General features: G+C 38.5%; 1 protein-coding gene across 1 annotated transcript; it reads right to left on the bottom strand.

Moving 5' to 3' along the window:
- Positions 1–40,076: 40,076 nt before the first annotated feature.
- ANXA5 (annexin A5) lies at positions 40,077–70,283 on the bottom strand. The gene is made up of 13 exons (XM_072788550.1): positions 70,128–70,283; positions 69,949–69,992; positions 57,847–57,931; positions 56,096–56,190; positions 54,844–54,957; positions 52,520–52,610; positions 49,481–49,560; positions 48,988–49,044; positions 44,636–44,729; positions 43,679–43,774; positions 42,074–42,132; positions 41,719–41,841; positions 40,077–40,611 (listed from the first exon to the last, which is right to left on the bottom strand). Exons 2-13 carry the CDS (start codon positions 69,955–69,957, stop codon positions 40,549–40,551), a joined length of 966 nt encoding a protein of 321 aa, XP_072644651.1. The 5' UTR covers positions 69,958–69,992; positions 70,128–70,283; the 3' UTR covers positions 40,077–40,548.
- Positions 70,284–72,089: the final 1,806 nt, after the last annotated feature.

Raw genomic sequence — 72,089 nt, 5'->3', positions numbered from 1 at the left:
ATAACTAAAATAAAAGTACACTTAGAGGGAATTAACAGCAGAATAGAGGGGTAGAAGAACAGATTAGTGGCTTAGAAGACAGGATAATGGAAAGCAATCAAGCTGAGCAGCAAAAAGAAAAAGAATAAAAAGTTAGAATAGGTTAAGGAAACTCAGCAACATCATTAAGCATAATAACATTACCATTATATGGATATCAGAAGAAAAAAAAGGAAGAGAAGGGGGAAGAAAATTTATTTAAAGGAATAATAGCTGAAAACTTCCCTAATCTGGGAAAGGGAAACACATCCAGATCCAGGAGGCAAAGAGAGAACCTAACAACCCAAGGCTGTCCACACCAAGACACATAGGTATTAAAATGGAAAAAAATAGTAGTAAAGACAGAATTTTAGGAGCAGTAGGGGACAAGAAAGTGGTGTCACACAAAGGAAACCCCATAAGGTTATAAATTGATTATTTTAGCGGAAATTTTGCAGGCCAGAAGACAGTGGCATGATATATTCAAAGTGCCAAAAGAAAAAAGCTGCAACCAAGAATACTTCATCCAGAAAGTTCATCATTTAGAATACAGGGCAGATAGTTTCCCAAGGAGAAGTTAAAGGAATTTATCACCACCAAACCAGCCTTACAAGAAATGTTAAAGAGAACTCTCTCAGTGATAAGGAAAAGACCATAAGTAGGAGTGAGAAAAGTAAGGAAACACAAAAGCAGTAAAAATAAATACATCTATAAAAATCAGTTAGGGAATCATAAAATAGAAGGATATAAAGTATGACACCATATACCTAAAACATGGGGAGGAGAGGAGTAAAGAATGAGTTCAAACACAAGCAACCATCAACTTAATAGACTGCCATATGCAGATGTTATATACAAATAAAATGGTAACCATAAATCAAAAACCAGTAATAGGAATACAAAAAATAAAGAAGGAGTCTAAGCATATCACTAAAGAAACTCAACAAGTTGTGAGAGGATAGAAAGAGAAGAAAGCAACTAGAAAAACAAGTAAAAAAATAAAAAAAAACTTAAAAGGCATTAAGTACATAATTATTGATAATTACTTTAAATTTAAATAGAGGAAATACTTCAATCAAAAGACAGAGTGAATGAATAAGAAATAAAACCAATGTATATGCTGCTTATAAGAGATTCTTTTCAGTCCCATAGCAAAAAGTGAAGTAGCAATATTTATACCAGACAAAAAGAGACTTTAAACTTTGGACCATAGCAAGACAAAGAAGGGCACTACATATTGATAAAGGGAAAAATCCAACTAGAAGATAAAACAATTGTAAATATCTATGCATCCAACATTGGAGCATTAAATACATGAAGCAACTATTAATTGATATTAAGGAAGAAACTGACAGTAATACAACAATAGTATGGGACTTTAACAATCCATTTACATTACTGGGTAGATCGTCCAGACAGAAAATTAACAAGGAAACAATGGCTCTGAATGACGCATTAGAGGAGATGGACATAACAGATATACACATAATATTCAATCCAAAACAATTGAACGCACATTCTTTTCAAGTGACGTGAAACATTCTGCAAGGTGGAATGTTAAGCCACATGTTAAGCCACAAAACAAGTCTAAATAAATTCAAAAAGATTGAAATCACGTCATGCATCCTTTCTGACAACAACAGTATGAACTAGAAATCAATTACAAGAAAAAATCTGAAAAGAACAAAAATACATGGAGGCTAAATAACATGCTACTATACAATGAATAGGCCAACCAAAAAAATCAAAGAAGAAATTTTAAAAATACATAGATACAAATGAAAAGGAAAACACAAAATCTTTGGATCAAAGATCTTTGAGATGTAGCAAAAGCAATTCTAAAAAGGAAGCTTATAGCAATACAGGCTTACCTCAAGAAGCAAAAGATATTTCAAATAAACAACTGTATACCTAAAGGATTTAGAAAAATTAGAAAGATCAAAGCTAGTAGAAGAAAAGGAAATAATAAAGAATGGAGCAGAAATTATAGAAATACAGACTTTAAAAAATAGAGAACATTAAGGAAGCCAGGAGCTGGTTCTTTAAAAAGATAAACAAAAGTCATAAAACTTTAGCCAGACTCATTCTGAAAGAAGAGAGAGAGAACACTCAAATAAATAAAATCTGAAGTGAAGGAGGAGAAATGAAAACTGATACCACAGAAATATAAAGGATTATAGGAGAATATTATATATTTTTTAATATTTTATTTATTTATTCACGAGAGACACAGAGAGAGAGATAGAGGCAGAGACATAGGCAGAGAGAGAAGCAGGCTCCATGCAGGGAGCCTGATGTAGGACTCGATCCCGGGTCTCCAGGATCACACCCTGGGCTGAAGGTGGCACTAAACCGCTGAGCCACCAGGGCTGCCCTAGGAGAATATTATAAAAAACATTATATGTCAACAAATTGGACAACCTGAAGAAATGGATAAATTCCTAGAAACCTATAACCTTCCAAAACTTAATCAGGAAGAAATAAAAAATTCTAAAGATCAGTACTAGCAATGAAATTGAATCAGTAATAATAATAATAAAAAAATCCCAACACACACAAATCCAGGACCAGATGGCCTCACAGGTGAATTCTAGCAAACATTTTTTTTTTCCTAGCAAACATTTTTAAAAGTTAGTACATTTCTTTTCAAATTATTGCCAAAAACAACAGAGGAAGGAAAGCTTCCAAATTCATTCTTACAAGGCCAGCATTATCCTGATACTGAAAACAGATAAAGACACAAAAAAAGAAAACTACAGACTAATATCTCTAATGAACATAGATGCAAACATCCTCAACAAAATATTAGCAAACTGAACACAGCAATACATTAAAATATAATATTCACCGTGATCAAGTAGGATTTATTCTAGGGATGTAAAGGTGGTTCAATAACTGCAACTCAATCAATGTGATACATCAAAATAATTTATCAATTTTGATAAAATGTATCACATTTATCAATGTGATGTATCACATTGATAAGAGAAAGGATAAAAATAATACGATAATTTCAATAGATGCAGAAAAAGCATTTGACAAAGTCAATATCCTTTGATAATAAAAACTCCCAACAAAGTAGGTATACAGGGAACATACCTCAACATAATAAAGGCTATATATGACAAACTGACAGCTAACATCATATTCAATGGTGAAAAATGGAAAGCTTTTCCTCTAAGATCAGTAACAAGAGTAAGATGCCCACTCTCACATTTCCATTCAATATATTATTAGAAGTCTTAGCCACAGCATTTAAGAAAAAGAAAAAGGTATCCAACGCAGAAAGAAAGAAGTAAAACTCTTACTATTTGCAGATGACATGACACTATATATGAAAAACCCAAAAACTCCACCAAAAAAACTGTTCAAACTAATAAATAAATTCAGTAAAGTAGCAGGATACAAAATCAACAAAGAAAAATCTGTGGCATTTCTAGAAACTAATAATGAATTATCAGGAAGATAAATTTAGAAAATAATTCAATTTACAATTATATCAAAAAGAATAAAATACCTAGGAATAAATTTAACCAAGCAGGTAAAATACAGTTCACTGAAAACTAGAAAAATCTGATGAAAGAAATTGAAGATAACAGAAATAAATGGAAAGACATTCCATGCTCATGGACTGAAAAAATTAATATTGTTAAAATGTCCATACTACCCAAACCAATAATGGATTCAGTGCAATGCCTATCAAAATTTCAATGGCGTTTTTCACAGAACTAGAACAAATAATCCTAAAGTTTGTATGGAACCAGAAAAAATCCCAAAGAGCCAAAATAATCTTAAGACAAAAGAACAAAGCTCCCTGATTTAAAAGTTATAGTAATTATAAAAATATGGTATTGGCATTTTTAGAAGATCAATAGAACAACATTGAGAGCCTAGAATTAAACCTACACATATATGGATAATTAATTTATGACAAAGGAGCCAAGAACATACAGTGGAGAAAGGATAGGCTACTCAATAAATGCTGAGAAAACTGGACAGTCACATGAAAGAGAATGAAACTAGATCACTATCTTACATCAGATGCAAAAATTAACTTAAAATGGATTAAAAACTTTAATGTAAGGTCTGAAACCATAACATTCCTACTAGAAAACACAGGCAGTAAGCTCCTTAACATGTCTTAGTAAGTTTCTTGGATTTGACCTCAAGGACATGGGGAAACAAAAGTAAAAATGAACAAACTGAATTTCATTAAACTAAAGAGCTTCTGCACAGAGAAAGAAATGATCATTGAAATGAAAGGCAATCTCCTGAACGGGAAAAAATATTTGAAAATCATATCTGACAAGGGACTAACATCTAAAATATATAAAGAACTTATACAACTCAACAACAAAAATACCAACAACCCAATTAGCAATGAGCAGAGGATTTGAATAGACATTAGATGTTCAACATCACTAATTATTAAGGAAATGCAAACCAAAACCATAATGAGCTATCACCTCACACCTATTAGGATGACTAATATAAAACAAAACAAAACAAAACACAAAAACAAAAAACAGAAAAACAAGAACAAGAAATGGTGATGGAGAGTAATGTGGAGAAAAGGGAATCCTTGTTTATTGTTGGTGGGAATATAAATTGGTACAGCTACCATTGAAAACAATATAGAGATTCCTGTAGGAGCATAGCATTATGATGTGATCCAGCTATTCCACATCTGGATATTTATCTGAAGAATATAAACATGCTGATTTGAAAAGATATATGCACTCCTATGTTCACTGCAATATTTACAATTGCCAAACAAGGGAAACAAACTAAATGTGCATCAAGGGATGAATGGATAAAGATGGATACACACACACACACACACACACACAAATTGAATGCTTCCCATCTATAAAAAAGAATAAAATCTTACCATTTGCAACAACATGAATGTACCTTGAAGGTATTATGCTAACTGAAATAAGTCAGATGAAGAAAGACAAATACCATATGATTTAACTCATATGTAGAATTTGAAATAGACAATATAAGCAAACAAAACAAAAAAACTCAAAGATACAGAGAACAGATTGGTGGTTACTAGAGGGAAAGGCGTGGGAGGCGGGCACAGTGGTTGAAGGCCGTCAATTGTATTGTGATGGATGGTAACTAGACTTTCAGCGTTGTCACTGTGTACTGCACATAAATGCTGAATTATAACGTTTTACTCCTGAAACTATATAATGTTACATGCCAATTTTACCTCATTAAAAAAGGAAGAGGAAGAAAAGGAAATCCTACCATATGTGACAACACGAATAAGCCTAGAGGAAATTATTCTAGGTGAAATAAGCTGTCTCAGTTTCAATCTTGGCAAAAGTGCTTCAGAGATTAAAAAGATGAAGAAACAAGAATTTGAAAACTAGAAGATTAGGATGAAGGAATTCTTACAAAAGATCTTGTTGTGTTATAGCCTTTTTACTAAGGTAATTAAAACATACTAGAAAAGAGATGTAAAACTTCCAGAAAGATAGAAGTTAAAAAGTCAAGAAATATCCTAAAGAGTCCAAAAATTAGGAAGCTTACAAAAAAATGTACTATACTTTTGCTTTAATGCATTTTCTCTGTTCCAAGTTAAAAATCAAACCAAAGTTGATTGATTGAATAATCAATTGATTGATTGAAAGTTGAAAATCAAACCAAAACAAAAAAACAATAGCTAATCAATCTTAAAAAGAACCATAAACAATCATGAAATCACCACAGCTGGTTCACTTAGGACTCTGACCTAGAAATGTAGCGAGGAAAAAAGCCTCTTACTATACATACACAATATTTTAAATATTCAACAAAACCAAATGCATGTAATTCATATGGAAATCAGGTCAAGTTAATTTATTCACAGATAAAATTCAAGATAATCAGAGATTAAGAATTTGATACAATGAGCCCAAAGAAACAAAGGCAGAAATTCAAGTCAGACAACAAAAGACAACAAGTATATAAGTGTAAAAGTGTATAAGACAGAGAAGTAATCGCCTAAGAACTCTTTCTAGGAGTCTGGTCAACAAAATATTTGCTCCAGACATAAAGGAACGGTCAGTAGAGTTTGATGCTCTGACTGAGAGCTTCTGAGTGGTGTATTTGTGTCATTTTTGCCCAGGACTAGGACTTTTCAAATTAGAACTGACCTGAGTGTATCAGTGCAAAGGAGTAGACACAGTGACCTGGACAGACTGCTGAGGAAAGGGAAAACAAGCCTTTTTTGAGCCATTATATAGACTTCTGCCAAATGTAAAAACACAAAAAGAACTTCTGCTTTCTGAACCTTACCAGATATTTAAAAATCAAGAGACAATTCTGTTCTCTAAATTCACTAGTCTTCCTTTTACATGGAGTTGGAGTTCTTATAGACCTACGTTGTGGGCCTATGTCCCTAATGCTGTGAGAACTCCATCCTGCATTTAGTTGACTGACCTAGAGAACTCAGGATTCATTCAGGAATGATGAAAGAGGAAGGGAAAACAAAAAACCATTGAGCAGCCTATGTATCATTTCAACTGGGGGGAAAAAAAAGAAAATTTTAAGAATCTGTACATTGTGCATTGTGGTAGAAAAAGGCAATTTGATGACAGAGAAGGAAAGTAACATTTTTGCAGTGTGGCTGAAGAATTGAATGAGAAAGCTGAGATGACATTACACTCTGTCCAGAAGTGTTAAAAAAAAAAAAAACTGTTAATTGCCTACCCAATATCGATTCTCCCTTTCTTACAGCAAAATCACTGTACTGTTGGGGTGACATAGCAGAAAATAGACTACACTATTATGTGAAGACATGTTATTTGAGGCTTATCAAAAATGGCTGAAACGAATGACTTTCTTTGGTGAAAGGCTTCCAGAAAGCTGTTGAATATCCTTTCATACAAAAAAAAAAAAAAAAAAAAATTCAATAGCCTACAAATAATAATTTGGGATGTCCAAATTTTATACAAAGCACCAGAAAGTGTCCATACAGCATCAATAAGCTTAGCTAAAAATTAACTACTGTACTGTATCTCCCAGCATCCCTTGCTGATGTGATCTGTGATATATAAACACAAGCCATTGGAGGGGTCTTCTAGAAAAATTCTTTAAGCAGATCTGACTCATCTAGAAAGCACATCATTTTTACTTTTCCCCTTTCATCCTTCTGAGATGCAGATTCAATAGGTAGAGCCCCTCGGTGATCATGGAGTGATCTTTTTTCTTTTAAAGTAATGTCTACACCTGACATGGGGCTTGAACTCACAGCCCCCAAGATCACATGCTCTATCTACGAATTAAGGCACCCTGATCATGGAATGGTCTTGAAAGTGAAGCCACAAGTTAATAACAGAGAAACAGGAAGGTAGAAATCTGGTTGCGGATTAAATCACAGAGGCCCCCAGCTGGTCCAAGCCTGGTTATGCTAGTGAGAGGAAAGAAAACTCCCTATCTATTTAAACCACTGGTTTTCAAGATTTCTTCTATGAGAAAGTGTTCGTAATTCTCAACTGGCTGACAGGGTTTGAGAGGCTTACAAGTATTCTGTTAGATTTTCAGAATCTTGCATATATTATAATATTCTAAGTCACAAGCAAATGCCCTTCATATGAAAAGGGAGTTGAAAGAACCCATGCGAACATGTGGAGCTTTTCCTCTTAATTATATTAATAAAGTATACCCAATTTTTTTCTATCAAAATTAATGTGTATTGCCAAATCCCCTCCTATACTTGAAGGTGGGATTTGAGTTTAGAATAAGCCAACCCCACTTCAAAACCTGGCTCTAGATACCAAAAGTGTGGAGAACAAACAAAACAATAAAAACTAGATAAATTGGATTTCATCACAATTAAAACTTCTGTATCTCAAAGGACACTATCAAGAGAATGAAAAGATAAGTCATAGAGTGGGGGGAAAATAATTGCAATCATATACCTTTCCTGGACTCTTACAGGTGAAATCTCTGAAGTCTCCTACCCAAACTCAAGATGACAATGTCTAAAGCCTCAGCCCAGCAGTGATGGGGGTACTAGAATAACCTTACTGCCATAGTCTATGACAGGGGGTGAACTGGGAGTAAGCCACAGAGTCATCATGGGGGCCTCATTTGTATACTTATCATGGTGTATGCTTTGGTTCTCTTATTCTTTGTTTTTTAACAATGCTGATCAAAGTAAACCAAATACAACATAAGAAAACTTTTTTGGTTCTTGAGTTTCAAACAACGGTGATCAATTAGCCTGACTTCTCAGAAGCAACTTACATGTGGTTTTATTCTATTTTTCTAAAAGATCAAAAACAAAAACAAAGTTCAGCAACATATTAGATTAGTGTGTTTCTTGCTTGATCTAAGTCAGCATAGGCCCAGCTCTAATTCAGTTCATTTGGAATGATTTCATTTGGACAATCTGAAAGGTTGAACAGAACAGATCTCGGACCAACTGTATCAAGTAAAATTCTCTTTTGCTTGGAAGCCAGCTGATGATGAATACCACATATCTCCAAGGCATGAACAAAAGGAAGATGCATGTACAAAGAATAACAAAAGGTTTATGAATAACATAAATTCACAAAGACTAGTCCATTAAGGTTTCTGAATTTTTAGAAGTCTACTTAGTGTTAAAATCAGTGAATACAGTACAGGCATACTTTGGAGATACTGCAAGGTCAGTTCAGACCATTGCAATAAAGTGAATAACACAATAAAGCAAGTTAAATGAACTTTTTGGTTTCCCAATGTATATAAATGTATACACTATACTGTAGTCTATTGAGTATGAAATATCATTATGTCCCAAAAAGGCAATGTACATACTTTAATTTAAAAATACTTTAGGGGATCCCTGGGTGGCTCAGCAGTTTTGCGCCTGCCTTTGGCCCAGGGCGCCATCCTGGAGACCCAGGATTGAGTCCCGCATCCAGCTCCCTGCATGGAGCCTGCTTCTCCCTCTGCCTGTGTCTCTGCCTCTCTCTCTCTCTCTCTCTCTATCATAAATAAATACAAATAAATCTTTTAAAAAAATACTTTATTGCTAAGAAAGCTTAACCCTCATCTTAGCTTTCAGCAAGTTGTAATCTTTTAGCTGGTGGAGAGTTGATGATTGTTGACTGATCAGGGTGGTGGTTGCCAAAGGCTGGGGTGCCTGGGGCAATCTCTTAAAATAAAGAAAATAACGAAGTTTGCTGCATCAATCAACTCTTTTTTTTTTAATGAATGATTTCTCTGTGACATGTGATGCTATTTGATAGTATTTTACCCACAGTAGAGCTTCTTTCCAAACTGGGGGCCATTCTCTCAAACCCTGCTGCTGCTCTATCAACTAAGTTTGTGGAATATTCTAAATCCTTTATTGTCACCTCAACACTCTTCACAGCATCTCCACCAACATATTTCTTCAACATATTTCTTCAACATATTTTCTCACCCATAAGAAGCAACTCCTCATCCATTCAAGTTTTATCCCGAAATTGCAGCAATGCAGTCACAACTTCAGTCTCCACTTCTAATACTAGTTCTCTTGCTATTTCCACTGCATCTGGAGTCACTTCCTCCACTGAGATCTTGAACCCTTCAAAGTCATCCGTGAAGGTTGGAATCAACTTCTTCCAAACTCCTGTGAATATTGATATTTTGACCTCTTCCCATGAATCAAAAATGTCTTCAATGGAATCTAGAATGTTACTTTTTCCAGATCCCTCAGAGGAATCACTGTCTGTGGAAGGAATGATCTTTCAAAATGTATTTTTTAAATAATAAGACTTGAAAGTTGACATTATTACTTGGTCCATGGATTGCAGAATGGATGTTGTGTTAGGAAGCCTGAAAACATTAATCTTGTTGTCCATCCCCATTGGAGCTCTTGGGTGGTGAGGTACATTGCCAATGAGCAGTACAATTTTGAAAGCCCCCTTTTTTTCTGAGAAGTGGGTCTCAACAGTAGGCTTAAAATACTCAGTAAACCATATTGTAAACAGATGTTTTGTCATCCAGGTTTTATTGTTCCACTTATAGAGCACAGGCGGAGAAGATTTAGCATAATTCTTAAAAGCCCTGGGATTTTTAGAATGGTAAGTAAGCACTAACTTTAAAATTAACACCCACATTAGCACCTAACAAGAGACTCAACCTGTCCATATCCTCTCCAGCTAGGAAAGTCCTAGATGACATCTCTTTCCAATAGAAAGTTGTTTCATTGACATTGAAAATTTGTTAAGTGTAGCCACCTTCATTAATTATGTTAGCCAGAACTTCTAGATAACTTGTTGCTTCACTCTTCCCTTTTATGTTATGGAGATGGCTTCTTCCCTTAAACCTCATGAACTAACCTCTGCAAGGTTCAAATTCTTCTATAGCTTCCTCATCTCTCTCAGCTTTCATAGAATTGAAGAGAGTGAGGACCCAGCTCTGAATTAGGATTTGTCTTAAGGGAATGTTGTGGCTTGTTTGATCTTTTTATTTTGTTGTTGTTTGTTTGTTTGTTTTTATTGAAGTTCGATTTGCCAACATATGTATAACACCCAGTGCTCATCCCATCAAGTGCCCTCTTCAGTGCCTGTCACTGAGTAACCCCATCCCCCCCCCACCTCCCCTTCCACAACCCTTTGTTCGTTTCCCAGAGTTAGGAGTCTCTCATGGTTTGTCTCCCTCTCTAATTTTTCCCACTCAGTTCCCCTCCTTTCCCTTATAATCCCTTTCATTATTTCTTATATTCCCCATATCAGTGAAACCATATGATGATTGTCCTTCTCCAATTGACTTACTTCACTCAGCATAATACGCTACAGTTCCATTCATGTTGAAGCAAATGGTGGTTATTCGTCCTTTATAATGGCTGAGTAATATTCCCTTGTGTGTGTGTATATATATATATATATATATATATATATATATATATATACCACATCTTCTTTATCCATTCATCTTTCGAAGATAAACTCAAAATGAATGAAAGATCTACTTGTGAGACAAGAATCAATTAAAATCCTAGAGGAGAACACAGGCAACACCCCTTTTAAACTTGGCCACAGCAACTTCTTGCAAGATACATCTATGAAGGCAAGAGAAACAAAAGCAAAAATGAACTATTGGGACTTCATCAAGATAAGAAGCTTTTGTACAGCAAAGGATACAGTCAACAAAACTAAAAGACAACCTACAGAATGGGAGAAGATATTTGCAAATGATAAATCAGATACAAGGCTAGTATCCAAGATCTATAAAGAACTTATTAAACTCAACCCCCAAGAAACAAAAAATCCAATCATGAAATGGTTTGATCTTCTATACAGACCACTAAAACTTTTTCCATATTAGCAATAAGACTGTTTCACTTTCTTATTGTTCATGTGTTCATGTATTCACTGGAGTAGTACTTTCAATTTCCTTCAAGAACTTTTCCTTTGCATTTACACCTCTGCTAACTGGTGCAAGAGGCCTAGTTTCCAGCCTGAATTGGCTTCTGACATGCCTTCTTCACTAAGCTTAGTCATTTCTGGCTTTTGATTTAAAGCAAGAGACATGTGACTCTACCTTTTATTTGAACATTTATAGGTCACTGTAGGATTATTAACTGGTCTAATTTTATTACAGTAGTAACATCAAAGATCACTTATCACAGATTGCCATAACAAAATAATTTAAAAGTTGGAAATATTATGAGAATTACCAAAATGTGATACAAAGTGGAACAAATACTGTTGGGAAAATGGCACTGATGAGGCATCTGGGTAGCTTAGTTGGTTAAGCAGCAGACTCTTGGTTTCAGCTCAGGTAATGTTCTCATGAGGTCCAGCCCCACATGGGACTCTACTCAGCAGGGAGCCTGCTTGAAGATTCTCTCCCTTGCCCATCCCCCCACAGGCTCTCTCTCTCTCTCTCTCTCTCTCTCTCTAAAACTCTCTCTCTCTAAATAAATCTTTTTTTTAAATGACACTGATAAACTTGCTCGTATAGAATTGCCACCCACCTTCAATCCGTATTAAAAAAAATGTCTGCAAAGCACAAAAAAGCAAAGGACAATAAAGTATGCCTCTATTGTTTTTATATTCTGATCTTTGTTAGGAGACAAAAAATATTACATATGTTATTTTAGCAGAAAAAAACTTAATATAAAGAATAAAATTAGATAATACTTTTTTATATTTATTTTTCTTAAGATTTTATTTATTTATTCATGAGCTACAGAGGGAGAGAGAGAGAGAGAGAGAGAGAGGGAGAGACACAGGCAGAGGGAGAAGCAGGCTCCATGCAGAGAGCCCCACGTGGGACTCGATCCCAGGTCTCCAGGATCAGGCCCTGAGCTGAAGGTGGTGCTAAACCCCTGAGCCACCGGGGCTGCCCGATAATAGATTTTTTTTAACTGGGGAACTGAAAACATAAAAATTAAAGAAGAATAAGATGTCATGAAATAACAACCACAGAAGTTAGGAAAATACAGAGAAGAGGTTGAAACTATTAAAAGTAGAACTTTGGACAAGTAGCCTCATACAGCAAATACTTAGAAAAGGGAATATTCCTTAACTGAAACAGAGGTCTCTGAATTTGAAGGAGGAACCCCACAGGGCATAGAGTCAGACCTCTCAGAGGGGACGCTTAATCGCAGCTTTGGTGTCCCTATGGGGCATTTTGAGACCTAGTTCCTCGAAGGTTAGAAAATCTGCAAACTGGATTCAATTGTTTCTATAAAAATAAAGTGTCAGAGATGATTGAAGCAATGAGATTGTTGTGATATTATCAAGATCCCAATTTGACAGTGAATAAGGACCTTTTTCTTCTTTCTCCTCCAGATTTGCAGTTCTCTCTAGTGCCCCCTATTGTCAGAGTCTGAGAGCCAACGGGCAAAGAAATTCTGAGTGGAATCCAGTCCTGATATCACAAAGCAGAAATTCAGTGTGAATTTGGACCTGAGATATAATGGCTGAATAATCAGTGCAATCTACTCCTTTGGCTACTCAGCATCCATTCACACTCTTTCTACATATATTTGTCTTTTTTTTTCTTTCTACATATATTTGAACCTTCATATAGCAACAAAAGAAACTATTTGCACCTAACATGATGGAACTATCTCTTAGACAAATTAAGGCACTCTCATCCTCTCCTCAAAATATCCATCAGTCATTGTATTGCTCTCTGAGCTATATTAATTATACTTCAAATTCAGTCACAGCCACATGTAAACGTTCTAAAGACTTAGTTGCAAAGTTTAGTTCCAACAAAACTTCCCTACAATTGTAAAGAAAAGGAAAAGAAATGAAAGTATATATGTACACACACACAAGACAATATGTATAGCCACTGCAGTCTTCATTTCTGTAATGGTCATGGTAGTTGATATTTATAAACCCTTTCTTCTACATCTCATTCGTGTTTCCTTTGTCCATATCAAGACCTCGGCTAGTCAGGATTCTCTACATAGTGAACGAAACCTTCATTTCTTTTCTTTTTTCTTTTTTTTCGAAACCTTCATTTCTGAAGATACTAAATCTCTAGTTAGTTAAAATTTCTAGTTAAAATCTCTGTCGTTTTCTATTAACTTTTTACTTTTAGAGAAGAAGTACCAAGAAACTCCAAAGAATTTCCTTGGCTCCATATTCCTCTGCCATAGTCAGAATTTTAGTTTCCCCCTACAAAATTCACATATTGAAAATCTAATACCCAAGGCAATGGTGTTAGGAGGTGGAGCCTTTGAGGTGTGATTACATAATAAAGGCAGAACCCTCACAAATGGGATTAGTGTCTTTAAAGAGAGCTCTTTTGTTTTTCCACCATTTGAGGACACAACAAGAAGTATGCAATGCTAAAAAGAGCTCACACCTGACCATGTGGACATCCTGATCCCAGACTTCCAGAACTGTGAGAAATAAATTTATGTTATTTATAAGCACCCCAGTATATGGTATTTTGTTATAACAACACAAACATACTCATTGTGCCTTTGTGCAGCAGGAACTCAATTTCCTATTGGAAATCAGGATCAATGCCCCCAAACAGAATAACTTCATTCAGGACCTGTTAATTCAATGACATGAAGATCCAAACAGTAAAGTGGCAGTCTCAACTTTTAGTTCAGTAGAACCATTGTTGGGTCCCCCTTGGGAATCAAGACCACCAAACCATCTGTAAACCAGGCCCAAGTTTTGTTCCTCCTCAGTCGTAAATTCACAAGAAATTCTCCATGAAGTCATAGATATGGAAGAAAGAAAAAGACAATACAACATCAGTTAGTGTTGAAGGAGTCTGAGGTAACCTCTCACACAACTTCCTGTGCCTTTTGGCACAGGCTCAAGCTCAATTTCTTATTTACCATTTCCATTTAATAACTGATTTCTGTTTCTCATGCCTAACTTTATAGCTTGTTAGCTCAGAGAATATCCAGTTAATGATGGGAATCTTAGGTCACCTAGTCACTTGATGTCCAATGATTAGACATTGAGGCCTGATAGCAAACCTAGAGCAATTCCTCTAAAGAATAGTTATCCAAAAGAGAAAGCATGCAGGAGCACCTGGGTGGCTTAGTCAGTTAAGTATCCAACTCTGGGTTTTGGCTCAGGTCATGATCTCAGGGTTGTGAGACTGAGCCCCATGATAGGCTACACACTCAGCATGGAGTCTGCTTGAAATCCTTTCCCCCTCCTCTTCCCTCCCACTGCTTGTTCACATTCAAACACTCTTTCTGTCTCCTAAATAAATAAATAAATATTTATTTATATATATAAATGTTATAAATATATGTATATATTTATAACATTTGGGAATAGTTCTTAAACTCTGATTAACTAACTGTAATATAGTTTTGTGAATTTATTGCATGGATGCTGGACCTTGTGGTATACCTGTCCCTAAGTAATGTTGTTTCCCCCTTCAATATTACTGTAAACAATGGCACTCATTGTGGCATATTTTTTTTTTTACTGTTTAATATGAAAACTTCAAGCTACCTTCATTTTTACATGTGTTTCCTTATTATAGATAAGCCTGTCTTGCTAGCTGGATTTTTTTTGTGTATATATGTTCTACCAATTAACTACTTTTGCAGTTTTAATCTTGTATTCTTCTACTTTGTTTTGTGTAAACTGGGAAAAATTTTAAAAAGCTGGAATCCCTCAAAAACAAATATATAGTCAAATAATATATATAAATGTATTTATATATAAATAAGAGACACAGAAAGAAAGAAAAGAAGAAAGAAACCAAGCAAGTTTTCATTGCAGCTTGGACTCGCAGCAGTGCTTTCTTCCGCAGTCTGCATTCAAAACCAAAGACCTACAGCTTATTCAGTAGGAGGTATCATAAATAGTCAAGTATATGCTGCCTCCAAAATCCAAAAAAGTCTATCCAGTATTGTGCCTCTTTCTGTTGGTTGGTGGTACAAGGTGCAGGGAACTTGTCTTTTACCCTTGAGATGGTGTCTCAGAAATCTCATTGAGCTAGTAGGCCTCTGAATTTTCATGGGATTTATGACCCACTTTTTGTTCCTCGGATGTCTTACTAATGCATCTAAAAAACTTGTTATTTCCTGCTAATGAGAGACAATGATCATAATCTCACCAATGTAGTGGAGAAATGTGAGGTTTTTGAAATGTCAAGAAAGTTGCTATGGAAGATACTATAACAGAAAGCAAGAAAATTAGTATAGCCCTGAGGTAGAAAAGTATATTGTTGGTCCTACCACTCAAAAGTAAGCTACTTTTTTTTGTGGTTCTTGCAAATCAGTACGGAAGGAAAAAAGCATTTTTCCAGGTCAATAGCTGCACACCAATGTTAATTTGCTTCAGTTAAAGGCATCACATCTCAAGCAACAGCTACAATTGAATTCGACAACTGATTAAATGCTTGATATTCCATAGTCATTCTTCAAGATCCACCCCATTTCTATAGAGTTCAAACAAGCAAATTAGAGATCTGATTTGGTTTTTTGTTTGTTTTTTTTTTACTTGGAGTTCAATTTGCCAACATATAGCATAACACCCAGTGCTCATCCCGCCAAGTGCCCCCCTCAGTGCCCATCACCCAGTCACCCCAACCCCCCACCCACCTCCCCTTCCACCACCCCTTGTTCATTTCCCAGAGTTAGTTGTCTCTCATGTTTTGTCACCCTCACTGATATTTTCACTCATTTTCTCTCCTTTCCCCTTTATTCCCTTTTACTATTTTTTATATTTCCCAAATGAATGAGACCATATAATCCTTGTCCTTCTCCGATTGACTTACTTCACTCAGCATAATACCCTCCAGTTCCACCCACGTCGAAGCAAATGGTGGGTATTTGTCATTTCTAATGGCTGAGTAATATTCCATTGTATACATAAACCACATCTTCTTTATCCATTCATCTTTCGATGAGCACCAAGGCTCCTTCCACAATTTGGCTATTGTGGACATTGCTGCTATAAACATTGGGGTGCAGAGGTCCTGCTGTTTCACTGCATCTGTATCTTTGGGGTAAATCCCCAACAGTGCAATTGCTGGGTCATAGGGCAGTTCTATTTTTAAGTCTTTGAGGAACCTCCACACAGTTTTCCAGAGTGGCTGTACCAGTTCACATTCCCACCAACAGTGCAAGAGGGTTCCCCTTTCTCCACATCTTCTCCAACATTTGTTGTTTCCTGTCGTGTTAATTTTCACCATTCCCACTGGTGTGAGATGGTATCTCATTGTGGTTTTGATTTGTATTTCCCTGATGACAAGTGATGCAGAGCATTTTCTCATTTGCTTGTTGGCCATGTCTATGTCTTCTAGAGATCTGATTGGTATCATCATACCTACATCTTCAGAGTCTTTGCTAGTGACAATAATCCCTGCAATTTCTAAAGAGATGTGGTATTGCTTTTGTTTACCATCCTGGCAGGGAGGGGAAATTCTAGGGGCATCCATCTGATTCTTCCTAATGTCTTTACTTTACAAGCCAGAGAACCTTTGTAATGATTCTTCCAGTTGATAAATGTGTCCATTCAAGTTATACATTCAGTAACTTAGGAAAGAACCATAAGATTCTGCAGATCTATTGAGCAGACAGTAATTCAAATTTAGGCCAGAATGATAGAGATATATCACTTGACCACCATGAGCCCTACTTTGACCACAGAGGCATTTTGGTTCCCTTAGATTTAGCATCAATTCAGAGCCAGTGTGTAACAATCTCTTAAAAGTTTGGTATTTCCTTTTTCCTAGTGTTCATTCACTCTAATAAAATGCTACAGTACCCTTTGGAGAGAGCTTGGAGGAAGATTCATATTCTGAAAATTTTTCTGACATGATTTTACAGATCAGAAATATGTGGGGTTTTGGTAAAAGCATTTTGGTAGAGCAAAAAGATGACAAAAATGTTCATTTTCTTTCATTCAAAAAATATTTGTTGAGTGCCCACTATGTACCAGGCCTCATTAAAGTTGATGGATATAAAGAAGTATCCTCAATGATCTCGCATTTTAGTAAGAAGAAAAATAATAAAATACTTCAGGTAATTTTATATTATGATACATTTACCAAAAGGAATACACAAGATGACTTATTAGAACTATCAAAGGGAGATTGAGGGGGAGGCATGTCAGAGTGGATGGCAAAGGCCAACCTGAAAATGTAAAACTGAGGTTAAAATGTGACAGAAGCAGTGGAACCGTCATGACAGGAACTCAAAGATGAAGTCCCCAGGCAGAAAAAACAAGTCTCTCAGAGACCCTGGGTTGGGTATGCCTGGGTTCTTGAAGCACTGTGACACAAAAGGGAGGTATGAGAAGAGGTTAGAGTGACAAGAGGAGGCCAACATGTAGTTCCTTAGAAGTAAGAAATTTGTGTAGTTAGTTCTGCTATAATAAAGCATATGCATTTTTCTAAAAGATTTTATTTATGTATTTGAAAGAGAATGAGACAGGCAGGGAGGGGCAGAAGGAGAAGTAGACTCCCCAATGAGCATAGAGCCAGACCTGGGGCTCAATCCCAGGACCCTGAGATCATGATCTGAGCTGAAGGCAGCCAACCATGTGCCCCAAGACATATGCATTTCTAAAAACCACTCTGCTATGCCAAATCATATAATAGAAACCACAAGTTTTACTGGAAAAATACACGACTAAAGGTAAAATACTTAAAATTTTTGTGATACTTTAAAAACTGATTAAAACCTAATAAAACAGCACATTTTTAACGATTAACAACATAAATATTACAATAACTATATACCTGAAACTTGCTCATGGAAGCAGGCATCAGAAGGGCTGCAGCTCTGAGTTTTGGGGGGCGGAAGGAGAGTTATCTGAAAGCCGGCAGAAAGTGGTAACACGTGATGTGGACAGGTGTGGTCCATAAGCCACAGTGACCTGGTGGCTGGCAGCTGGTAGGGGCTTGAGGTGTGTGCATGTGTGCTGCATTCACTGGGTACAGTTTCTGCCTGTGTCTGTTGTTTATCAAACATTAGCAAACGTGAAATTCACTGTGCCCAAATATGTCTATCGCTTTTTCAGAACAGGCATTATAGCAGCATTGTTTTATTCTAATTGTAGGAGAAGCTACTGGAAGGTTTTAAAATGGAAAAATGGCATGATGTAATTGTGTTTTAAAAAACCACTTTGACTGTTCTGTGGAGAATGATTACAGACCAGGATGAATGGCTTGTACTGAGTTGGAAAACACTGAGAAAGGGGCAGGTTTCAAGGGAAGAGGTATTGGGAATGACAAGTAGGGAGATGGGTCTGCTCCAACTTCACAGGAAAAATCAGATTAGAAATATAACCTACATCTGTGGAATAGTTAATGTAATGAAACCACCTGAGATAGACTAGGTGGGTAGAAGGCCCAAGGTCTTTCTTATCACCAGAAACATGAATTAGAATACTACACAGTTCTACTTCTCTTATTCTAATTGGGTATCAGGTTTCTACATATAGTCAAACCAAAAAACAGAAAAAAGAAGATGGAAGGGGAGAGAAGTAAAGGGAAGGAAGGAAAGGAAGGAAGGAAAGGGAGGAAGGAAGGAAGGAAAGGAAGGAAGGAAGGAAGGAAGGAAGGAAGGAAGGAAGGAAGGAAGGAAGGAAGGGAGGGGAGGGAGGGAAGGAAAGAAGGAAAGGGAGGAAGGAAGGAAGGGGAGGGAGGGAAGGAAGGACAGGGAAGGAAGGAAGGAAGGAAGGAAGGAAGGAAGGAAGGAAGGAAGGAAGGAAGGAAGGAAGGAAGGAGAGGGAAGGAAGGGGAAGGAGGGAAGGAAGGGGAGGGAGGGAAGGAAGGAGGGAAGGAAAGGGAGGAAGGAAGGAAGGGGAGGGAGGGAAGGAAGGACAGGGAGGGAAGGAAGGAAGGGAGGAAGGAAGGAAGGAAGGAAGGGGAGGGAGGGAAGGAAGGACAGGGAAGGAAGGAAGGAAGGAAGGAAGGAAGGAAGGAAGGAAGGAAGGAAGGAAGGAAGGAAGGAAGGAAGGAAGGGGAGGGAGGGAAGGAAGGACAGGGAAGGAAGGAAGGAGAGGGAAGGAAGGGGAAGGAGGGAAGGAAGGGGAGGGAGGGAAGGAAGGAGGGAAGGAAAGGGAGGAAGGAAGGAAGGGGAGGGAGGGAAGGAAGGACAGGGAGGGAAGGAAGGAAGGAAGGAAGGAAGGAAGGAAGGAAGGAAGGAAGGAAGGAAGGAAGGAAGGAAGGAAGGAAGGAGAGGGAAGGAAGGGGAGGGAGGGAAGGAAGGAGGGAAGGAAAGGGAGGAAGGAAGGAAGGGGAGGGAGGAAAGGAAGGAGAAGGAAGGAGGGAAGGAAGGAAGGAAGGAAGGAAGGAAGGAAGGAAGGAAGGAAGGAAGCAAGCCAGCCAGGTCTCTGATGTACAATCCACTTTACAGAATAAAGCTGTAATAACAGCACAACGTTATCCACATTAGCATGACTAGTGCCAGGTGCATCGCACTTTCAGACTGAGGTCCCTGCATCTAACCCGCAGACTTCCTTTCTTGATAGCCAGAACCACCTGACCTACTTGCAGGCTCTCCCCTTTCCATCTCTATGTACAATCCAGACCTTGGCACTCTGGGGCAAGCTGAACTTTGGCATTCAGTATCAAGCCAATCTTGCCACCACACCAGTCCTTTTAGCCTCAGTTTGAGTCATTGGTCACTATCCCTTATCTTATTATGTCTGGTGACCTAATCTAAGACAGGTGGTCTGCCTGGCTACTACCATTAGTACCATACTACCATACTAGGACAGTGCCACTGTTAACAGAAGTGTCATATCTGCCGTGCATCTTCCTTGACTTTTCATAACCACCTATTTCTAGATTCCATATCCATAGCTTGCATACCCCTGCTGAGATACACAGTTCTCCCCTAATATGATACAATCTCCCTACCTTACACCCTCACAAAGATTAATTCAAAATGGATTAACTCAAAAAGACTTAAGACTGAAAACCGTAAAACTCCTAGACAAAAACACAACAGAATAAAAAGCTTTTTGTATTGGCAATATTTTGGATGTAGCATCTAAAGCACAAACAACAAAATAAAAAATTAACATGTGGGACTACATCAAACTACAAATCATCTTCATAGCAAAAGAAATGAACAAAATAAAAAGACAACATACAAAATTGGAAAGATATTTACAAACCATATATCTGATAAGTTGTATAATCCAAGATATATGAACTCATACAACTTGATAGCAAAAAAAAAAAAAAAAATCTGACTAAAACACAGGCAAAGGAAATGAATAGACATTTTTCTAAACAAGTTATGCAAATGACCAACAGGTACAGGAGAAGGTATTCAAGACCGTTAATCATTAGGGAACTGCAAATCAAACCACAATGAACTATCACTTCATGCCTGTCAGACTTGTTCTCATTAAAAAGACAAGAGAGGGACACCTGGGTGGCTCAGTCAGTTAAGCATCTGCCTTCAGCTCAGGTCATGATCCCGGGGTCCTAGGATTGAGCTCCATGTCAGGCCCCCTGCTCAGTGGAGAGCTTGCTTCTCCCTCTAACCTCCCCCCCACCCCACTCATACTCTCTCTCGCTATCTCTCTCTAATAAATAAATAAAATCTTTAAAATAAAAAGGCATCCATTTTGAGTTTATCTTTGTGTATGGTGCAAGAGGGTGGTCTAGTTTCATTCTTCTGCACGTGGATGTCCAATTTTCCCAGCACCATTTATTGAAGAGACTGTCTTTTTTCCAGTGGATAGTCTTTCCTGCTTCGTCAAATATTAGTTGACCATAAAGTTAAGGATCCACTTCTGGATTCTCTATGCTGTTCCATTGATTTATGTGTCTGTTTTTGTGTCAGTACCACACTGCAATGTCCACAATAGCCAAACTGTGGAAGGAGCCTCGGTGCCCATTGAAAGATGAATGGATAAAGAAGATGTGGTCTATGTATACAATGGAATATTCCTCAGCCTTTAGAAACGACAAATACCCACCATTTGCTTCGACATGGAGGGACCTGAAGGGTCCCTGAGTGAAATAAGTCAATCGGAAAAGGACAAACAGTATATGGTCTCATTCATTTGGGGAATATAGAAATTAGTGAAAGAGAATAAAAGGAAAGGAGAGAAAATGAGTGAAAATATCAGTGAGGGTGACAAAACATGAGAGACACCTCTGGGAAATGAACAAGGGGTAGTGGAAGGGGAGGTGGGCGGGGGCTTGTGGTGATTGGGTGATGGGCACTGAGGGGGGCACTTGGTGGAATGAGCACTGGGTGTTATGCTATATGTTGGCAAATTGAACTCCGATAAAAAAAATTTAAATAATAAAAAAATAAAATAAAAAGACAAGAGATAACAAATGCTGATGAGAATGTAAAGAAAAGGGAACTCTTGTTCACTGTTGGTGGGATTATAAATTGGTACAATCACTATGGAAAATAGTATGGAGATTCCTCAAAAAATTAAAAATAAAACTATGATTCACCAATTTCACTGTGGCAATATATCCAAAGGAAATGAAAACACTATGGTAAGAGATATCCACACCCTTATGTTCATAGCATTATTTACAATAGCCAATACATGGAAACAATATAAGTGTCCACTCATGGAGAGATGGATAAAGAGGATTATTTCTACACACACATGCACACACACACACACACACACACATCATAGAATAGTGCTCAGCCATAAAGAAGAATGAAATCTAGCCATTTGCACCAACATGGATGGACCTAAAGGGTATAACACTAAGTGAAAGAAGTCAGACAAAGACAAATACCATAAAATTTCTCTTATATGAATCATCTACAAACAAAACAATATTTTTTAAAAAGCCCTCATAGATGCAGAGAACAGATTAGATTGGTGGTTACAAGAGTAAAAGAGGGTTAAGGAGTGGGCAAAAGTCAATCTATGTGAGTCTGTTGTCTCCATGTCTGGTGCCTGAAGTTCACAGGGCAGGCAGCTGGGAAGGGAAGATGAGCATGAAGTGGAGGAAGTGAGGATAAACTAGAACCTGCTGTTAGAGTCTAAGATTTTAATCTACTTTCAAGCTAATAAATTAGCCTTTTACTGTTCCATGGGTTCTGGTAGAAGACACTATATTCCAGGGTCAGAGAGGAAATACTTGTTACTAACAGTACAGCAAGCAGCAAAACATCATGTTTGTCTCAGTTCTTCTCACCCTCAAGTCCTAGGGTGCAACACAGAGCTTCTCAGATGGATACTGCACCTAATGGATACTGGAATTTGCATCATAGGTGAGAAACACTGAGTTTAGAGAATTCACCAAAGTAAACACGTGTAGTTTACTGTTTAGTAAGCAAGTCTGTTCTTTATCCCAGAGTAAAATATTATCTAATCCTCAAGGTTACTCACAGTAACCTAGAGAGGGGTCCCAGGACCCCACGATTACTCCCTAAGCCAAAGGCAGATGTTCAACCACTGAGCCAACCAGCCAACCATGATGGGAATAACACAACCCTGAGAACTGCACAGGTAGGAGGAGCTTGTATTATCAGCATACCCAGCAAGAACATCAAGGGACACTTAGAGATTGTGAGGGATTTCTTCTTCCAATATTTTTGAGGCTGAGCTGGAACTCCTTTAGATGAACTGGAACCTGCCTTGCCCCCAAGTCTTCACCTTTTATGATGAATGTGTTCCACAGAAGACGCTGGTACCTTTCATCATAAAGCTAACCATGCATTTGGCCCAGGAGTTGGGGAGGCTGAGACAGGAGCTGTAGCTGATGCAAGCCCAGATGCTGACCTGTGCCAATCAGATGAACCAGTGGACAAGTGACAACATGCATGATCTATGACAGCACCTCATTCAAACTTAAGAGCACAAAAAGCAAGATAACTGTTGTCCCACTTCTGACTTCCAAACCTTATACAAAATATCTCTCCTGACTCATGATAACCCCAAACCATATAGGAAAAGGAACTCTAGAAAATATAGTTTCAGGTTAGCTAAGTTAACCTAATACAATCTACCATAGTCCATAGACAAATGACCTCCATTTTACCTTCCTTCTGAGTCTCTTAAGTCTCACAGTCCATTTTTGGGCAACTCCTATAATTCTTATTTCATGGAGTAATGGCTGATAATCAAAGGAACAATTGAAACCACTAGCCATGTTATTTCAGGGGCCCATAGGAGCACTGCCAGCTTCAATGATTCTCCAGGAGGATTCAAAAGTCTCAGCATATAATCATATTCATAGCTAAGATGGATTACAGTGAAAGGACACAAAACAAAATCAGCAAAGGAAAAGTATGGGAAGACATGTGGAGAAAAACAGGCACAAAGTTCAACATAGACCACATTGTTTGTATAGTTTAGGCACAATAAAAAATTCTAATCAGTTGTAGGCATGATGGGAACCCTCTCAAAGTAACCAGAGGACAATCTTGCAAGCAGGCCTTTTTTTTTAAGGTTTTATTTATTTATTCATAGAGACACAGAGAGAGAGAGAGACAGAGACATAGGCAGAGGGAGAAGCAGTCTCCTCACGGGGAGCCTGATGCAGGACTCGATCCCAGGACCCCGCGATTACACCCTGAGCCAAAGGCAGATGCTCAACCACTGAGCCAACCAGGCATCCCTAAAGCAGGCCTTTCTAAGGACAGTAGTCTCAGTGCTGCTATGTTAATTGCTTTCTGTGCATATTTCTTGACAAAACAATAACCATGGCTCCATCACAACCATTGAATTGTTCTTTTTGAGTTTTGAAATACTATACTCCTCTGGGGTTCTTTTGTTGGTTGTAGGATTTTCTGTTGTTGTTTTTACTTGTAATAAGAAAACACCCTTTCTACTCCCATTTTCCAAAAGGAGGATTTTTCTCTATGTTCCCTTGATAAACTTTCCTTTTCCCTTTACTCATACTGGTCCTCGAGAGGAAGAGGGAGTTAACTGATTGCTAGGTTTAGGAAGAATAAGTGAGTGTTCTTCACTTAGACCACCATCGGTACTGTCCTGGCTTCAGAGTAGTGATATTCCTCTGATGTATCAAGGGTCCTGCTCGTTCCTGGAGTGGCCTCCTCTATCCAGTACTGCTGGTTTATCTGCCTAATTCTGGGGTTCAATATTAGCAAATCCATGTGATCAACCTAGAGTCCCTATTCCCTATTCCATCAATACAAGTAACTTCTGAACCTCTTCTGCCTTATTTTTTGTTGTAACTTACTGACCTGATCTAGACCAAGTAGAGAAGTGGGTTTCTGTACATTGGAATCCCCTGGGAGACCCCAACAAGGAGAAGGAAGGATTATTTTGAAAATGGTATACATTAATTGTTAGAGTGGTATCTTTTTCTTTCTTTATATTCTTAACCTTCAAAAATATGACTCTATTATTTTATAATTATAAAATATTATTTTCATAATAACTAAATGAAAATGTTATGCTCCAAAAAAGTTCCTGATGTCTTTAAAGTCAGAAAGGAACTATAGCTCATCTTCAGTAAACGGCAAAAATCACAAGAATAACATTGAATACTCCTTAAATCATAATTGCATAAGGAATAGGATATATGTGCTTAGATGGATAACTAAATTATAAAGTGTTATGCAGGGTGCCTGGGTGCTCAGTCGGTTAAGTATCTGACTCTTGATTTTGGCTCAGGTCATGATCTCAGGGTTGTGAGATCAAGCCCCACACTGCACCCCATGCTCAGCAAAGAGTCTGCTTGAGATTCTCTCACTCCCTCTCCTTATACCCCTCCCTGCTTCTCCCGTGCATGCATGCATGTGTGTTCTCTCTCTCAAATAAATAAATATATTTTAAAAAATATTAAAGTGCTATATATTTTGAGGTTGAAGCAGATTTTAAAACAGATTTTAAACCTTAGTTGGCTTTGAATTCCTGCTTACCTCCTTAAGCAAGAGATCCGAAAGCAAGAAACCTTTGTAGATATGTATTGTTATCAATTGATTCATCTCTGTGATTCAATTTTTCAACCAAAAGTCCTCGCTAGCATCTTATCCAACACTTGTTTATTCAGCTTAGCATTTATTAGAGCACTTGATATCAAGGTTTAATAAAGTTCTCTCTTTCAAGCAGGTAATTTTTCTGAGCTTTGGAACAAATTGCTATTACTTCATGAGGAACCATTTTTTATGAAAAATACATGTTATTGACATTAGAATCAGATTCATTGTGGTGGGGTGCTCAGGCTCTGAGAGCACAAGGGAATGGATCTCCCCACCCCTTCCTATTATAGGTAAAGAAGTCTTCAAGGTAATGTTATGTGGAATCACCCAAAGCCCTTCTTCCCAATATTTCTCTCTCTCTCTCGGTTACATTTGATTAGCTAAATATTCTATGATGCTATTCCCTTAATAGAGCTAGCAATAGGGAAAACAAACTGCTTTCTTATTGGGACTTTCAGGCATATGGCTGGCATCACACCCACTACATACTTTCTCCATTTTTGTTTGCATTAACACAGAATAAAAGAGAAGATGTATGATGATCATCAGCACTCATGGTTACTATGAAAGAAACTAGCTTAAGCAGAGTTCATGTAGCTTTAGGTAGAGATGGATCAAATTGCTTAGAGCACTTCATCATGACTTTATCTTCTCCATCTCTTTGCTCTGCTCTTTTTTGTGTTGGCTTCATTCCCAGCAGGCTTTTCTCCATTCAGTGGTAATGATAGCCACCAGCAGATCCTGGTTTAAATGGTAATCTCAGCATACAAATTCAGAGAAAAGATAAGTAACCTGTTTTCCCCCAGGATCCATATTAAGCCCATTTTTCCTGGCATTTCCTTCCTTAAGTGTTTTCTAAAATCCCACTGGAATTCTCACTTATTTTCAAAAATTTTGCTAGTTATTTTCACCAGCAAGGAGGTGATTTCAGCAATGATTTTCTCATTGGCCTTAGCTAACTGGGTCTCTGATTACAAAAGGAAGGTGTGTACATTGTAGGAATTTGGAAAATAGAGTAAAATACAAAGACAAAAAATAACTCTAATTTTACCATTAAGAAACAATACTTTTATGAGTAGCTTAATTTCTTTCTAGTATATCCAATATTTTTATTGTGAAATACAACACCTGTATCTAAGTACACATAATGTAAGTATAGAGTTTGAGAAATACTTACAAAACAAACTTCTAGTAACCATTAACCAGGCCAAGAAATGGAAAATTACCATCACTTCTGTAGCTTCCAAACATTTTTCCCCAGTTACCACCTTCTTCCTCCCCCATAAGTAATGACCAAATTAACTTTTGTGATACTTATTTCTGTTGCTTTTCACTAAAATTTTATCACCTAAGGATATATCACTAAAAATTTCATTTCAATTTTGTCTGTTTTTAAACTTTATATAGACTAAATCATATTTTATGTATTTTATATCCTGATTTTTTCACTCAATAATATGTATGGCAGATTAATACACATTATTGGATGTAGCTGGAGTTCATTTATTTTCAATGCTATATAATAATCCACTGCATGATATATAAAAATTTAATTTATCCATTCTACTCTAGATAGACATATTGGTTATATCCAGTATATTTCTTGAATATTTTCTCTCTTTGGTGGAATTATACTACCACTAGACTTGTATATTCTACTTTCATCTTTTAACATTGTAGCGTATTTTCTCTTGTTACTAGAAGTTATTTAGAATGATTATATCTAATTGCTGTACCACATTTCATTATATGTATGTACTATAATGTACTTAACCATCCCTCTAGGGTTCTCATTTAGATTGTTTCCAATTATTTGTTACTATAAGTAATGTTATGGTTAACATTTTACACATAAGAATTTTTATCTGTATTTCAAAGCATTTTCTTAGGTCATTTCCCCAAAATAGAAATACTGTATCAAATAGTATAAATATTTCAAAGTTGAAGTTCTTTCCAAAGGGTGGTATTAATCAGGAATGAATGAGAGTGCCTGTTTCACCTCTTCCTCACCAGCATTAAATATATGCTCATGCTCTCATGCATGCTTGTGCTCTCACTTGTTCTCTCTCTCTCTCCCTCTCCTTCTCTCCATCCCTCACTCCCTCTCCTCCTACCTCCTTTTAATCTTCTTCAAGGGTTTTGATGCAAACTTTGCACTAGAGCCTAATCAAGTACAAAAAAGGCTCGTCATGTACAAGAAATGACTAAATGGATTAGACATTCAAAAGGAAACAGCATTAGACCTAGTAGTAATTAATAATAAATAAAAATTAAAATAGCACTGTATTTTAAGAGGAGAGAAAAATAAAAGAGGAAAGGGGAATAAAATTGTAGCAGAGACTGACAAGATGTTCACCAAACACATTTCCTCTATCGACCACACAAGATTACATTAACTAGTCTTCCTTATACCTGAATCCATAACAGACTTTTAGCCACTGGAATGTGGGGCAGTGATGTATGTCACTAGAGCCTCCCACACTTCATCTTGCTTCCTCCTTCCCCATCCATTGGCTGAATGAGATGACTCCAAGGACATAGAGTCTCCAAATGGAAGAAGCCTTAGTTCCAAAATAATCACATTGAATACCACCCACCCAGAAATACTCATATGGAAATGAGGAAAGAATTGATTTTATGAAGTTAAGTATCTGAGAATAGTGGGTTTGTATGCTACAGCAGCTAGGATGGTTTGCCCTAAACATCACAAAATATTTATTGGGTAATAACTGCATTCTAGTCACTTTGTTAAGTTAGTTACTTATGTTTTCTTATTTAATCCATACTGTAGTTCTATACAGTAGATCTTATTAATAGAATCTTAAAGATAGTGATCCCTGAGTGGCTCAGCGGTTTAGCGCCTGCCTTTGGCCCAGGGCGCGATCCTGGAAACCCAGGATGGAGTCCCACATCGGGCTCCCGGTGCATGGAGCCTGCTTCTCCCTCTGCCTATGTCTCTGCCTCTCTCTCTCTCTCTCTCTCTCTCTCTTTCTCTCTCTCTGTGTGACTATCATAAATAAATAAAATTTAAAAAAAAAAGAATCTTAAAGATAAGTAATTAGTCCAAGAAGAGTCAGAATTTAAATCTCAGTTCCTCTGACAACACAGCCCATGCTCATGGCATTTTCTCATGCTGTCTCCTATAAGTTTCTATATAGAGATTATACAAGATACATAGGTATTATGGTTCATTAATTTAGCAGGCAGTCATCAGGTTCCTGCTACAGAGCAGGCTCTGTATCTGGCACATACATCATTGAGTCATGTTACATCCTTTTCTAGATTATATCTCTTTTATAAATATAGAAATCAAAATAAATAAATAAATAAATAAATAAATAAATAAATAAATTTTAAAACAAAACAAAATAATAAAAAAAGAAAAAATAATAAATATAGAAATCAAAAATTTTTCATTTTTATATTCAGCTAATTTGATGTTAAATTGTATTTTTTATATTTTAAATATGAGTGCTACATATTTTAATACCTTGAGGAGAGGAAGATGAGGTGAGGACATAGAAGGGCAGGGAGAGAGAGAACCCTTCTTGACAGCTTTGAGCCTGTATCCCAGTTACAGTTTCCATGAGGTAGGCTGGAATGTGGCAAGGCCTTTGAGATAGCAGTTGATGGAGGGCAATAGGGGATAGGGAATGTTCTAGAGATGCCCCTTTGAATCAACCACCTAGCAAGCACTACAGCACTCTGTTAAATCACTATGGCATGTTCCAAAGTATCTGTCTGCCTTAATAATAACTTACACAAACAGCAAACTTCTTTCTAAGGAGAAAATAATCTGTGAATATACACCTTAAAACTGCAAATTTACAAAGCAATGCCTATTATCAAAAATAGTTTTAAAATCTTCAATTTAAAAAAATAAAATAAAATAAAATAAAATAAAATAAAATCTTCAATTTATGTCCAGCTTCAGTGAATCATCAGCTAAACTGAATACTGAGGATGCTCTATATGTGGCCCACAATGCTAAGAAGCAGAAATTTCATGCTATTCTCTTTTTCCTAGTCAAATTAAATACAAACTTAAATTCTCCATCTTTCATATTGATAAGAATTTCAAATCATGTTTTGTAAACCACCCCCTCCCCTTGATATCACACAAGAAACTGGTGAGGCTTACACAATACCAAAAAAAATAAAAATAAAAATAAAAAGTTTTTAAGGACTTCTGTGGTGATCACTTCATTCTAATTTTCCTGAAAGATGCTCTTTATTTAGGTGGTTCATTTGAAGTAGAAACTCCAGAACATACCCAATCTTCATCCTCTACTGCCCTCCATCAGCTGTCCCATCAGAGGCCTTGCCACATTCCAGGGCACATCCTAGGACACAGGAGGGGAATACAAATCCAACCCCTCAAGAAGGTTCCTCCTGTCCTCACCCTCCATATGGCCCCCTCTCACCTACCTCCACTGGAAGGCTGCCTTCCCATTCAGGATTGATCCTACATAATCTGCCCATCCCACTTGCATCCCTGCCTCCTTCATGCTGAAAACACTCCTCACAATTCAAACCTGGAGGAACACAAATGCCAACCTTCCCTTTCTAGGTTGGGAGGAAGAAATCAAACCTTTGTTCTTTCCTAGTGAGTGTTCAGCACCAACACCATAACCAAGGAAAAACAAGAAACAACTAATCATTCTCCTTGGCACAGATACATAAAATAGAACTTAGCAATAGACTTTAATAGATTAAAACTAGTCATTTTACTTTAAGATTATCTTTTAATAAAGAGCTATTGAGATCAGGATCTTTGCATTGTCATTCTCCAAAGACTCACAAAAGATCTAGTTCATTCCTCTCATAGGTAGTGCCACATTTATTATTCAGCAAATATTTATCATGATTTCTACATGCCATCCATGGCACTAGAGGCAGGAAATATTAAAAACCTTTATGCTTGAGAACTTACTCTGCCTAAGTGTATCTTTATAAGTATTAACGCATTTAATTCTCTATAAAGTACACACCTATCATCCTCATTTTACAAATAAGGAAATTGTGTCACAGAAATCAAGTGACCTACTCAGAGTCAGACAGCTAGTCAACAGAGGAGAAGGGATTCTAACTCAGGCAGTCTAGCTCAGGAGCCATGCTCTTAATCATTACCCTAATGAGATAGATCATGTGTCTCCTTACACACAGCATTCATATTAGCAGATGACTGTCAGAACCCTCATTCACATAGCCACTGCTGCCCCCTGGGATTTTCCTTGCCAGCAACCCTTCCTTGAAGGCCCATCTACCTGAGGTGTATCCCATCCTCCAGGATCCTCCAAAATAAGAGCCCTGATCTTTACTTTCTCCAGGGAAGAGTAAAATCTCTAACATCCTAAGCATGTTTTGATGAGTATCCCCACCCAATATGTATTGAAAAAAACACAATTTTATGTTTTTTTTAATGATATAAAACTTAACTATGCTATAAGAAAATAATTCTGTCCAAAAATTTTAGATATAAAACTTCTACAAAAGTTTATTGAAACCAATCAATATCTCTTCTCCTCTCTTTTTCCTTTTCTATTTCTTTTCTTCCTATGTCTGTCTTTCTCTCTCTCTCTCTCTCACTCTGGTACCCTTACACAAGTCTAGTCTTCATATGAGCAATTCAGTTCAACCCAGCCCAGCATTGAGATGGAATTGGATAGGGTCTTAAGGTCATGCCCATCAGTGGAGACTCTCCCATTACACTATAAGTTCTTCTTAAACAGAGATAATTGCTCTCCACAAAGAGAGATGATCTTCATTATTAACTGTTTAATACGGCAAATATATGCTGTTTATCTGTTCATGTACAATATGCATATATCTGTGCTTTATATGCAAAAGGAGTAAATTTTTTTCAGCTCCCAAAACCAATGTCTACCCTCTTAGGGATGATATTGCCCTCATTGAGGATATATAGATTGTAGGATGTGGAGAATCGGAGGGTGATATGTGAACAGATGAAAGTACAAAGTATCTCTGCTTTCCTTGTAGCAGCTCAAGCAAGCAAGAAGTGGGGAAGATGGCACCTAATGAAAGAAAATAGGTGAGGTCAAAAAAGCGGAGTAGGCAGACTGAATGAACAACAGGAAGGGCGACCAGGAGGACAAGGACATGTTAAAAGAGGTGGCCACATCAGGGACATGCAGATAGCAGCTTGCAGCTAGATTTCCAGGAGAAGATAGTGAGGGCCCAGTGACACAGGTGGTACACAGTAACAGGGAATCTGAGATGGTGGTCAGGGCATGCTAGCCATGATTATCTGGGAGGTGTGCTATGGTCTGGCTGGCTCACAAGACTACCAATGGACAAAGAGAGGAGACCAACACAAGCCAAAATTGCTAGAAACAGAAAGAAAGCACAAGTAAAGTCCCAGGAGTCTGGGGCATAAAGGGCAGGAGAAGTCATGTCATCAGGACAAATCTGGGACCCAGAGATCAGAACAAGGACTCCTGTCTACAGCCCCACAGGGCAACTATGATCATCTTCAGCCAGGGAGGTACTGAGGTGGTTTAAATACTATGGTTGATGCTTGAAAAATGTGGGGGTTAACTGTGCTGACTCCTGTGTAGTCAAAAATCTGTACAGACTTTTGACTCCCCAAAAACATAACCACTGATAGCCTACTGTTGACCAGAAGACTCACTCGTAACAGTTGGTTAACACATATTTTGTATGTTTTATGAGTTATATTCTTATAATAAAGTAAGCTAAATAAAAGAAAATGTTAAGAAATTTTCTTATTAAGAAAATCACAAGGGATCCCTGGGTGGCTCAGCGGTTGAGCGCCTGCCTTTGGCCCAGGGCGTGATCCTGAAGACCCAGGATCAAGTCCCATGTCGGGCTCCCGCATGGAGCCTGCTTCTCCCTCTGCCTGTGTCTCTGCCTCTCTATCTGTGTCTCTCATGAATAAATAAAATCTTTAAAAAAAAAAAGAAAGAAAGAAAAAGAAAATCACAAGCAAGAGAAAATACACAAACAATACTGTACTGATTCATAGGAAAAAATACTACATATAAGTGGACCATCTCATGAATAAATAGATAAAAAAAAAATTTTTTTTAAGTGGATCTGGGCAGCCCCAGTGGCTCAGCGGTTTAGTGCCAGCTTTGGCCCAGGGTGTGATCCTGGAGACCCGGGATCGAGTTCCATGTTGGGCTCCCGGCATGGAGCCTGCTTCTCCCCCTGCCTGTGTCTCTGCATCTCTCTCTCTCTCTCTCTCTCTCTCTCTTTCTCTCTCCCTCTCTGTCTCTCATGAATAAATAAATAAAATCTTTTCTAAAAAAGTGGATCCATGCAGTTCACACCCATGTTGTTCAAGAGTCAATTACACCTTCTTTTTGTCAGCCTCCTTGGCCTGGAAATAGGAAGGACTGGGGCTTTTGGGAAGAGGGCACAGCAGTCGCACAAAGGGAGACAAGAACACGACGACAAGGGCATGGGGAATCAGGCAGGACCTGTAGAAGGCACCATGAACAGCATGGGCACTTGAGAAGTCATTCTAGAACATCGGTTTAAGATAGCAGTCTGAGAAATTATGGGCCCTGGACACTATTAAATAAGAGTCAAGGCATTAAAAATCTTACAATAAAGAAAACAACAGGGAAGCTGTGAGCGTAAGAGAAATGTCATCAGATTTCTGGGAAATGGAAAGCTGAAGGAAAAGTGACAGAAAGTGATGAGGTCCTAACTGAAAATACACAGAAGAGAGGCTGCAAAAAGACAGTCTTCTCTGTGGCACCCCAGGAAAGTTGTGACACAGATGTCAAGTGTCATGAAGGTAAGAATGACATGCAGGTGGGTTAGCTATGAGTTGATAATCTGAACATCTCTATTTCCAAGTTGTAGAATCAATATACTGACAAATATAGTGACTTCATTGGGGTTATGGTGGAGAATGTAAACAGAATCAATGCTGACAATCTGAAAAGCAAAATTACAGTTGACCAGAGTTGGGAGATGGAAAGCGGAGAGGAGAGAAGGAAGGTAGAGAGTCTCTGGTACCTTAGCCTTTCAAAATGAGGGGTCTAGAGATTCTTGCTATAATAATTGTTGGAACAAGAACTAAAAATGTAAACATATTGCTTTACATTACATAGATAAATATGAAAGGCACTAAAAAGAGTAACTTAAGGATGTTGAGAGGCTGTAGAAGAGAAGATGAAAGGTGACTATTTAATGACCTTAAATAGTCATTTATTATATTAGGAAACCAATTGAAAAACTTGAAGAAGGAAATAGTTTTTATATGGGTGGCGGGGGTGCCTGGGTGGCGTCTGTCTTCAGCTCAGCTCAGGATCCCAAGGCCCTGGGATGGAGCCTGCATCAAGACTCCCTGCTCAGTGAGGAGACTATGTCTCCCTTTACCCCTCCCCCCAGCTCATGCTCATGCTCTCACTCTCTCTCTCTCTCACAAATAAATAAACAAAAATCTAAAAACTTGTTTAAAAAAATAAAATTACATCCAAATAAGGAATATGGGTCGGGAAATGGTAGGAATTGGACTTCAAAATATCTTGAGGCAAAGGACAAAACAGTGCTTTACGAGGGGGGAAAAGAAAAAGAATACCCTAAGCCCAGGAAGACAGGATAATTCTAAACCAAGTGACAAGTAATCAAATAGGGGATTAAAATTTAAATTGACTTTTTGTCTGTGTGTTACAGCAGAGGATTAGAGGAATGCCCTCTGACGCTGATAACTAAGTTTGCTGCTATTAAACAGAAGTGGGTTGAATGTGGTGAAACTTTATGCCAACAGCACCACCCAGTGACCATAAGGCAGACCGCTGCAGGCTTGGCAGGAGATTCTTTGGGGTGCGCTGCTCTCAAGTACTCACACTCATACACACACAGAGGTGAATGAGGAAGGAAAAACTTGACCCCGGAGGGTTTCGATTATTTAAATTAAGTACTCTGGGAAACGAACTAGGGGTGGTGGAAGCGGAGGAGGGTGGGGGGTGGGGGTGACTGGGTGATGGGCACTGAGGGAGGCACTTGGCAGATGAGCACTGGGTGTTATGCTATATGTTGGCAAATTGAACTCCAGTAAAAAAAAAATTTTTTAAAGAAACCCTAAAAATTAATTTAAAAAATTAATTAAAAAAATAAATTAAGTACAAGTAAAAAAAAAAAAAATCAAGTAAAGAAATGCTTTCCCTCCTTTACACCAGCGGAATTACCGAGGGTATACTATATGGCAGTTGTGTTTATACCTAGAATGTGGAGCAGCTCTACTACCTGAGCAGAGACCATGCTGTGTATATACTCCACAATCATTTCCTGAAACTATCTGTAAAATGGCCCCCACCCAAAAAATATATGTGTCCCTGTCTTCATCCTCAGAATCTGCGACCTCATATGACAAAAGGGAATTTGCAGATGTGATCCTGAGATGGGGAGAGCATCCTGGATTATCCAGGTGAGCCCAATGTAATTGACAAGGGTCCTTTAAAAGGGAAAGAGTCAGAGTAAGAGATGTGAGGACAGAAAACAGAAAGTAAAATGAATTGATTGCTGGCTTTGAAGATGGAGCCAAGGAATACAGGTGTCTTCCAGAAACTGAAATAGACAAGAAAATGGGATTTTCCCCTAGAGCTTCCAAAAGGGAACACAGTCTTGCCAACACCTTTATTTTAAACCAATGAGACTTATTTTAGATTTCTGACCTCTAGAATTATGTGATAATTTGGGTTATTTTAAGCCACTAAATTTGTGATCTATAGGGCCATGTGTGTGGTTTGGTGGTTGCACAACTGCCTTTGGCTCAGGTCATGATCCTGGGGTCCTGGGATTGAGTCCCACATCCGGCTTTCTGTGGGGAGCCTGCTTTTCCCTTTGCCTATGTCTCTGCCTCTCTGTCTCTCATGAATAAATAAATATATTTTTAAAAATCTTTATATATTTTTTAAAATATAAATATATATTTGATGTCTATATATTAAAAATTATATGTAGTTGATTTTTCTGTTTAAAACCTTCCCAAAAAAATTCCAGGCCTAAATGACTTCACTGGAAAATCTACCAAACATACAAGAAAAATTTTCATGCCAATTCTACACAAATTTTCACACAAGACAGAACAGGAAGAAACACTCCCAACTTATTTTAGAAGACTAGCAACACTCTGATACTAAAACTAGACAAAAATATTTCAAGAAAAGAAAACTACAGGTAAGTATGCTCCATCAACACAGAAAAGAATTCTCAAAAATACAGAAATAAAACAAATACAGCAATATTTTAAAATAATAATATAGCAAAGTGGAATTTATCCTGAAAATGTAAGATTGCTTCATAGTGGAAAATCAATTACTATAATTCACCTAATTGATACAAAAAAAGAAAACTCACCTCCTTCCACAGACACATCAAATCTATAACTATATATGGAATAATTTCCTCTAAAAAAAAAAGAAAGAAAGAAAGAAAGAACCAATGGGATGCCTGGGTGGCTAAGTCAGTTGGGCATCTGACTCTTGACTTCAGTTCATGTCATGATCTCAGGATCATGAGATGAAGCCCCAAGTCAGGCTCTGAGCTCAGCATGGAGTCTGCTTGAGATTCTCTCTTTCTCCCTCTCCCTCTGTCCCTCCTCCCACTCATGCTGTCCCTTCTCTAAAACGAAAACAAAACAAACTAGCTGAGTGACTGCTACACATTGGGCAAACAAGAAAAAAACCCACTTGGGAATGGGTAGGAGAGGCTGGAACAATCTCACCATAAACCACACCCCTGGTGCTATAACCCACAGCTGGAAGGGAACTCACAACCCTGAACTTCTCCCTTGGAAGCAAAGGGTCTGAACCCCATATTTGGCACTTCAACTTTTAAAACCAGCCCCTTGAGAATTGAGCCCCCAAAACATCTAGCTTCGAAGGCCAAGAGGGCTCCCAATCACAAGACCCACAAGACTATATAGCGAACCGAGGAGCAGTACTTAAAAGGGTTCATGTGGATTCGCCCATTCTGGGACTCAGAACAGAAGCAACCAAACAAAAAGCACCCAGGCTTTCTGTGAAACAGGCCCATTTGCTTATTAAAGCATCAACCTGGAGGGGCTGGCATCTAATGTAACACACATAAGGAAATCATCTCCAAAAATGGGAGCTTGCAGGCACCACTTCAATGCTCTCCCTCTGCCTCACTCCAGGTCACCAGTAACTCCCAGAAAGGCACTTACACACAGTCATGTGAAGTCCTGAATTTTGCATCTGCCACCCAGGGGATACTCCTCCTCATTATCTGGCTCTGGTGGCTAGCAGGGCTTATGCTTGTAGGTCCCAAAGGACTGAAACCAATAGAGAAGGAGTTCTTAACTGGGTACCATGCCCAGGGTATAGCTGAGAGGCAATAGACTGGGGAGCCTAGTCTGTGAAAGAGGCCTATTAGCTAATCCTCATAGCTTCAGCCTGAGGGGCAGGCTTGTAATTAAACATACATCCTAAGGGCTGACTGTAATCCTCTGTAAAGACCTCAGAGGACTGGCACTGTCTTCTCACTCTCACTCTGAGTGATCGAGATCTCTGGTACACATGTCTAGTGCCGTTTTTATGGCTGCCACCCAGGAGACACCCTTTGATCATCTGGCCCAAGTGGCCGGCAGGGCTTGCATCCGTGAGTCTGATGGGTCTGTAACAAGGGAAGAAATGGTGCATAGCTGGCTACCAAACCCAAGCACAGACACAGACTGAAACACCCTCAATCTTTCCTTTAAAGAGGCCTACTTGCTTGTCTTAAAGCTTCAGCCTAAGGGGCAGGCTTCTGGTTTAGCACACCTTAGGTCTACGGAGTTGCTCTCCGGTGACAGAGGCCAATGGGTGCTCTTCTTTGCACCTCTCTCTGCTTTGGTCAGGTTCACTGGTGCCCCTGGGTGGGAACTTATACACTCGGCTGATTTTTACAGCTGCCACCCAGGGGATACGTGTTGATTACCTGGCTCTGCTGGCCAGCATGGCTTGTGCTCACAGGTCCTGAGGGTTTTTATAAATGGAGAAATAGTTTTTAACCAGCTACCTACCCCAGGGCATAATAGCACAGAACTAGCAGAGTGAAACGCGTGCCCAGTCTTTCTGTAAAAGAGGCCTGTTAGCTTATCTTTATATTGTGGCTCATGGGGTAGCTTCCAATCAAATATCCAGCAGGTTGACAGGTGCCTACTTCATTGCCTTCCTCTGCCCCACTCCACATTGCCGCACCAATTTCTAAGGGAGTTTGTGTACATATCTAGCACCTCGGCTTTTGTGGAGGCTGCCAGAGGATAAACCAGAAAGACTGTTCACCAGTTCAATGGGACAGTACCAAAGTAAGAAACAGTTCTTAACTGGCCATCACCCTAGGACTCAGTGCAAAGAAAGCAACCAGAAACATGCATCCCTGTCTTCCCCTAAAAAAGGTATTTTTGAGGTGACTCAGTCAGTTAAGCATCTGCCTTTGGCTCAAATCATGATCCTGGGGTCCTGGGGTTGAGCCCTGCCTCAGGCTCCCTGCTCAGCAGGGAGTCTGCTTCTCCCTTTACACCTCCCGCTGTTCATGCTTGTGCTATCTCTCTCTGAAATAAATAAAATCTTAAAAAAAAAAAAAAAAGAAAAGAAAAAGGTATTTTTGCATACTTTAAAAGCTGCTGAGAGTCTGGATTCCAATCAGCTTGAATCTAGGTGATGACTGAGATCTCCCACTTTAGGACACTAACAGGTCTTGGTGTTCCTTCAACTCCTGGGAGCCACTAAGAATAACATAAGCTGCTTGAATAATCACAAGGCTTGAGAGACAACCCCATGTTCACTGCAGCACTATTTACAAATAAGCCAAGACATGGAAGCAACCTAATTGTCCATCAGGTGATGAATAGATAAAGAGAATGTGGGGTATATATATATATATATATACACACACACACACATAGATAATTCAGCCATAGAAAGGAAGAAAATTTTGTCATTTGTGACAAGGGAGAAACTTGAGGACATTATGCTAAGTAGAATAACTCAGAGAAAAGATACTCTATGATCTCACATGTGGTGTCTAAAAGACAACAACAAACCAAAGTTATAGAAAAAGAGATCAGATTTGTGGTTACCAGAGGTGGGGCATGAGGAATGAGGTAATTGGATAAAACTGGTCAAAAGGTATAAACTTCCAGTTTTAAGATGACTGTGGTTGACACTGCTCTACGGTATATTTGAGAATTAAGAGACAGATCCAGTTACAGAGTTCTCATCAAGGAAAAAAACATTTTTTAAATTGTATGAGATGGGGGATCCCTGGGTGGCTCAGCGGTTTAGCGCCTGCCTTCGGCCCAGGGCACGATCCTGGAGTCCCGGGATCGAGTCCCACGTCAGGCTCCCGGCATGGAGCCTGCTTCTCCCTCCTCCTGTGTCTCTGCCTCTCTCTCTCTATGTCTATCATAAAATAAATAAATGAATCTTAAAAAAAAGATGAATAGTCTTGAAAAAAAATTAAATTGATATGAGATGATGGGTGTTAATAAAATGTATTATGATAATCATTTTGCAATACACATATCAATTCATTGTGCTGTATACTTTAAACTTACACAGTGATATATTTCAATTATATCCTAATAAAACTGAAAAAATATATAGACAATTAATTCTTAACTTGGCTCTGTATCAGAATCACCTATAGAGCCTTTCAAAAAAAAAATCACAATGTCATATGTACACACATATATAACTTTTAAGGGTCCATTCTGATTAGTAGCCAAGATTGTGACATGAACAATATTACTATTTAAAAATTTTCTAAGGAAGAGTAGTCCATTTATAAAAATGTCTTATTAATAGTAATCACATGGTCTTTAAAAAAATGCATATCCAAAGGTATCAGTGCAAAAAAGAAATTGACACCAATTCAAAAAGCATTTGAACGCAGAAAACCAAAAGGCAAATTAAGAGAAACTACTTCTAACAGATATTGCCTGCTTTTTTTATCTCAAAGAAAGTAGCAGATGAAAATAGGAGAAAAGAGTGAATAACAGGAAAGAGAAAAATAGCACTCTGAATTTTTAGGGTTTTTTTTTATTTTTATTTTTTAGGTTGTTTTAAGATAGCTTTTCTATTAAGCAACCAGCATCATAAGCATCGCCTTACCTGATGCCCAAATAAAAATGCTTCAAATAAATCTGAGGCTCCTTTAGCCTCTCCCTCATTCCACAATGCAGAGGAATGCAGTTGCATTTCAAGCTTATGGTCCAAAAGCCAACTGTAAATTCAGTTGTTAGTTAACACCATTGGCAATGACTAGCTTGAAAAAAGATATCAAAAGATATCATTGTTCATAGTATTATGCTCAGTGAAATAAGTCAGCAGAGAAAGACAAATACCATATGATTTCACTCATATGCGCAATCTAAAAACAAATGAACAGACAAACATAAGCAGCATCAGATCTATAAATACTGAAAACAAACTGATGGTTACCCGAGGAGAGTGGGGTGGAAGAAATGAGCAAAATGGGTGACAGGGAACAGAAGATACAGACTTCCAGTTATAGAATGAATGAGTCACAGGGATAAAAGGCACAGCATAAGGAATATAGAAAATGATATTGTAACAGTGTTATATGGTGACAGATGGTGGCTACACTTGTGGTGAGCTTAGCATAGAGAAACTAAATCACTATATTGTACAACTGAAACTAAAGGAACCTTGTATCAACCGCAGTCAAATACAAATACAAGTAAGTTTTAAATTTTTTTCTGAACACACACTCACACATAATTCAGGGGGAAGGAAATGTTTATTTCTTACTAATCTTTTGAATGCAACCACCATAATTTTTCAGGTTTAATTTAGTAGCAAACTTGATTAATAACACTTCCAGGATTTCATAATTTTAAGGCTAAGATTCCGATTAAGGAAATACAGTTTTCAATTTAATATAAATGAAGTTTTTTTAAAAAGGCTAAAAGCAGTCTGATCTTTTAAAAGAAAATCTAAATGACCCAGACTTTAGACTTTAATAACGTAAGTACACTTTAGTACTACAACAGACAAAGAGAAAGACCTTAATTGAACATTAAGAAAGAAGCACCGTTATTTTTATTCTGCAGCATGTATGCTTTGGTTATTAGCACGCTACGTGAATAAGGCAATGTGTCAAGCACTGGCATATAAAAAGTGCAGCAAGCTGTGAAGGAAGGTCGAAGTGGCGGTGGCAGGCACAGCATAAGATCTCTCTCTGGCTGATGCCTCAGTCATCTTCTCCTCCACAGAGCATCAAGAGGGCTTTCTTATAGTCCCCAGATGTATCACCCTGAAACCCAAAAGTATTCTGTTAACCTCCATGAGTCACAGAAACTGCAGACAATGAAAAACCAAATGTCTGGCAACAAGTTTTAGCCATATGACTTTCCCCCAAGTGGATAATCTCTGTGTATGTGACTTTCACATCAGGAATGTACTACAAGGAGTTTCCTACCAACGTAACTAACATATGTTTAACTTTCTAATTTACCCTTAAAGGCACAGCTCTAAGAGAATAAAGTATGTTCTTCTCTCAAGTAACAGAGAGAACAAGGAAGCTTGCTAAACCTGTAAGTTACTCTCACATACAAAGTGTCTGGCTAAGGGAGGTAATTCTGGGACTGTGTGGCTGTTATGTTTTCTCTTCAGCATATGCTTGACCTCTGCTTATCTCATACACAGATATGTATGAAAAATTAATGTATCAAGTAGAGTGCATTTGAGAACTCTAGTGCCCTTCAATCCAGCCATACCACACACAAAATGCAAAGCTTGCTTTGTTGAGATCCTGCTTTGTGTATGACCCATTTTCCCTTTTATCAAACGAAAGAAGAGAAAGAAAGAACAAAAAAGAAAGGAAGAAAAGAAAGTCAAAAGAGGCCTCAAACCAAATTTAAATATAGGACACAGTCTCCCTTGCTTTTAAAGGGACAAAAATGATAGTAATACCCAAGCTCTTTTTACTTATTTCTGATGACACGGTTGATCCTTTCCTGAACTATGAACTAATACCAGAGACAAGGTGATAATAGACAATAAAGAAAAATCGATGTGGAAGGTAGGAGGAACTAATAAAGACAGCTGGAACTGATAAAAGTGAGAAAGAACCAACACATTATCATCAGGGGCAGGGGCTGGGTTTGATGAGTCATCTGTCTACTAAACAATGCTTCTAAGCTCACCAAGAGCCTCTCCTTCACCAAGAGCCAATCTTCCACGTGGGAACCATCATCTGTACTTTAGGAAACATTATATGCCAGGCTTTTTAAGTCATGGCTCTAATCACACCACTAAAATTTTAAACTTTACATAGTTGGGTACTCCCATCCATGTCTTACATGCTATCTATTGGTCTGCTCTGGATTTCTGAACATAATTTAAAGAAATGTTCTACTACCTTAATCATGGAATAAAGAGAGGTGGCAAAATTCTTCCTGAACTCCTTCCTAATGTTAAACAAATCAATCTCACTCCTGGACACCACGACTCTGATGAGGGTATGATCATCTGTCCCTGCTCCCTATAAGAAAAGAAAAAGAGAGAGGCACATTGTTTCAAAATGTCAAATACAGTATCAAACTCCCCTGAGTTATGATGAATCAATAAAGTAAAACAATTTGGTAGAATTGAACTGCATATTTTAAGGAGAATAAAAAAACCCCAAAGTCTATTATTTAAATCATAAGAATACACAGAGAAAGACAACTAAAAAGATTAATTAATTAGATGAAATACTCAAGGTATGCACTTACCTTCATAGCATAGTAGAGGGTTTCTGCAAGGTAGGCAGGTATACTTCGAATAGATTTCACTAAGAAAATAAACAACATGATGGTCAAATGCTATACTGATAGGAAAAGAATTAATAATTAAAAATCAAAAGTTACTTCATGCTTATTGCTCTACTTATTTACAAGCATAAAAGCAACATAGGCTTAAAAACTGCTCATTTGCAAGCTGATTTGATCTCCTATTCACCAAGTATTTTCTCAGAAACTGGGTTGGAATTTCCTGAAAGTTCCAAGTTCTGCAGAGAAAGGCGTGTAGGACAGGGCATGCAAGCTTTTCAATGCCCCTCTGTTCTGAGTTCCTCTCTGCTATCACAGTTTGGGCAGCCTGAGCTGTTGTTACACCACAATCTTCCTCACCCTCAGGAAGTGATACAAACATCTGGAAGTTTTTGATCCAATATATTCAAGCAAATAACGCAAACTAATCTTTGACAAATCTCAGACTTATTGAAATTTCTGTAATCTTAACCTAGATATTCTCTTCATATTCTTTACTATCTGTGATCCACACAGAGCAGCATGAGACTTACCCAATTCAGTAGAGACATCCAGATAAACTGAGGGTGTCTCAGATACATACATCTTCCCTGAACATGTACGTATCTACTCAGTGTCAAGGCTGCTCAGACCTCAGCTCAGCTTCAGAAACTATCCGTATGAAAATTCTTTAACATATACACAGAAATTACAGTCCATGGACTGGGAGGTGGAATTATTCTCTCTTTTCCAGTGTTTAAACAAAACTTAAACAGTAACCAAAAATGTCATTATTTTAAGTGTATTTAATTATTAAGGGTCTGTCTGAAATCTTTCTAACTAAAATTAGCTGTGGAAGTCAAATCAAAGGCTACTACTAGTGCCAGTTCACACACATCTTTAGCTTATTCTCCAGAAGGCATCACAAAAACTCAAGCTCAATATCAAATACTTAAAACAAAGAGCAGAAAGCGCTTCACTCCCAACCCATATGAAAACTAGGGTCACTGGGAACTCAGACTAGATTCTCCCTGGATTTAAAGAGTATATTATCCTACAGTAAACAGCACACCTCAGTTCCCCAGTTTTTCCATATCATTCTGAATATTTAGCTAAAATAAATTTCCAAAATAATCTGAAAACAACCATCATCATATCTTCCATCATACAAAAGACATTTTTTTCTAATTTAGATGCCAATTTCCCAGTCTGCCTCTAAGCTGTGAGGACAGTATTCAAAAGGATACTAAAATTTCACCAAGTATCAGAAATAATATTTACAAGCATCTGAGATAATGCCCACACTTCAGATTCATAATAAAATAGCATTTTTAATACAGCTTCAAAATGATTTTTAAACAGTTGGTTTAGTATTTCTACAGGATTAGATGAACTAACCATATAATCATGCATTTCCAACATCAAAATAGACTTTGAATTGGAAATTTGGGAGTTTGCTTCACTCAAATATCATAATAAGCCCTTCTTTTCATAAAGAAAGAAGTGGTTATTTTCAGATACCACTTCAATTGAATAAAATACTTTGGCTCTTAACACCATAAATATTATATACATTGTAAAACTACCTACCAACAGCAAGGAGTAGTTGCTCCAAATTACCAGAAGTCTCCCGGTCAATGGTTTCCTCAATTTGAAATCCTGATATAGTCATGTATTTATCAAACACTATAAAAAAGGAAAATAATTTCTCAATCATGTAAAGATCATTCTGTACAGAAAGTAAATATTTTTTCTAACCAAGTATTGTCCTACTGAACACAAATTTCCCCTTTTTCCTTGCCGACAAAACTGACTTTGTCACAGAGCTTCAATATACCAAGCCCTAAACAATGGATTATAAATGTTCTTTGTTCACTCAATTTCTAGCCTCTACTTACTAGTTACAACCAATGAGAACCAAAGGTAAATCTGCTGGACAGGATTCTGAGAAATCTTTCCTTATTAAGAGCTGATAAGCAGATATGATTAATTTACCCCTTTCCTTTCTTCTTGCTGTTAATATTGATAAATTTGGAGCTACAGTAAGCCACCCTATGACAATGAGGTACAGAGCATGAGAAAGAAAACCCCAAAACACCAAGGACAGTGGAACAGAAAAACAGAAAGAGCCCAGGTCCTGCCAAATCAGCCAAGGAAGCTTACCTACAGAAAAAACATTTTTAAAGCCCCAGTTAGTATGGCTTCCTATCACTTGACCTCATTCCCACTTGATACCACAAGAACTGATAAATACCACTATTTAGGAGGAAATACTTGAAGTGAGCCATAGCTCAGTGATTAGTGTCTAGAGGCTTAGTTGCCTCATCACCCTGATAGTAAAGGGGGGACTAAGGATCTCTAGTTTTGTAAAAATTATAATAGCAGCTAAGAGGATTATGAGATTTTTCAAGGTTACCAAAAGGAAGAAATACAAAAACTGATTCACTCAGGAAGTACCTGTTATATAGCACATATTTTAGCATATTGGCTCCTGTGCTTTCAAAATTAACCAAAGTACCTGTACCAGACACATTTTTTTTCACTTACCCCTTCTCAAATGTGACACACTTCGTGTTCCAAAGATGGTGATAAACTTTTCTTCATCCGTCCCCCATTTCAGTTCTCCAGCCTGAAACAAAGCCTGTGAAGATTTCAACCTCAGTTAGTAAACTGTTCCTCCATCTCCTTTCCAGGTTCTGAATGACACCTGTGTTTTACTCCCTGTACAATAATTTGCCTGATTCATCATCATATACTTTTCAATTCTAATGTTTCCTAAACTCAGTGAGGTGCATTTGGAGCTACTTTGGAGCATGCCACTGAACTGTACCACAGAGATTAATAAGTCAAAGCAATAAATCACATCAATCTGGTGATTAAATGTTCCCAAAATGTCCACTGCATTTCCAGGCTTTCAAGGACAACAGTGTGGTTGGTGGAAATTTCTGATTACCTCACCATTGACAAATCCACTTACAGATTGGAAAAGAATTTAGCTAAGGAGCTAAATTGTCTAGGTTTTGTTTTGTTTACTTGGCAGCTGTTCAGCAACACATGATAAAACATAAACTCCATATTTCCTCTTTCAACTGCAGTTTAATCAAAACTAGCTACAGAGAGTTTTCACACTTCTAAAAGATCACAATGAATTTTTAAAAGGTTGTGGGTATAGCACAATGCCTGGCATACAGCAGGAAATTAACATATACTTGAATAGTTTGAGTGTCTATTTTTACTGTTTTACATGGAAAATATATGCTTTTTAGGGTTCATATAAACAAATATTTTTTGTTGTATTTCCAGGGAATTTTGAAAAATGTGTTGTATTTTTATACTTAATTTTGAAAATAATTTATCTTAATGATAAAAATAAATAATAACAACCTTGGTCATGTGAGCATGTTCTTCAAAACTGAAAATATTTACTATGAAAGTCATGCAAATATTTCAACTTTAGAACTATACCATGGTATTATAGATCTGTGTTAAAATAACTTTTTAAATCTAATAACAAAAATAACACATGTTCACTGAGAAATTTTGTACAAGAGATAAAATATAAATAAGAAAAAAATTACTATGAATGCCAATATCCTAAAGATATTGGTTATTACCTCTAGTATGTTTTCTACACATAGATAAGATATACATACATACACATTAACACCTAAAAGAGAAGGTGCATCCTCTAAAATACTGCAACCATTGCTGAAGCACTCCTTTCTTAAGAACTATTCCATATTTCTAGAAGTTCTCTTTAGTAGATACAGCAATTAAGCCTGTTATAATTTGTGAGTTAGCTATTTAAAATTATAATTTCTTCATTTTCTTGAAAGAATCATGTTTGAGATCAATATCTATTTTAAACTACTATGGAAATAATATGCAGTAATGATAATCTTCATGCAGAACAATATTTACAAGTTTTTTTGGTTTCACTTTAATGTAAGAGTGCTTTCTTCTAAATGAGGATTCCAAATACCCAAGGAGCTGCTCTGCATGAGGGACCTTCACATCTGCTCACCCTTCCCCCTTCCCTCAGAGAGGGCTTTATGGTTTAGCATAGTTTGATAACCTCTGGTTCAGTGCAAAGTACAGATTTTTTGCAGTAAAAAAATCTGGGTCTCATCCTTATCTGTGAGATCTTAGATGAGTTACTTAATCTCTTAAGTCTCAGTATCTTCACCTATAGAGTAGGAATAATATTTCTACAGAGTCATTAATGGAGATTATGTAACTTATATAATGAATCCATCAGTGTTATGTAATCAATTGTAGATACTCAATAAACATTGATTTCTTTCTCTTTCCCTTTTTTTCCCCCTCCTTCCCCTAAAAATTCAGGTTTCTCTCCAAGATCAGGAAACCAGGATTCGGAGGAGGAGGAGGTAAAATCAGTTTAACATATTAAAAATGTAAGAAAATAAATGAATGAATGAATGAATGAAAGTAAAGTGGATTATCTATAAAATGTTAAATTCCCAGGTGAACAATTCACTGTGGCTTATCAAATTCCTGAAATAAAAGGAATCCTCTTAGTGCCAAGTATCAGTAGAGAAAAAACTCTAAGAGCTTATAAAAGGGCCCTTTGGTTGTCTTGGCTTACTCTCAATTAAGAAATCTTAAATTCCCATTAGTGGTAACAGTCCAGCTACTCTTGCTAAGAAAGAAATAGCAATTTCTCCTTTTTACATAACACCAAAAGGATAATTATTTTTAATAAGCTGAATTTATTAATAATACTTTTGTTTCAAAGACTGATTTATTGATTGGTTGGAGAGACAGCTCACATGTGGATGTGAGCAAGAGGAAGGGCAGAAGGAAAGGGAGAAAAAAAGAAGCAGACTCCCTGTTGAGCACAGAGCCTGAGGCCCTGAGGCAGCCCATCTCAGGATTCTGAGGTCAAGAACTGAGCAGAAATCAAGCATTAGACACCCAACCAAATGAGCTAGCCAGGTGCCTCTATAATACATTTTAAAGAATCAAAAACTAATAGCCAGTGTACCATGTTCTATGTTGTTTCTGAACACTGAAAGAGTAAAGAAAGCTTGAATTCTATTCAAGGAATATCTTCATAAAACAGTTTTCAGATGTATAAAGTTTCCCCTTCATGGTTCTGAATGGTCACATTCTCTGCACATCAGGAAGTGACACCTATATAGCCCTGGTACCCAGGACCACAGAGGCATCATCTGAGAGCTTATTAGAACTACAGAATCCAGGGTGCCTGGGTGTCTCAGTGGGTTAAATGTCTGCCTCAGCTCGGGTCATGATCCCAGAGTCCTGGGATCAAGCCCCACATCAAGCTCCCTGATCAGTGAGGAGTCTGCTTCTCCCTCTGCCCCTCCCCCTGCTCCTGCTCTCTCTCCCTCTGTCCTTTTAAGGAGATCCCCAGGTGATTCACATGCATTTAAAAATCTGGGAAGTGGGATGCCTGGGTGGTTCAGTGGTTGAGCTTCTGCCTTCAGCTCAGGGCATGATCCCGGAGTTCCAGGATCAAGCCCCCCATCAGGCTCCCTGTGAGGAGTCTTCTTTTCCCTATGCCTATGTCTCTGGCTTCTGTGTCTCTCATGAATAAACAAATAAAAGCTTTAAAAAAAAAAAAAGTCTGACGAGTACTGCTATACACTGAGTGCTCTGTAGAGAGAAATGGTTGTTTCATAGTGTACAGTCAACTGGAAGAGTGAATATGGCTCTTCCTTTTTCAGTGATGTTTGACTAACAATCAGAATTGCATATTACTTCAAATATGTGACCAGAGAGACAGGATTATGGTATGTGATTCCATGATGGCAAATAATCCTTTATTACCAATTTCCATTTTTCAAGTCTCATGTTTCAAATTTCCTAACATTTATTTCCCACATTTAACTACTTATGTTTTTAAGATTTTAAAACATATTTTAATCCCAGTATACTTAACACACAGTATGTTTTATTAGTTTCAGGTGTATGATATGTGATTCAACAATTCTATACACTACTGAGTGCTCATCATGATAAGTGCACTCTTTCACCCCCATCACCAATTCCACCCATTTCCCCCACCCACCTTCCCTCTGGTAACCATCAGTTTGTTCTCCATAGTTAACATGGGATTACTTATTAACCACAGTGAGATTATACTACATTTGAAAGCCATTTAAGTACAGAATTTCATTTGGATATCATTAAAAAGCGCTGACAAGAGAACAATCCTATTTAGAATTCTATCAAGGGGGTCCCTGGGTGGCTCAGTGGTTTAGTGCCTGCCTTTGGCCCAGGGTGTAATCCTGGAGTCCCAGCATCGAGTCCCATATCAGGCTCCCAGTGCATGGAGCCTGCTTCTCCCTCTGCCTGTGTCTCTGCCCCTCTCTCTCTCTGTGTCTTTCATGAATGAATGAATGAACGAACGAATAAAAAATAAATAAATAAATAAATAAATAAATAAATAAATAAATAAATAAATAAATAAAATCTTTAAAAAAAAAAAGAATTCTATCAAAAGAAAGGTAGAAGAATTCCTAAATAGTACAGTTAACTTGTAATCTACTACATATTAAAACACCATCTATCACTAAAATACCTTATTCTTTTTTCTTTATCCTCTCCTGCCAAGGACACCTACTGCCTCACTGGCACTGGAATTAATAATACCTGTGATTCTCAGTAAAATGATCTATTTTGTGAGTTTCCATAATCACTCCCCCCAAAAAAATCTAGGCAAAATTCACTATATATAATTCATTTTATTTCATTTCACTTTTAGGACAAAATAGTTGTCAGATCAATATGAGAAAAATATACTTACACGAATCTTATGATTTGTAAGGCATTCATCAATAAGATTATTTTTAGATACTATCACAATATATATTAGGAGTTTCCACAGCATTGATTTCACAGTTATCACATCTCACCTGAGCATCTTGTTCAACTTGTGCTTCATCAATTCCAGCATCAGGGTCTCTATTAGCCTTTAAGAGATAATGTCACATTATTGAATTACATGAGCATTTTTATTCAAAAGGAAAATTGGTTCCACTTGATGGTTGTGCACATAAAGCTTTTCTCTTAGGAATAATATGACTTTAAGATACCAATTCTACAATATTTCACATCATCACATAGCACTGTCCAAATCAATCTGATCCTCTTTATTTTTTTTGATCCTCTTTATTTTAAATCCTATGAATGAAACAATGATATCTTTAAAAAATTAAAAATAAGTTAGGCGCTATTAAGAGTTAAGGTCAGATATTCTGAAACACAAACACACACAGGCAACATACAGCCACAATCAAGCAAGTACCAGAAATGATTAGAGAATTTTAAATGACCTTACTTATCTAGATTCAGATCAGTCCAGCTTCAGATTTTTTAATCAAACTTTAAATAGTTTCCACCCAGTACCTGAAGGAGAACCACCAACATCCTCTGGTAGTAGCCTGAGGTATCCCCCACCACATCATCTTCCAGGCTTGAGCCATATTCTGCAACAGAATAATTTCATACTTACTTATAACTTCTTTAAGCTAAAAAAAGATATCCTACCCCATTAATCAAATGGAACAGACATAAAGGAAGAAATATTTTATTAGTGTAAATGTTCTCTACTCCAACTCTGAGTACTATAAAGACTAAAGGCAAATACTTAAATGAGTTGCAGGTAGAAAACAGAGTCCCCGAAAAGCACTCAATTCAAGCCTAAATCCATGACTCAGCCATTTAGAAATGCTCTCAACCAATGCAGCTGTTACTCTGTAGACATGTGATCGTATGGGAAAGCCTCTAACATATAATTGATTGTAATTTTAAACTCTGTATTGCTTTTTTAAAAAAATGTTTTTCATGATTAGTTTCCAAAGGTCTTCTATCCTCTAAAATTCTGAGTTTTCTTTCTTTAGTCATGGCTATTCTTTCCCCTAATACGGTATTTTCTCCTCGGCAGCAAATAAAGTTAACTTTGAGAGACAGCAGTGATATTTTAAAATATGCCCCTTCCCACCTCTATTTCCAGTTATTCAACATAATGCCATAGGAAAGAGGAGAATGGGTATCTACAAAAGTCTACATGCCCTTTTCACCAACTCTCAAACAGCTGCTATTAAAGGCAGCTCTAAGACGTTTAAATATTTAATCATTATTTGAAAGCAGACAAACTTTAAAAGCCTAACACTTCTATTTTAAAAGGTCCATAAAAGCTACATGCATATTTTAACCAGTTACCCAAATACAAAACATTGAAGGAATCTTCTTCTATCCCTTGGTCTACTACAAAACCTATATATAATTAATGACCAAATCTTTTGAAATAGCTCTCCTCTCTGTGATTTACTCCCCTTCCTACCTCCCACCAACCTATGGCCCAGCTAGGTTGGACCACAACTGCCTAGCTTTCCTCCTCACATGTGCAGCTACCTAATCAGCCTCTTGATTCAAATCTCCTTTCTCCTTCAATTGTTCCTTCAATACTCCACTGCTCATTCAAGAACTTAAACTACCTCTGAATCAAGTGCAAACTTCTCATCCAGTCATGTAAAACAATCAAGAACACAGCCTGCATTTACTCAGTTGACCTCCCACAGGAGACACAGATATACCTCCATGACGGCCAGGTTCTTTTCACTCCTTCAGTATACTGTTCTCACTCCAGTCACCATGCCATTGCAGACAGGGACTAACACACCAAAGATGTTTTCTTCACCTACCCAAAACCTATCTCATCTTGAAACTTTGTCTGACTGCACCACAGAGCCTCTCCTAACATCAAAAGCCTTGATGATCTCTCTGCTCTAAGTGAATTCTTGCATTTAAACATTTTTGATATTTGACTTTAGTTTGTGTTTTGCTATCCTTTAACAACTGCTAGAGTTTCTAAGTCATGTCACCCCTAAATAGATTGCAAATTCCTTGAGGACAGGAGCTTTGTTATATTTATCTTTTAGGTCATTCATGATAGCCAGGATACCACCAGACACACAGCTAGTACATAGTATGTGACCATACACCATTATTATATCCTTACAGTATCCCACTTGTCATCCAGCATACAAAGGATCACTCACAAATGTCAACATCCCTATAAAGAAATCTTTGAGGAATGCCTGGGTGGGTGGCTTAGTGGCTGAGCATCTGCCTTCAGCTCAGGGTGTGATCCCAGGGTCCCGGGATTGAGTCCCCACCTTGGGTTCCCTGCAGGAAGCCTACTTCTCTCTCTGCTATGTCTCTGCCTCTCTCTCTCTCTCTGTGTGTGCCTCATAAATAAATAAATAAACTCTTTAAAAAAAGAAGGAGATCTTTGAATATTGTATCAAATAAAACTCACAGGTGATGTTCTGTAGTTAAGTTACATGTATTTCCTCTGCTTTAATGGTTGGGACCTATCCAACTATACAAAGAGAAGCAGGACAAAAAGATCCAGCACTTCAGAAAGTTAATTATTTAAATTTCATACTGTTCTGATTTGCTGAGTTACAATCTTACTTCTAAGATTAATAAAATAGGGATCCCTGGGTGGCGCAGCGGTTTAGTGCCTGCCTTTGGCCCAGGGCGTGATCCTGGAGACCCGGGATCGAATCCCACATCGGGCTCCCAGTGCATGGAGCCTGCTTCTCCCTCTGCCTGTGTCTCTGCCCCTCTCTCTCTGTGTGACTATCATAAATAAATAAAAATTTTTTAAAAATTAAGATTAATAAAATAATGCCAAGATAGGGACCCATTTTCCTAGCTAAAGGCACTCAGCTTGTTGGTCTGTTGATTGAGCTGACAACTTGGATAGTCTGCTCCTCCTCAGTCAGGTAAGAGTCTGATACAGAAAATCTGATGAGAAAAGAACACTCTACCTTTACTTTTTATTTCGTTTTCTTGGTTCCACCTACAGAATATACTTTAGATTTAGATTTTTTAGAAATACAGATTTCTTTTCACAAAAAAAGTAAGGCACACCAAAGGGAAAAATTAAAATGCAGAGTATTCAAGCATTGCCATTAGCTACAATGACACACATTTACTCAAACATTTTTATCAACTCTGGTTTGGGCAGTTTCTTTTCCTAAATTCCAAAAAGGACTTTAAGCTAAAACTCTTAACTTCTACTAACATAAAATTGATTTTATTTTCAGGAAGAAAAGTCACCTACATCTTGAAGTTCATGTAAAAGAAAACAACCTCTGTATCTCTACACTAGTTGCAAATTCTACATAAAAGTAAACTCCCATCTTCATCAGAAGCTTCTCTTAAGTACCAAAATAGAGATAGGTATAGTAAAAAAGCAGTATTTTCCTTATTGAAGAAGAAAACTAGCTTGAATTGTACTTATTCATTTGCTCATTCGTTCATTTAGCAATCATGTACAGCCTGCTTCCTGTAACTACAAAGAGCTGCACTCACTTTAGAAAAATGAAAAAGTGACAGTGGAGATGAAGGGATAATATAATTCAAAACATTTACCTTCTTCATAAACTTGTTTTATGGCTCTCAATTCTTCAGGTGTCCTTGAGGCAATAATTTCTGTCAGCACTTTTTCATTTGTCCCAGCTCCCTGTTTGGAAATTTATTTTTAATAGAGAATGGATGTCAATAAAATTAAATAAAGTTATTTTCCTAGAATAGGTGTTACCCAAATTGCATAATTATATAAATATATAAATTATCCAACTTAATATTCACTTCATTGTATGCAAGTTATTATTTATAGAAATAAAAAATTTCCAATTAAATTTATTTCCAAAGACAATGTTATCCTTTTTTGTCTAATGAAAAACAATGCTTATTGCATGTATGTAATATATAACACATAACAGACTATGTAAATTTGTAATTTTATCAGTTTCGTTCTAAATAGTTTAAAAGTAAAACATGTTAATGAAACATGAAATTTAAAAGGCTAAAAGAGTGAAACTGAAAGTTTGACATAAATTTACATGGAGGAGCACTGATACTTAAACAATCTGTATCTTAAAACCCATTGCCCTCAAATTAAGTTCTCTATGGAATTTCCAATTCTGTACCAAAGAAAATAATAAATGTAGCATTGCTTCATTATTAAGAACTGGATCAATACAAAGGAATCAAAACATGTTTTCTGAATTTTTGGAAAATGCAGATGACCCTTGAACAATGTGTGAGTTAGGAGCAATGACCGCCTCCCAAGTTGAAAATTTGTAGATAACTTCTAACTCTCCAAAAACTGAACTACTAAGAGTCTACTGCTCACCAGAAGCCTTACTGATAATAGTCAATTAACATGTAAGTACATATGTATTACATACTATATTCTTACAATAGAGAAATGTTATTAAGAAAATCATAAGAAAGAGAAAATACAGTAACTATACTGTAATGTAAAAAAATCAATGTATGTTCAATTCAAGCCTGTGTCATTCAAAGGTCAACTGTAATTTTAGTTGGTTTTCCTTTTTCTGATTATAAAAGTCTATCTACACTACTAAATTAGAAGACAGAAGCAATACTAGAGCTGAACTTAATTTTTAAGGTATATTTAAGTCTTATTCTCTTTATATCTCTGTATCTTTTACAAAAATCAAGCATTGAAAAACCTATGTTTCTGCTTCTGGCAGAATTTCAATTACTCCTGACATTTGAGAAGTACTCCACCAAAAGGCCATTTCCCAATAACCTGAGATTTTGTTTATTCCAAAAGAAGCACTGTAGGAAAATGAAGCCCAGAAATGCTGAGTAAGCACAGAAAGGCTCCTAACTTGAGAAGCCCTCTTCTCCTTTCACTCCATAAGTAACAATCCCTGTGCTATACTATCTCCTTGTTGTTAAATCTCACTTCATTGATTCAAAATCTACCACTGATTGTACTACTTCCTGTCCCGTAAGTCTAAACAAATGTTTCAATGTAGTCATATTTATGTAATATTCCAAACATCAGTAAAGGGAATATACATTTAGTTATTTGCTACAATGAAATTATAACAAGATTATCAGCTACTATTTTAATATTACATATATTATTTTAGTATTTAGAAGTATAGAAGGAAAGGAAAAGGCATTAGAAAATCTCTCCTATCTGAAAATTCTTTCTGTATCATTTTTTAACCTAAAATGATTAACAGTATTCTTGTTTCATAATCAGGCAGCTATTTTATTTACTTCTTAATTTTTAAGATTTTATTTTTTCATGAGAGACAGAGAGAAAGAGGCGGAGACACAGGCAGAGGGAGAACCAGGCTCCCTGGGGGGAACCCTATGTGGGACTCGATCCTGGGACCCAGGATCACGACCTGAGCCAAAGGCAGATGCTCAACAAGTGAGCCACCCAGGCATCCCAGGCAACTTTCTATTTTTAAAGAGAAAATACTTAACCTGTAACATTTTTTTTAATAATAAATTTATTTTTTATTGGTGTACAATTTGCCAACATACAGAATAACACCCAGTGCTCATCCCGTCAAGTGCCCACCTCAGTGCCCGCCACCCAGTCACCCCCACCTCCCGCCCTCCTCCCCTTCTACCACCCCTAGTTCGTTTCCCAGAGTTAGGAGTCTTCCATGTTCTGTCTCCCTTTCTGATATTTCCCACTTATTTTTTTTCCTTTCCCCTTTACCTGTAATATTTTTTAAACACAGCTGAAAATTAGAAAACAGACATGAAAATAAAATATGGAAAGCTACAAAAAATATTAAAATTTTAAATAGCCACTATTATTGGGTTAACTATAAGTTAACTATAAGTGTAATTACCAACACAAAATAATATTATAATATTATTCATGATAGGTATGTTCCTTTTACTAATTCTTTTACCTTAAGAGCATGCTTCAGTTCATAGGCATCATAAAGCCTAGAGGGTTTCATCAGAGCCACAATTAATTTTTCAAATTTTCCAGTCAGTTCTGATTTCAGGTCATCCAGAAGGTCCTAAGTCACAGAAAATACAAATTTGTTAACCAGGCAAAAATTTTAAATAGATTCTTCTTAAATATAAAGCATAGCCCTTTGCTCTAATGAATTATTTATGTTGCTATCTCTGAGTAGAAAAAGGGCATGTGAATTAAACAAAACCTCACAGTTTTGAATAATGTACTTTTGACATCTGACCTAAAGCTTAAGCCAAATGAAAGCCACTTATGTGTCAAGGTATTTGTTTTTAAGAGATGTTTTTCTGAACTTAACAGTTAAAAAATGAATAAAAATAGCTTAAAGATAGTTTATAAATACTGTTCTGAGAAACATGTGTACCTTTAAAAACAATTTTCCCAAAATAGATCATAAATGCATTTTTACAAATGATAAAATCTGGCCTATCATACCTAAAGAGAATTTTTTCTCTTAATATCTATTAATATTCTAATATATAATGAATTATGTTTATAATTATGCTCCTCACTACTGAGAAACAGCTGCTACTATGGAGAAATTGTGTATATAATTGTGAAAAGAAAAGCAGTATTCCCTATTCATCTCAGTTGCAGCACAGGAAACCAGAAATTATATTTAGAATACTCTTTTTATTTGTTTGCTTTGCATATGTTCCTTATTTAAATGATGAACAGAAATTTCAGGATAACAAAACTATGTTTAAGCTTTTCATATATGCAATAATTCATTTAAGTAACAAATTTAGTTTTCACTTTGAGCTGTTACTCAAATAAGAGCATTTAAATCAATGAATTAAAAACTCATTTATTAAAATACCAATCCACAAGGAACCAAGACTGTGACTCTGTCACAACAAAACAGACTATCATAGAGGTTCACATTTAGAAAATTGCTAATCAAACAATCCTTAGTGGGAAGCAGGGAAGAAGAGAGGCAGCTATCACCATGGGATCTTTTGGCACTTCTGTAGCATCAAGCAAGGAAAAATAATTATGGAGATAAGTTGGGTAAGCACTGTAAACCAACAGCTGATAATCAAGAAACTTGCAAAGAGAAAAGGAATAGCAAAGTCAGAATAATGGAATAATGTTTACAAAAGAATATTCAGAGAGTTCAAACTAGTCTTAAGCCATAGAGGGGCTCTCACATTCTAACTCAAGATGAGGTGCAGTCTTACCCTGCCAAATAGAGTTTTAAAAGCCGCGGCGATTTCCTGGCGCTGAGCATTACTGCGAGATGTCAACAGAGTCAAGATGCTCTCCTCATCAGTGCCTGCAATTTATGTTCAAAGAATTAAATCTTGGCTCCCACATGCCCACTGTCTCAAAAACCTTTGGGACCAGCTCGCTAGTCACTTTGATTCCTTACTTCATAAAATAGATTTCATTAAATAATTTATTAAACTACAAAATGTACAATACATAACATGTTATATTTTCAATATAAAATACACCCCCTTCCTGATGTATTTTGTGAAGTAGGAAGAAAAATACTCCTAACTTTTTAGAAACTTAGTGCACCTAGTTTTTCTTGCAACAAATAGTTCCTTAAACAATGGATATTCACAGGGCATGTATTAAGTGTTATAGGAGATTAAGAGAGGAGAAAGATATAGACCCTGGTTTCAAGTTACAATTTAGGGTAAAAAAATGCAAAAACACACAGACAACCTTGAGCTAAGGCAGAATGTTACAAGTGCCTTAGGAGAGGTCCAGGTGTTGAATTGGGTTTCAAAAGAGGTTCTCTTGCTGATAGGTGGGAAGAGTTTTGGGAAAAGCTTCATGGAGAAGGTGACACCCAAAAGAGTCATGAAGGATGGAAGGGTTTTATCAGGCAATGATATAAAGAAAGACGACAGGCTTTTAAAATGAGGGAAAAGCGGGACGCCTGAGTGGCTCAGCAGTAGAGCATCTGCCTTTGGCTTAGGGTGTGATCCCAGGGTCCCAGATGGAGTCCTACATTGGGCTCCCTGCATGGGGCCTGCTTCTCCCTCTGCCTATGTCTCTGCCCCGCCCCCCCATCTCTCTGTGTCTCTCATGAATAAATAAATAAAATCCTTAAAAAAAGAAAAATGAGGGAAAAGCTCAGCAGTAGGAAAATACAGGGTTTCATGAATAGCAAATAACCCAGAATGGCTGGGTCAGAGAACACAAGGAGCAGCAATGTGAGCTGAGTCCAACAAAGTGGGCTGGGTTACTAATGAAGACCTTGCATGGCCAGAAAGCTAATGCTAATCCTGCTACAACAGGAAATCTCACAAGATGTTCAAATGGAGAGTTGATGGGGTTAGAGCCAAATTTGAAGAAAGTGGATCCCCACACATGGACACAAGTGTAGAAGGAGCCTGAGGACAGAGGATCAGTTCTGTGTAGAAATCCCCAAGATGAGAGGTTTATACATGGCTAGACAGGAGACTGGGGAAAGAGAAGATATTTGAATGTAAGAGACTGCAGAACTAGAGAGCTGATCATTCTTAGGAATGTCTGCTGATCCACTTGGTCAGCTACCTTCCAAGTAAAGCTGAAAAGCTAAAAAACAAAGAGGCCAAATTTAACCTCATATTCAGTTCAGAGACTGAATATTAGGGATGATGAGTCATATTATTTTGTGACCTTCATGTATCTTCTCTCTTTCTATACATTTTAACTAAAAATATTCTAAAATTGATCTTACTGTAAATTAGTCACTTTTTGTTTGGAAAAACAAAACGGCTTTTTTTTTTTTTTTTTATTTATGATAGTCACAGAGAGAGAGAGAGAGAGGCAGAGACATAGGCAGAGGGAGAAGCAGGCTCCATGCACCGGGAGCCCGATGTGGGATTCGATCCCAGGACTCCAGGATCGCGCCCTGGGCCAAAGGCAGGCGCCAAACCGCTGTGCCACCCAGGGATCCCTTTTTTTTTAAGAACAAAAGAAAGGTTGAATTTACCCAGGCCTTTCATGGCCTTCCGAAGAACTTCTGCATCAGCCCGCTCATCAAATCCAGGGAAGGGAGTCACGGTGCCTTTAAGAACCTGAGACAGGAAACACAGTGATTAGTTCATGGCATGACTAATACGACAAAGCAAATAATAACAAAGCAACCCATTGCTCTCTATATATATCAGTCTTTAAATAAATTTACCATTTGATAACCCCATTTAAAATGGGAAGAGGAGGGGATCCCTGGGTGGCTCAGCAGTTTAGCGCCTGCCTTTGGACCTGGGCGTGATCCTGGGGTCCCGGGATCGGGTCCCACGTTGGGCTCCCTGCATGGAGCCTGGTTCTCCCTCTGCCTACACTCTGTCTCTGTGTGTGTGTGTGTGTGTGTCTCTCATGAATAAATAAAATCTTAATAAAATAAAATAATAAAATAAAATAAAATAAAATAAAATAAAATAATAAAATAAAAAAAATAAAATGGGAAGAGGACCACTTACAGTTTGGATTAGCAAACTGGCCCACCTCTAATACCATTAATGGTAAGTCTGGCTCCCAAGGCCCTCTTCTCTTGGGCATCACCCCCAGTGTCTAAGCCCCAATGACACCCCTGATCCACAAAAGGCACTTCCTTACAGGATTCCTTCAAGTCTCTTGCCACTTTGATCGAGGAACATGCTGAACCTTCATTAAAACTTCACTAAAACTTCATTAAAACTCCTACCCTAGGCATTCAACTCAAAGCAATACTCTTACTACATAACTTGTCATTTACTCCTGTTTCTTTATATTTACTTAGGAATTTTAAAATAACCTGGTAGAGCCTGAAAAGATATTTGATAATTCATATGCTAAATCTTTGAGTTTAGAATTTTATATTGAAAGTATATTGGAAGACATTCTTCATAAGGTTTCTTGTTATACTGATTTTATCATATGTGTAGTGCTTTTAATCATCAAAATATTTTAAAGTTTCCTCCTCAAAATCTGTAATATCATTAGTTCTTTAGAATTAGAAGGCTTTATCAATACTGAGTCCTAAACTTTTATCTTATGATAAAAGGAGGATCTCAGCATTTACTTTTACTTATAAATACTTTTAAAATCCTTCAAAACTCCTGTTAAGGTTCTATGTAATACTGAAGAGGGGCACCTCGGTGACTCAGTTGGTTGAGTGTCCAACTCTTGGTTTTGGGTCAGATTGTGATCTCGGGGTCATGAGATGGAGCCCTACCTTGGCTCCACACTCAGCGAGGAGTCTGCTTGAGACTCTCTCTCCCTCTCAGTCTGCCCCTCCCGTTGCTCTCATGCATGTGCACACACTCTCCCTCTCCCTAAAATAAATAAATCTTTTAAAAAATAAAAATAAAAAAATAAAGCTAAAAAAAAACAGCTATAAGGGAGGGAAGGTTGAGAATACCTGTTGGGTTTATAATCATGTGTGCTTTATTATGAATGCATAGAAGCACAACCACCTACAAGGAAAAAATTTCTGGCAGTTTCATATGGTTCAACATAAGTTGATTCATATTTATGAATCTAGATTAAGAGAGAAATTGATAAGATTTGAGAAAACAGTATTCCAAAATTGGCAAGGAATAGGAAAGTCATATCTCTCAGACCACACTATAGTTTTCCTCCGCTTAGTGGGGCCACTTTAAATTGATTATGAAGACACCATCAATGTATCATCATAAAAAATGAATAAATACCACATATGCTTTCAATGTGTGAATTTAGGATTGACCGGTAACTTAGTTCCCCTGTCTGTTCATTCACTCAATAACCATTTTTTGATTGCTTTCCACATGCCAAGTATTGTACTAATCACTAGGAAAAAATGATGCTCTCTAAAGTCAACAGAACATGACAGGCATGTAAATAATCTAGTACAGTAGAGTATATACACACACAGGCTTCATCAGGGTACATAAACACATAAAGGAGGTACTAAGCTGGGGAGAGTGGAAAGAAAAGATACCAGGAAAACTTCCCCAAAAAATCTCTTGAAAGTTGCCTGTGATTTTCCAAGGCAAGTTCAGGAAAATAGAGAAATACAGGAAGGTATAACCCAGCATGCATAAAAACATGAAAGGATGAAAAAATCTTGCTTTCGACAAAGGGTTAAGAGTCTGAACAGAATGAAACAAGTAGTAAGTAGGCACAGAAAAACAAATGAGGGAAAAGTCATGGTGGGAGGTGAGGGGAAGCTGGAAAGCCATGCTAAGAAGTGCCAACTTTATCCTGTAGACAAGGGGAAGTCAGTAGAGATGTTTCAGTAGGGAAGAACAGTGTCAGCTCTGCACAGTAGTATTACCAGGGCAGCAGTGGAGATGATGGAATGGACTGTGCAAGAGTGGAGACAGTTAGACTGTTTTAAAGACAACTAACACAGACGAAGATAGGACCTGATCAAAGCTAGTAGCAGTGAAAATGGAAAGAAAAAAGACAGGAATGGAACCAAAGCAGAAGGGAACCAATTAGGATGATCCCTTTTTTGGATGGGGAATAGAACGACTGGTTTTACATTTCTCTCCAGTAGGCATACTGGAAGAGAAGCAGGCTGTGTCAGTTACCATAGCACATAGGTGGTAACTGGAGCTGTGTGAGGAGGCTATCGCAAAAGGCAATGCTAGTGGGGTGGCAAGGAGAGCCAGCAGAAAAGGGAAGGTCACCTCCAATCGGAATGGCAGCTAAGGGGTGCCTGGGTGGCTCAGTCGGTTAAGCATCTGACTCTTGATCTCAGCTCAGGTCCCCTTCTCAGGATCATGAGTTCAAGCCCCTGCACTGGGCAGGTAATATTTGCTCCATGTGGCAATGAGCCAAGCATGATGTTCAGAGCTTCACATGGATCATCTCATCTTACAGATGAAGAAACATACTGACTTAGAAAGGTTTGGAAAATCATCCAAGGGAACCTCAAGCAAAGTAGCAGAGCTGGTACTTGAATACAGGCCAGGGAACTGCAGGCTATTAATCATGATGCTGCATAGCCTCCCAAAGACAAAAAGAAAATCTCCAAAGAGGGTGATGGCATGGAGAACCCAAAGGAGAAAAATGTTCCAGGAAGAAAGGAAGAAAAGGCAATGTCCAATATCACAGAGAAGTCAAACAGCAAGTGAGAGTGAAAAGTGTGTGCCGGATCTGGTAAGGACAAGGTCTATGATAGCGGTAAAAGCCTGATTGGAGAACACCAAAAAGTGAATTGTCAGGCAGAGCACCTCCATGAACTCTGATTTTACAAATGATGGGTTAAAAAAAAAATGCTTTTAAAAACTCACTCTAACTTTATCCAGTTTATAAGTCTATGGAGTTGCTAGCAGGTAGAGAGGTTAAGAACAGAGGAGACAAGAGAGATTTGCCTTAAAAAGACATCTGACCACTGAGATTGAAGGAAATGAGGTGGAAGAGGGAAGGAAGAGGAGTATCCTCAGAATCTCGGCTACTAACTATGAAGAGGAAATAACTGCTGGTTGTATTGTTGAGAGCTTTCTAGAAATTGGGAAGCACATGCTACATTCCACACGATCCGAGTCACTGTCAAAGAGAGCCAAAGCCACGTAGTGGTAGTAAGAGACCAGATGTGAATCACAGATGTGAGTCACATGGGCAGAAACCTTGTTTGGACATCCTGTCCAAACCCCATTCCTGCCCACACAAAATTGTCTGCAGTAGGCCAATGTGACTTTCCATGACTCACACAAGAGGGCTTTTCCGTTGTCCCATAGTATCCACTAGCCTCAAGTTAAACATTTATACCTTACCAGGGTTAATTCCAACCGTAAGCAGATACTGTTCCTTCACCCAATCCTGGTCCATCCTTAATCACCTTCATTCCCTGCCACCAAGGCCTGATCAAGGGAATTATTATCTCAGACAACTATTATTCTCAGACAATACATGGCCAAAACATAGAATTTGCTTTTTTAACTCTCACCTTCAAAATTATCCACTCTGCTAGCTCTATAATTTTGTTGGCTTTTTTTGTCCGTTTATTCTAAATGAGAAAGTTCTTTCCCTTCAGACTAGGTATGCCAAAATAAAATGAATAAAATTAAACCAAAAAACAAGGGAAGGGTTGCTTTCATAGACAGAATTTAAAGAAACAGGAAAAAAAATACAGAAACAACAACTTCAAATTTAAAGATGAGAAAACTTTCACTTGTCTGGAACATTTTATTTTTTTAAGATTTTATTTATTCATGAGAGACACAGAGACAAAAGCAGAGTTAGGAGCAAGTTCCCTGCTGGGAGCCCAATTCAGGACTCGATGCCAGGACCCCAGGATCACGCCCTGAGCTGAAGGCAGATGCTCAATTGCTGAGCCGCTCAGGCACCCCTGTCTGGAACATTTTAAACTGAAGCTTTCCTGAAGGTAGAGAAGACAACTAAACCCTCTTTAAATCTGTCTCCAATGAAACCAATACTTAATCAAACATCTATGCAACATTCCACATAATACTAACTATGAAGCAAACCAGTACCGCTGAGCAACTGCTAAGCAGTCACACAGTGATTTTTAAGTATGGTTCTTCTGAGGTTCGGGTGTCACAAAAAGCCTCTGGAGAGAACACCAAAAAAAGTGGGGAAGTGGAATGACAAATGAGCTCTCACTCCCCAGCCACAGGAGTTCAGGTCCTATCTGATGTACACAGTACAGGCCCAGTAATATTTCCTATAATAATGGGTCCTGCTGATGAGCAAAGAAAAAAATTAAAAATCACTGTACAAGGAAAATAAAATGAGCAAGAAAAGAGGGGAAAATCAGCATGACATGATTATTATCTAAGTTGCAAGGTAAAATAAATAACAGGGGAAAAAAAAACAAAAACAAAAACTAGGGGCGCTTGGGTAGCTCAGTTAAGCATCTGCCTTCAGCCTGCTTCTCCCTCTCCTGCTCCTCCCTTCTGTTCTCTCTCTGTCAAATAAATATTTCTTTTAAAAGTTTTTAAAAAAAGAAAAAAAGAAAAAAACTAGAACCTCCAAGAAGACTGAGGGATACAAACAAAAACACCAGGGGGTGAGAAATAAGATCTCAAGCCCTTAATTCATACCTTTGCTCCAATTCCATCAAAAACAGTGAAAATTAAGTCCGAAGTCTTAAATTCATATTGGCTTTGAAACATTGCCTTTGATCCCTTTCTTAAAATCAAGCGTAAGGGGAAAAAGCAACACTGTAAATAATTTAAGTTATATGCACAGAGGTAGAAGTTTTGATAATGAAATAAAGATTTTACCAATATGATTTAGGTTTTTGTTGTTCTTTAATGCTCCCATGACTATGACTCCCTGCCAGTATAAAAATGCCTTCCGTTGGCGAATACCAACAAATAGAAAGTTAAACTGTCCATGAATAATGGTGATCCCTTGAATTAAAGTAGGCAAATGCATTAGCCTCCAATGAGTACACATTTGGCGAGGGTGGGGGGGCTGTTTTACCTAATTGTTCAACTGAGCATTCTATGTACAGTACTTGAAAAGCTGTATCACTAACCAATTCATTCACCAATGTTTCAGAAAACAAGATTACAGATTTCTCATTTTAGAGAAGAGTACATGGATTCACAATTTTATCTCCTTTTCTATCTAAACAAGGGGCAGAAATCTAATAAATATGTCTGGTCCTACACAAAGGTAGGAAATGTTAGCCTCAAATCATCTTAGTTGTAGGAAGAGAAATAAAACATAAATAAATGACCTACAGAGGTGACAGAGGATTTAAATATCATACAGACAGCGCCTTCTAAATGTTTTATAAGAACTCAAATTTAACAAATCTACTGTCTTGTCCCCCACCTCAAACCTGTATTCTTTTCGTAAAAACACAAATGAACCATGCAATTAAGCAAGCCACTCTTCTTGACTCTGACCAGATCCTTCACCACCAACTACGACCCCACTCATGCATCCTATTGCCTACTCTCTCAGTCCCCTCCTATCTAAAGTTCCAACCTCGGTGTCCATCAAAAGATGAATGGATAAAGAAGATGTGGTCTATGTATACAATGGAATATTCCTCAGCCATTAGAAACGACAAATACCCACCATTTGCTTCAACGTGGATGGAACTGGAGGGTATTATGCTGAGTGAAGTAAGTCAGTCGGAGAAGGACAAACATTATATGTTCTCATTCATGTGGGGAATATAAATAATAGTGAAAGGGAACAGAAGGGAAGGGAGAAGAAATGGGTAGGAAATATCAGAAAGGGAGACAGAACATGAAGACTCCTAACTCTGGGAAACGAACTAGGGGTGGTGGAGGGGGGAGGAGGGCGGGGGGTGGGAGTGAATGGGTGACGGGCACTGAGGGGGGCACTCGACGGGATGCGCACTGGATGTTATTCTGTATGTTGGCAAATTGAACACCAATAAAAAATAAATTTATTATTAAAAAAAATAAAGTTCCAACCACTGCTTAGCTTGTCTTTAAGATTTCCCTGTGATCACAGCAGCAGATTCCTAAGTAGTCTTCCAATATCCAGCTTCTCTCTCTTTCCCTCCCACCCCCCTGCACCACCATGCAGTCTCTGCGGCCCTCAGAAATGCAACGTCACACTGGTACCGGGGTGATCTTTGTTAAATACAAAGCTAACCATGGCACATCCCAACTCACAACTCCTTGATAGCTCTCCTTACCTACAAAATGGTTCGTATTCTCTAGCTCCTTCCAGCATCCCTTTCCAAGACAGGGTTCCATCTACCCACCTGATGGCAGCTTCACTCCAGCAATACCATACTCCTGGCCAAGCCAAACTCCTTCATATTTCTGAGCATTCATCTTTGCGGGTGTTGTCTCTACAAATGTCTTTCCTCCTTGTCCCATCCTATTGCTGCCTGGTAAGTAACCTCAATTTTCCCTTCTGTGAAATTGAAATAGTAATACTTCCTTCTGAAACTGTATTACGAGCACTAAATAATGCATAAACAGACTTAGCAATGCATCTGTTATACAAATAAATTTTTGTTCCATTTCCTTTTTTATTTCCCACATCTAACAATACCTGGTACATAGTGGGAACTCAAAAACTTCATACATTCATGAATGCATGCATGAATGGGAAGCAAAGAGAACAGTTAGGAACAAGTGTCCAAAGAAATGATACCAACTAGAATATACATTCATTCTAGTAAATCAATTGCATATAGGTTTACATATTATATAAACTACTAAACATACTATATAAACTACTAAAATTATACAAACCACTGAAAGGCTGTGTGGGTCCAAAAAACACTTAAAGCAAAGATCTTAGGAATACTAGTTTTTGTAAAGATCAACAGTTTTAGATAATATACAAGTTATATGAATAAAATTTATTTCAGAAATCGATCTAGGATGTAAAAATATTATATTCCTATCACTTTACATTTCTAAGTCACTAAAACAAAACAAAACAAAGCACAGATTGCCCAACTCACTAGCTTGCCACCTGTGTCCAGGGGGACTAGATCTAGATAAGGCAATTAAGGTTTACTGAATGCCAATGAATTGCTCAGTGACTTGTAAAGCAGCCAAGCAATTTGGGATCTAGATTTTTCTCAGCATCCAAAATATAAACAAGAGTCAGAGGTATCAGGAACTGAGAGACAGTAACCCAAAGACCCACAGGTCACGGGTAAACAGGTAATCCTAATCTATATTTTACTACAAAGAAATGTGGTATATGTATACAATGGAATTTACTCAGCCATCAGAAAGGATGAATACTACCATTTACAATGACATGGATGGGACTGGAGGGTATCATGCTGAGTGAAGTAAGTCAATCAGAGAAAGACAATTATCTTATGGTTTCTCTCATATATGGAATATAAGAAGTAGTGAAAGAGACCATAGGGAAGGGGGAAGCTGAGCAGGGAAAAATTAGAGAGGAAGACAAACCATAAGAGACTCCAAACTCTGGGAAACAAAGGGCTGCAGAAGGGGAGGTGGGTAGGGGGATGGGGAATGGGTGAAGGGCATTAAGGAGGGCACATGAGATGAGCACTGGGTGTTATACTATATGTTGGCAAACTGAATTTAAATTTAAAAAGGTTAAAAAATTTTTACTATATATAGATAATTCAGGCAATTAAAGGCTCTTTGGCCATTCCTTATTAAAGATCTTGAACTAGCTTGAACTCATATTTAGCACAGTAGAAAATGTCAGTGATTCAATAATATAATAATTTATCATTCATTTAGCAAAATTTACACTAAAATAACAGGTTCCAAATCAGATAAATACAAAACCATTCAAGTGAAAGATTTTAAAGCTATAAAAAAATATTATCCAGGAATCATTTATATGTAAGTACATTTGTAATCCATATTTTTCTTGTATGTCATGGAGAAGATATAATTACCCTGTGTGTTCTCTTTGAGAAAGACTGAGAAGCCTCGTGTTAGACTACTTCTCTCCATGGTAATAGTCAACTGGTAGACCCCCATGTTTCAATGCTAGTGGATGAGGGTTAGGACCAGAAAGAGAAGGGCAGAGCCCAAGTGGTGGTTATTTCACAAATACCTCCAGCTCTGAAAGTATTTACCCAATATGATAATATAAAGCACTTTTTTATGCAGTTCACAATATCTGTCATGGCTTTGTCTCCCTATACTGATATTATTAGGGTAAAATTTTTAAAATTTGCATTGATATGAATTTACTAATTATAAGATAAAAATTTATAATTTATAACAAATAAACAAAAAACATCAATATAAATATACACAAGAGTACAATGCATCCCTAATATTTTTTATAAAAACAGAAACTTCAATTATCAAAGATCAATCAGTCAATGCTTTCTCATAAAATTCTTAACAAGACAATCATGGCCATGAGCTACATATATAATTGATTCCTGGATCTCTGCAGATTGGCAGGGCGATCCCTAGGTCAAGTAAAAAGACAAAACACTGGTATGGAAGGTACAGTTTATAAACATGAAGAATTACTGCTGTGGGAGTCTACATTTTAATTCTTCAGTAAATAAGAGATAATATTTAATGATATGTTTTAAACTGATGAAATGTGCACCTCTAAGTCTCAGGCATCCCTGGTTCCCATAACCACAGGTCAACAAAATGTGCTACCATAGAAACCATTTGAAATCTAACACTGAAACTACTTCAGCTTTCCTACAATTACGCTGGGGTCCAAGGGAATTTTTTGACAAGCAGAAGTGCAAGTCTTTAATGTGGGCATCCTGCATACCATTAAATGTATAAGTATAAAAACAACAAAACTCTATCTTAATATTAAACATTTTAACAAAATGTTTTACTTTCATGATTTCCAAGGAGAACAAATAACAAAGCTATTACAAAATTCAACACTGTAGCTTTCTTAACATTATTTGCAGCTTTTATGATGACTAAAAACTGGTTTTGGTAGAAAACAGTCCTGGAATTATACTGTGATAGAGAAAAGACACCTAATTTTATAATGCAAACCACCATTCTCCCAGATTTTCTTTTAATTTTTTTTAATTTTTATTTATTTATGATAGTCACAGAGAGAGAGAGAGAGGCAGAGACACAGGCAGAGGGAGAAGCAGGCTCCATGCACCGGGAGCCTGACGTGGGATTCGATCCCAGGTCTCCAGGATCACGCCCTGGGCCAAAGGCAGGCGCCAAACCGCTGCGCCACCCAGAGATCCCCCAGATTTTCTATATATAGTAGCCTTTAAACTTTTCATTATTTGAAATTACTAAGTTCACAATTTGAAAAACCTGTTCGTTTGTGCTATCTGGAGTCCACATAATTAAAAGGAATTGATTGAGAAACTTCAGACATCACTGGGTCAACTTACAAAAGAGATTCAAGAAACAGCCAAATGAGCAAGGATAAAGGGAATTATTCTTTGATGTTTGTTCAATCATCATGTACATCACCACAACAATATATCAGGATAAGAAAAACAACCCTTAGTGAAGGAAAGTTAATTCCACCTAAAAATATCCTTTACATGAGAAGAACCTAAACCAAAGTTTCCATTTGAAGTAATATGAGAATTGGCTTCTTAAGTGAAAATGAGGAAGTAACTAACAATGAAAGCACTGCACAAATTTAATAAAGTTACCAAGTCACCATAAACCTCCCATTTTCTCTTGGAAAGGACCTTGAAGCCTTACTCAATTTTGATGTCAGTTTTGTTTGCATCTTTTTTGTTGTTGTTTTAATAAATTCAGAGTATAAAGAGAGCATTGTCTGAACAGTTAAGATACTGGTTTTAGAAAAATTATCTGGACAAGCCAGTTTGATTGCTGAGATCTGTAAAATTGGTTTTGCAGTGGAGTTGTTAGCACTGATATTCTATTCACAAAAGACTGTACAACACAGTCATTTTTTTTTTTAAGATTTTATTTATTTATTCATGATAGACATAGAGAGAGAGAGAAAGGCAGAGACACAGGCAGATGGAGAAGCAGGCTCCATGCAGGGACTTGATCCCGGGACTCCAGGGTCACGCCCTGGGCCAAAGGCAGGCCAAATCGCTGAGCCACCCAGGGATTCCCCCAACACAGTCACTTTTAAAAAGAATTCTGTGTGGATGCCTGGGTGGCTCAGCGGTTTAGCTCTGCCTTCCACCCAGGTGGTGATCCTGGAGTCCCAGATCAAGTCCGGCGTCAGGCTCCCTGCATGGAGCCTGCTTCTCCCTCTGCCTCTCTCTCTCTCTCACTCACTCTCTCTCTCTCTCTCTTTCTGTCTCTCTCGTGAATAAAGTCTTTAAAAAAAAATAAAAGACTGCTGTATGAATGATTTTTTTTCTTTCCCGTATTTTCGATAAATATTAAGAAGAGCAAAGAAGGCCAATATTAGGTAATCAAATTCTGAAACATTCCCAAGGCAAATTCAATTTAGAACTCGTTCCACGAGTTGGTTACTTAAGGAAAAACAGCTCTTCTGTGTAATCTTTTGCTTTGCTGGGGGCGGGGGGGCGAAGCAGTGCCTACAAGGAACAGTTCCCTTCTGTAAAACTGGGTTGAGCAACTGGAAAAAGCTCACCAGAGCTCTACTGGAAAAAGCCATTGCCCACCCTTGGTATTAAAATAACACAGGAAACGGTAGGAAAGGAGGGGAGAGGAGGGGAAGGAGGGGAGAGGAGGAAAAGGAGGGGAGGGGAGAGGAGGGAAAGGAGGGGAGGGGAGAGGAGGGAAAGGAGGGGAAGGAGGGGAGAGGAGAGGAAGGAGGGGAGAGGAGGGAAAGGAGGGGAGGGGAGAGGAGGGAAAGGAGGGGAGAGGAGGGAAAGGAGGGGAGAGGAGGGAAAGGAGGGGAGAGGAGGGAAAGGAGGGGAGGGGAAAGGAGGGGAGAGGAGGAAATGGAGGGGAGGGGAAGGAGGGGAGAGGAGAGGAAGGAGGGGAGAAGAGGGAAAGGGGGGAGGGGAGAGGAGGGGAGAGGAGGGGAGGGGAAGGAGGGGAGGGAGAGGAGAGGAGGGAAAGGAGGGGAGAGGAGAGAAAGGAGGGGAGAGGAGGGAAAGGAGGGGAGAGGAGGGAAAGGAGGGGAGAAGAGAGAAAGGAGGGGAAAGGAGGGGAGAGGAGGGAAAGGAGGGGAGAAGAGAGAAAGGAGGGGAGAGGAGGAAATGGAGGGGAGGGAGGGGTAAGGAGGGGAGGGAGGGGTAAGGAGGGGAGAGGAGAGGAAGGAGGGGAGAGGAGAGGAAGGAGGGGGAAGGAGGGGAGAGGAGGGAAAGGAGGGGAGAGGAGGGAAAGGAGGGGAGAGAAGGGAAAGGAGGGGAGAGGAGAGGAAGGGAAGGCAGGCAGGCAGGCAGGCAACCAAAGCCAGACGTGGGACAAAGCCGCTCCCGCCGCCCGAGCGCTAGGAGCGCTCCCTGCCCGGCCGGGTTACGCGGCGTCTCGGGATCCAGCGCGGGCGCCCGACAGTCCCTCGCGGCGAGGGGGCGCCCAGAGCCCGCCACGTCACCCGCGGCCGCGCCCCACGGGCCGCTCGGGGGCAGGTTCGGGCGGGCACGACGCGGGAGGAGCCGGGGGCGCAGCAGCGGGGCGGGGGCCGATTCCCGGAGGCGCCTTCCGCGGGCCGCGACTCTTCTGGCTCCGACCAGCCCTACAGCCCCCGGAGTCAGCCTACAAGCGGGCGAACGCGCGCGCCGCGCCGGGGCGCACGGCCGTACCTGTGCCATGGCGACTGCTCGGGTCCAGGCAGGGGGATGCCAAACTGCAAGACAGACAGACAGACACGGCGGGTTTAGCGAGCCCCAGGCCGGTCCTGCCCGCGGCCCCCTCCCCGACGCAGCCGCAGCCGCAGCCGCAGCCCCAGCCCCAGCCCCAGCCCCGCTGGGCGAGCGCTCACCCGAGGGTGCACCGGGACCTAAGCGCGCCGAGCCTCGCAGGGAGCCGGGCCGGGGACGCGAGCAGAAGAGGCTCCGGGCAGCGGCTGCGAGCGCCCTGGGAGCAGCGGAAACGCCGCCCGCCCGCCGCGCCCCTCCCTCGCACCCCGCGGCCGGCCCCGCGAGCCCGGCCCGCCCCCTCCCCGGCCTCAGTGCGCCTGCGCGGGGCGCCGCGGGTCCTGGGCCGCGCAGCCGGGGTGCGGCCGCCGCCTGGAAGCCGGAGGGGGCGCTGCCGCCAAAGGGCCGCGGGAAGGGCGTGGGGACTGCGGGCGGGACTCCGGGCCGTGGGGCCCTGGGGCTCCTCCTCCCTCCGTGGCCGCAGGAACGGCGGCCTCAGCTGCTGCGTCGCTGCCCGCGCCGGCTCACTTCTTGCAAGGCGAGACGGTCCCTGCGCCCAAGGACAGGGCGGCAATGACCTTGGTATAGAAAACGGGTGAAGCTTTGAGGACCATTTCCCAAGTGTGTTTCTAAGCAAACAAAAAGGGTCCGTGGTTACTTCTTCCATGGCCCTCTCTGTAATGCATGCAGCCCTTTGGCAGCCTCTGTAGGAAATTTCAAAACCCCTGCCTGGGTCAGATCCTATTTTACAAACCAAGCCTAGACCTTTAATGAAACTTAACTTTGAGCTATAGTCTGTAGTAAGTATGAACAAGTGGACAGCCCAGCCCGGGTGGCGCAGCGGTTTAGCACCACCTTCTGCCCAGGGCGTGATCCTGGAGACCCGGGAAAGAGTCCTGCATCGGGCTCCCTGCATGGGGCCTGCTTCCCCCTCTGCCTGTGTCTCTGCCTCTCTCTCTCTCTCTCTCTCTCTCTCTCTCTCTCTCTCGTAAATAAAATATTAAAGAAAAAAGAAATATGCGTAAGTATAGGAGAGTGAGAGACAGAGACTGACTCCGGGATACTGTACCAGGCTGGCACAGGAAAAGAAAAATAGCGCCCTTCTTAGGCTCCCTGGTGTGGGGGAGGAGAGGCACCAGGGCAGGGGCGACCAGGCCATAGGAGAAGCTTGCGACACTAGACAGAGATAACATACTCTCAGATGAGAAGAGCAGTGCTGCGGAGATGTCAGGATAAGAGATTAGAATCTAGCCTGCTTTGAGGAGTCCAGAAGTCTTGTCAAATTAAATGGAGAACTAATGTGATTCTTTTTTTTTTTTAATGTGATTCTTTGTATAGAACATTTCATTTGCTTTCACGTGTGAGCCACATGTTTAATCAGAGCCTGACAAAGTCGCAGCAGAGTGGTTGTTTACTGGAAAAGAAGGCAAAATTTAAAAGTATGTGGAGCTTGCAACATACACGTTACCCCCGCCCCCTTTTATTAGTTGCCTTTCCTCTTCTCTGGGAGCCTCTTCCCAACCAGGCCAACATCTCTGTATGGCCCCCAGCTCTCCACTTCACAGCTCCCATGACATTCTTGACAGGCTCATGCGCCTGAAGGCAGCCCTTGCTCTGCATCTTTCTGTCCTCACTTATGCTTTTTGCTTTCTTTGTGCCTTTCACCACGTAGCTCCTGTAACTGGCCTAGAGCGTTCTTCCCCCCCCCCCACACACACACACATCTACCTGAACTCGATTTGTTCATTGTCTCTCATTTCCTACTCTCAGAGTAATGAAATTACATGAGACCTAAAAATCTTATTGATTCTATAGGGAAAGGCCCATCATGGGTTAATGACTTGCTCTGTGTCCTGCAGCTAAGCTCTGATAGAACTAATGAATTATGAAATCCAGTGTCTTATATACCCCAGTTAGTATTCTTTTGCTTCCAGTTACATTGATTTATTCAACTCCTACTCTGAACCAGACACCATTCTAGGTGCTGGGGAAAGGATAATGCAGTAAATGAAACAAAGTAGGTCATACATTCTGATGGAGGAGACAGGCAATAAACAAATATCTATTATGTCCAGTATGATAGCTAC

The sequence above is a fragment of the Canis lupus genome, chromosome 20 (assembly GCF_048164855.1).
Source record: "Canis lupus baileyi chromosome 20, mCanLup2.hap1, whole genome shotgun sequence".
Lineage (NCBI taxonomy): Eukaryota > Metazoa > Chordata > Mammalia > Carnivora > Canidae > Canis > Canis lupus.
This window is presented reverse-complemented; position numbering and strand designations above follow the sequence as displayed.

Bases quoted from the DNA above. Each gene is read 5' to 3' on its own strand.
- ANXA5 (XM_072788550.1), bottom strand. The intron at 54,958-56,095 runs GTAAGACTGCAC...TCTGTGACTTAG, and splicing joins TTAAAACTCTATTTGGCAGG to GACCTTCTGGATGACCTGAA. The intron at 42,133-43,678 runs GTAGGTAGTTTT...TTATTTTCTTAG, and splicing joins GCAACTACTCCTTGCTGTTG to TGAAATCTATTCGAAGTATA.